This window comes from Manis pentadactyla, chromosome 2 (genome assembly GCF_030020395.1).
Source record: "Manis pentadactyla isolate mManPen7 chromosome 2, mManPen7.hap1, whole genome shotgun sequence".
Lineage (NCBI taxonomy): Eukaryota > Metazoa > Chordata > Mammalia > Pholidota > Manidae > Manis > Manis pentadactyla.
In genome coordinates this window covers 222,843,779-222,915,458 of record NC_080020.1, presented here as the reverse complement: position 1 = coordinate 222,915,458, position 71,680 = coordinate 222,843,779, and the positions used below count along the sequence as shown (strand labels likewise).

The 71,680-nt window shown below is 45.1% G+C and overlaps 1 protein-coding gene across 6 annotated transcripts; it reads left to right on the top strand.

The window, feature by feature from the left end:
- The first annotated feature begins 17,958 nt into the window (after positions 1 to 17,958).
- KCNS3 (potassium voltage-gated channel modifier subfamily S member 3) lies at positions 17,959 to 53,430 on the top strand. Of its 6 annotated transcripts, XM_036881846.2 has the most exons (5): positions 17,959 to 18,106; positions 33,767 to 33,878; positions 40,370 to 40,555; positions 48,883 to 49,483; positions 51,416 to 53,430. In XM_036881846.2, the coding sequence occupies exon 5, from the start codon at positions 51,472 to 51,474 to the stop codon at positions 52,945 to 52,947; it is 1,476 nt and encodes a 491-aa protein (XP_036737741.2). In that variant the 5' UTR covers positions 17,959 to 18,106; positions 33,767 to 33,878; positions 40,370 to 40,555; positions 48,883 to 49,483; positions 51,416 to 51,471; the 3' UTR covers positions 52,948 to 53,430. The 6 variants fall into 6 exon arrangements, with proteins under 6 accessions (XP_036737741.2, XP_036737739.2, XP_057353415.1 ...); XM_036881844.2 differs by lacking the exon at positions 48,883 to 49,483 and having other exon boundaries at positions 33,767 to 33,874; positions 40,363 to 40,555; XM_057497432.1 differs by lacking the exon at positions 48,883 to 49,483.
- The last annotated feature ends 18,250 nt before the right edge of the window (positions 53,431 to 71,680 follow it).

The window sequence follows — 71,680 nt, the reverse complement described above, 5'->3', positions numbered from 1 at the left end:
CTTGATTTACTGGAGTGAGAACTTTTCCACGGCAGGATTGTCATGGATTAAAACCCTTTTACTATTTACCAAGGGTAGTGCTGACAGGGAAAAATTTACAAGGTCAGCAATCTAGTCTAGGTGGTTCTCTTCTAGTTCTCTTCTTAGTAAAGACAAGAGAAACTCCCTTAACTTCCCACTCTGCCAGGCACTCACTCCCTAAACTCACTCCCCCTTGCTTGCTTGTTTACTGTGCACGTAGAAATGTTGCAGATATGGAAGCAGAAAGATATATATTGCTCCCCTTGCCTTTGTTCGGGGCTCAGACCTTGGGAGATTACTCCCCTCTGATCTCACCAGTGTAAAAATAAAACCTCAACACTCCAAGACCTGTGAGTGCCTCTTGGTTCTTCCGTCAGTGATCCAGTCCAGGTTCTTTGGGTTTTTCCGTAGCAATGCTAGAGGCCAGGATTGGGGGAGAGAGCATTATTCAAACAGTTCATTTCTTGCTTTTATGGTTAGTGTCTCTTTCCCCCAGTAATTTAGCCCCAAGGCTGTCAGTGTACAAACTGGGGAGCTTCTTGGCAACGTCTGATGCAGAGAGCAAGGAGAGACGACAGAAAGGCAGCCACTCCAGACTGGTAGGTGGCAGGTTAATAAGCAAGGGAGCCTACAGAGAGGCTTGTCTTGGGTGCCAGAAGACCTCTGTACCCACCAGTCTTGAAAGTTCATACAGACACCTTAAGAGAATTCAGTCCCATATATGGTCCAGATGTTCTCAACAACACATTACTTTCTCAAGACAGCGTCCTTGAAAATGGCTCCTGCTGTGGAAACGGTGGATGGAGCATACATTCCAAGGAAGGAGAGGGGCTAAGGGGTCTCCAGTTGCCGAGGTCCAGCTTGTGGGTCCGCCCAGTGGTCACATCCTCTTGGTGACCTTCTTCAACACTGGCCTGGCTAGTGGGACACACTCAGAAAACACACCGCGACTGGCCCTCCGTTAACTTACTTACCCGGCTCGAGCACCCAGTGCTCAGAGAAGACTCGAGGAGCAGTTCGTGGCCGATGGTCCCACGACAGCCCCGTGGATGATGAGGGAACAGCCTGCCCGTGAGCAATGTGTTACAGGCTCTGGCTTTTAATTTGCTGCCAGCGATGGGCAACACACTGCAAGCTTTGTCTTTTCTCTGTTTCACATTGAGAGACTCTTACGATGCACACAGAGCTGCAGAGCGGCCGCGGCCCTCAGCTGCCGAGCATTCTCCCCTCTCCTCTCTGGGCTTCCGTGTGCTTACAAGTAAAATGAGTGAGTGGGGCAGATGATTCCCCGAGGGCCATGCCAGCCGGGGCACTCTGTGACTTCTCATTAGCAGAAACTTACTTCCTCGTGCAGAGGCTGTGGTCACTGACTCTGACTTCGGGGGGTCTGGGAGAGTCTGGCTGCCAGGAGAACAGGGCCTGGCGACTGCAGGGAGCACATTCACTCAGTCTGGGACTTCCTGGCTGGTCACATCTGCCAGAACAGATGCTAACGTTTGACTGTGGGGAGAATTCCCAGGGTCTGGAACATCCCTACACTGCCCGAGGACCATTTCCCGGGGACGGGAGAAAGCAGGCCCAGGAACGCCTCCCGGAGGCCCACGGGAGCGCTCAGCCAGGGGACCGGGAGAGCCGGAGCCATTCTGGCTGGTTGTGTAAAACTGACTGCAAAGGCTGTGGAAGTTGCCCCAACACGTGCCATTTGATGACACCATTTCTAGGAGTGGGAGGAAGCCCTGGCTTGCCAGGTCTGGTATCTCAGAGGTAACAGGGCTTTGAGGTGATGAAAGGGCACTTGATTCCTGGTCTTGACACTCACCAGCTGTGTGACCTTGGGAACGTCACTAAACTCTTCTAAACTGAGGTTATTTGTCTGTAAAGTAGGGATTTCCTGTATCTCAAGGTCTCCTGTAGAAAACACTTGGCAAATCACGGAAACACCATCAGGAAAGCGTGTAAAAAACTCGCTTCCCTCCTTCCGCCCCAAACTCTTACCTGGAAGGATAAAGATTCCCTAAATGTGTGTGTGTGTGTGTGTGTGTGTGTGTGTGTGTGTGTGTGTGTGTGTGAAAGAGAGAGAGAGAGAGAGTGCAAAATAAGAGATTGTTTTTCAGTATTTCAGCAATGCCTTCATCATTTTATGCAATAAGTTTTAATTTTAAAAAATGCTCCAAGGCAGCAAAATTAAATTGGGGAAGTTGAGTGAAAAAAGGATATAGCTGGGAATACTTTTTGTGCTCATGGAAACTCTATTGGAAGTAAACACAACAGAATGGTAATGTGATGATCTCTGCGCGTGGGATGAATTACTAGAACTTTCAGACGCTGCCATCTTGAGCAGAAGCAATGGCGGGAGCTGGCCACGAGGGGGAGCCCGTGCCCCTCTAAAGGCTTCGAGGCGGCGAAGAGAGCGCTGGCCCCGCCTAGTTCCCGGAAAGCCCGCCGACCGAGTCGCGCTGCCCTCAGCCCTGCTCGTCACACCTGCTGGCCCCATGCGGGGAGGCTGGCCTTGGGAAGGTCGTCCTCGGGCCTGAAGGGCGTGGCTCACGGTGGGAGGCCGCGCCTCCCTTGACCTGTTGAGTTGGGGGGGTTCCCTTGGCCCCTGCGCATCTCCAGGAGGAGAAGGGAAGGGGGCACGACCCACGGCGGAGGCAAGCCCGCCACGTGCCCAGCAGAAGCAGGGGCCGGAGGAGCTTCGGGCAGGTTAGGGGAAGGGCGGCCCGCGCAGGGTGCACAGCGCCTTAGCGCGCCGGAGGGAGCGCGAACCCGGGCAGCCGCGGAGGGGAGCCGCCTCCGTTCCCAGCCGTGGGCCTGGCGGCCGTGGGGAGCTGTCCGCCGGCCTGCAGACCCCGCGGAGGCCGCGCCGCACAGGGGGGCCCCCCAGGCGGCCGTCCGTCAGGGAGGGGCCCCACCTGCGGAGGAGGAGGAGGGACGTGGGGCGGGAGGAGCCGCAGCCTGGGCTGGAGCCCCCCACGTTGCCGGGGTGTGCAGGCCCCTGGCCGGTGCCCCGAGGCGTGACACCCTCCTCCCCACCGACGACGGCGCCCCCGGGGCCGCCCGCCTCACGTGGGGGCTGACGGCCGCTGGTGAGAAGCAGAGGGGACCTGGGCACTGCAGGCACAGCGGGGGCCGGCTCAGGAAAACCCCCACATCACGCGCGCGCGCGCACAGCTCCCCCAATGCTTGTCTTCCCTCTTTCCCTCCTCCCTGCCCCAACATGCTGGAGGCCCTGATCCTAGAGGAAGAAACAGGGGCTTTGGGAAAGAACAAGGCACCCTCTGCACTCCAAGGCGTCTCCGACTCCAGGTCGCTTCAGCCCCAGGCCCGCCTCGTATCAGGGAGGTGAAAGCTGTGAACTGGCCGTCAGACGACTGTCTATAATTTTATGTCAAACTATCCTGGATTTTTAACAAACAAAACTACCTGACAAGTTGTGGCATCTGCCCAAAGTGTCCCTAAGGGCAACAAAGAGCCATTTGACAGGACGTTGTTGAAGGTGGTAGTTGGAAAAGAAATCCTTTTCATGTTTATTTTCAAGTTGAGGCAGCACCACAAGCCTCGAGGCCTCAGTTTCCTCTCCTTCAGCGAGTGAGCAGGGCTGGTCAGTGCTCTTCCCACGTGGCCGGCTCTGGGACAGGGGAGGGGGCGCCGAGGTAAATGAGGCGACATGTGAGGGGCAGTCTGCCCTTCTCGTCAAGGCCCTGCTTCTCGCCCCTTCCCAGGCTCTGAGCACGTTCAGCCGGAACACCTGAGCAGCATGTGTCTGGGCTTTGTGGATCCGAAAAGGCAGTTCTTCAGTTAAAGAGAAAAGGGGATTGCAAATCAGGAGAAGGTGGCCAGGTGCCTAGAGCAGGGGTTGGAAAACTTACTCGGTAAAAGCCGGATAGGAAGTATTTTAGGTTTTGGTGGGCTGCACAAGTCTTTATGGCAAATTGTCAACTTTGCCTTTGTACATTTGACAAGAGACATAGAAAATACACGCATGAAAGGGTATGTCTGGGTTCCAATTAGAGCTTTATTTATGGGCAATAACGTTTGAATTGCATGTGAAATTGCATTTCATGTGTTTATTATGAAATGTCATTCTTCTCTTGGTTCTCATCAAACCACTTGTAGCTTGTGGCTGTAGTTTACAGACTCTAGCCCTTGATGGTCCCCTTTAGGATTCTGTTGATCAATAATTATAGCCCTGGGTGTTCCCTGCACACAGTTTCTCTTAAAAAATACACAAATGGGGGAGTGGAATTCAGAGGACATTGTAGCTCCCTGCACACACTTATTCCAAACCTCCCAGCTCCCCCTAGCCTTCTGGCTCAGCTTCTTCTCCAGCCACCTCTTTGTAGGGGAGCACACTGGAGCCCCAAGAGGAAAGCTGTTAACCCAGTACTACATAGCAGTCCCAGCAGCCAGGCGAGGACCAGGAAACAGTTGCATGCACAGGTGTGCTTTTGAGGCCCATCTGTGGCTAGGCACCCTAAATAAGTGTGGTGGGAAGACAGAGAGAATGCATTCTCTGAGGGTCCTCTATTCACTGGGCATAAGCTCTGAATAGTGCTGTCTTACAACCGCTGTCCCCAGCTGGAATGCTGCCAACTCCCCTTCCCACATCCTGGCCAAGACATCAGGCTCTGGTTATTTTCTTTAATCAAAACTAGTCCAGCTCTACTTATGATGCCAACATCGTATGTGATTTGGAGTTTTTCTTGCCATATTAGGCCACTGCTGGGCTCAAAGGGCTTGAGTGGCATGGGGCATGGTCTCCTTTTCCTCCCTGCTCTTTCCTCCTTCTACTTCCCTGTCTTGTGAAGCCTTTAATCCAGTGGGGTGTTGGGGCAGGGAGGCAGAAAAGGGGCAGCGGTGTGCTGGTAAAGGTTTGGCATGTAACTCTGGAAAAGATTCCCTGATTTGTGGCGTTTGCAGATTTCCGTGAGGCAGTGACCCAGCATGGCTGATTTCAGGCTACCAATGTGGTGTCACTGGGTGTGGAATTGGGAAGCGACGTGCAGGGGCACCCTCTCCCAAGCCCATGTGGGCTGGTGTGAGTCAGTGTGAGCAGGCCTGGGCATAGCTCTGGGTGAAGGATGACGGGCTAGTCTCTACCCGAGTGGACACAGGTTGGGTCCTTTCACTGCTCACTGCCACCCACTGCTGCCCTCGCTGACATGAATTATGTTCCTCAGACCTGCCCAAGATAGGGAAGAAAAAATGGTTGGTAAATTGCTCAGTGAGAGGATTCAGGGACGCATAGCAGCCGGGGAAAGAGACGGGCCTTCCTGGTGATGAATGTGATTGGGCTCCTGGCTGCTAGTCACTGAAAACTGACTGACAAATTTAACTGAAGTGTGATTTCCTGGGAGCCCAAGAGTTCATGGGAGTCCAGAGGATCACACTTGGAAATGGGCAAGAAGCAAAAAAGCAGAAACATAGCAACTGTGTCAGACCTGCTGCTACAGCCGCCATCAGCTCTCACCACCCATGTGGTGCTTACACCAGCTGCTTACAACACAAAGCCCTGGGACAAAAGTTGGGCCAGACATATGTCTCCATTCTGTGGGGTCAAACTGCTCCTTTCTCTTGAGGAAACAGAATCACCCTGGGATTATCCAAGACCCACAAATCTTTTGCTCTGACCAATGTTTTAAATTCAATGAAAATAGAAAGCCTGGACTCACAAAGGACCAAATACTTAGGAAAAGGCTAGAATAGGAGAAAGGCCCACATTGGACAAGGAAGCTTGTCCATTTCAATTTGGATTTTGGGTGGAATAATTTCTTTCTACTCTCTCACTCAGGTTTGGTATTCATGCTCACAATGACTTATGGTCCATAGAACTACCAAGCCAAGACATTAACCTAAAAATGGTCTCCAGATAATAATGCATCTCAGAAATTTAAAACTTTTTGGTACGACATACCCTGAAGCCAGGCCTTATAGACATCTTGGATGAGTGGGCTGATGTGTTCACGAAAATGAGTGGGAAGCTCCCTTATGCCACTGGAAGGAACCAGAACTAGGAACAAGAGCATCTAAGGGGTGAGCACCTCTATCTGTGCTCTGGACCTCTGTCTGGCTCCATAAATGTTAGGCATAGAGCTGAATCTCTGGGTCACTTTACACACCAACTTTATCTAATCACAGTCAATCTATTTAGAGTTTATATTGGATTTGGTCAATGGGCCTACCTTGCCATTTGGTGAAAAATTTCAGTTGCATGTGAACTTTTTAATGACAGGGGCCATGTGCAGTACTGTGTATGAGTTAATATTTTAAAGTATTAATCAGAGTGCATCCCCCTTCCACTTTTTTTGTACACCATCTTCTATTTAATCAGAGGCTAGGTTTAGGATTATTATTATAAGAATGCAAAAAGAAAGAAATGTTAGAATTTCACTTTTGACTTGCAAAATAAGCTCTTGAAACCCATAATAATGACTTTCAGAGAAAGGAATTAATTATAGAAGCTCAAGAGCCAAGGTTCTGGCATAAACAATAGATGGGAAAGGGAATAAATGAATGAGTTTTCTCACAGAATTGATAGAGCAAGCTGTCAGGTGATGATAAGACCCTTAGAGAATTGGTGGAGGCCCTAAGAAGGGCAGGAAGATGGAAATACCACTTTCAAGTTCGGAAGAACCCCAGAGCGAAGGATACCAGTATCTATTTTTGCAAACCATCTAGAGATATCTGCTCCCTGCATGGAGTTCGAGCCAAAGAACAGTGGCAGCTGGGTGAAATGTCTGGCAATGTGGGCCTAAGTGTACCCTACAGGGTGCCTCACGCTCCTTGCAGCACCAGGAAATGGGCTAAGAGTTGCCGGGCTGTGCAAAGATACTGCAGAAGTCTGGTAAGTGGAGTAATGTTCCCAAAGCACCCCGGTCAATATCATGAGGGAATAGAGTAAATTTACAAGCAACTGAGGCTCCAGCAAAAATATAGGTGTCACTTACAAGGTGATAACAGATGAATATCAAACAGTGGGCAGCCCATCCCAGTGGAGACCCCTAGTGGAGACTTGACTCGACTATCCCAGACGCTGGGCTGATTCATTGCTGTCCACAGATCAGATACGTCTGAGGATATGGAAAGAAGGGGGGTAGGAGAGGAGCCTGAATTTACAGAATTTAAGTCCAGGAAGCACCAGATTTACCTGGAATTACCAAGTTATATTCTGTTGCCATGAAGAAGTGAGTTTTTAAGAGCTAAGTCAGTGATAGATAAAGAAAATAAAACATTTGCATCTTTGAATCTGAATCCTTAAAATTCACATTCAGTAATCCCAGTTCTTTGTGCTGAGCCTGGTATAATTTTAATATTCAGGAAACAGTTGCTGATGGTAGGGATGAATGACTGAAAATGCAGCTCTCCTGATTGTCTGGGAGAGCGTATTTAGAAGCCACACTGCCAGTCTTCTAGCCTCAGGGATCCTGCCTGCCATCACTTAGCAGGACTTGAAGCCTCTCCCTAGAATGGTTTACACAGAATGAGAGCTCAGTGCAACCAGCAACTCGCAGTCTAGCACTTTATTGTGAGAACTGGAATGCGTGCTTTGAAGTTTATGTGGGATTTTTATTGATGCTCCTCATTATCCAGCTAGGAATTTACTTTGTTTATGAAAAATTCCTCTTTATATACAGAATAAGAGCATGGGTACTAAGGGCTAGGAAGGAAAGTGGAAGATAAATTTACATTTATGATTCTTGTTTGTGGTTGGTGGGGCACCAAAGCCTCAAGATAAACTTTTAAGTTAGTAGTATTCTTACCTCCATTTTATAATAGCTGAATTGTAGCTATGGTTAGTACACTTGGCACTCAATAGACCATCAAGTGTTGGATGAAGGAATTAAAGAATGATAGGTGAGTCACATGTTCAAGGCTACATAGTGGTAGGCAGCAGAGCCTGTCAATAACTGAAACCAGCATATTTCCTTTACACTATGACATGCATTCTAGGGCTGGAATTAGTTCCTTGGTGGTCATCTATTAAAACCCTCTCTTTCCCTATAGTCTTGAGTCTCTTGGTCATTATTATTTTGATTCTCCAAAGTCTTGGATATAAGCTTCTTTCCTCAGAGCAGGAGAAAAAAGGGAATATGTGCGAAACCTCAGAGAGTCCCTTAGGGTGGACAAGATGGAAATTGAGGGACATTAGCTCCTGTGATCTCTGTCTTCTCAATAAGTAGGTGACCTGCTAGGAATGAGGCCTGAGGTTGGTTTGGGACGGCAACATTCAAGGGCTTAGGAATAGAGAAAATCTGGATGGGGTTTTATGGGGAATGTTGAAAAAACTAGAGTGGAAAAAAAGATTTGCTGGGCAACAGAAAGGTCCTAAATAATTTGTGAGGAAGGTTACCCAGCTCACAAATTTCTTCACACAGAAGTTATTATTTCCAAGTAGTGGATGAGAAAAATGAGAATTTCCCAAGATTCTACAGGTAGTAAGTGGCTTTTTATTTCTTTATTTAATTAATGCCTCAAATTATCTTTCTTTTAACTAGACATTTAATCTTAGAGCCTTTTAAAAAGAATCTAGGACTATAAAACTTAAATGGAATGTGGAAACGTGATTAAATTTTTTTCGGCATTATGATTTTTTTTCAGTTTTTAAAATTGAGGTACATACAATAAAATGCACAAATCTTGGTGTGCAGCTTGGTAAATTTTGACATGTGTGTACACTCACGTATCCAGCACCCAGATCAAGATAACAAACATTTGCAAAGGTTTTCCCCCTTCACCTACTTCAGCCATCTCCCAATCCTGCTCCCCCTATGCTAGCCACCACTGGGGCATTTTAGATCTGTGTCTACTCCTATAATAACCATACATTTTTATGAAGGTGGCTTGCAATACTTATTTCTTAGCTGATTGTCTGATATAGTGCTCAGTTCTTGAGAGCAGAGATTATGTTTCTTGATCTTTGTGTTTTCCCAAATCCTTAACACAATGTACCGGCCTGAGCAAGCTCTCTAAGGACTCGGGTTAGAGCTCTAGGAGACATCAAGATATATGAGCAGGGGCTCAGCCAATCGATAAACTTGTCTAGAGAAGGAGTCCCAGGGAGAGGAGGGCAGAGGCGCCAGAAGAAGCTCAGACTCTGGTAGAGGTGTCCTCCATGGTCAGGCCTCATGATGTCCAAACTACCCCTGGCTCATCAGCCTTCTGCACCTGCACCTGGAGATCCTTCTCTTCCTACTTCTCCCTGACCACACCTGCATGGCTAAGGACTGACTACCCAGCTTTCTTGCTCTTGCTTTTTATACTCAGCATCCCACATCCAGCCAAGTATATGAGGTTATGAAAATAATAACTCATAATAGCTTAGTGCTCCGGTGAAGGGGAAATCTGGGGCTATCACAGTCTCAGGGAAACACCAGAGCCTGCCAGTGGCTGTGGACACAGGGTGTACCTGTGTGTGGCTGTGTGTGTGATGCATACAGCTAACTTCCTGAGAGTATGTGCACACCGGTACATGTTCATTTGAGTGTGTATGCATGTAAACAAGGTACATGTGGACCCAAGTCCTGTACCACAGATACACTGTCCTAGAAACCTTTCTGCTAGTTCAGAAGAAATCAAAGATACTTTTCAGTCACAAAATGACTTGAGCCCAAACACTGATTAGGATCTCCTAAAGGTAGTTGTGCAAATACCTGCAATGCAGTGCTGCACCATCATAAAATGACAATTCAGAAGCTAAAAGTAATTCTTGAAGAGTTTTATCTTTAAAAATATCTCATATGAGATCTTTAGGGGCTAAGTAAAATGGTGACTACAATATTTACTAATATTAAATATTTGTATCAGTTTAGATTAGAATTGGTTGTATTAATATACACACCGAGGTACAAATAAATTATTTATTTTCTCTCAAGGAAATGAAGGGTGGTGATTGGCACTATACAGCATTAATATAATACCTCTGTGATGTGATGAGGGCCCCAGATTTCACTTAGTTCACACTCCACCATCCATAGGGTGTGCCTCATGTTCTCATGGTCCAAAATGGCTGCAAGAACACTGGTCATCTCATCCATAACCTAGGCAGGAGTTGGAGGAAGGTGGGAAAAAGAGAACTTTTAGACTCTTTAAAAAGAGATTCTCTGAGAGTTCCTGGGTTTATACGTGACTGTTTAAAGTTAATATAGCCACACTAGTGGCAAGAGAGGCTGTGAAATGTAATGTGATTAGTTAAGCACATGAATGCTTGTAAACACTGGAGTTCTGTTCTTAAGAGAGAAGAATGGAAATTGACAAGAGGCTGTCCCTGTCATAGTCTGTAGTGCTCTTATCTCTCAATATTATCCTGCTATGTTATCTTCCCTCCCTGTTTGGTAATAAGGCAGGTGGTATCATCCCACTGAATTGTGAGCTCTTTCAGGGAGGAACCCTGTTATCATTCCTTTTGGTCCTGTCTCTTTAGCTCCCTTTATTAGCTTGGTATCTGGCATATTGGTAAGTTCAAAATCCCTGCTTTACAGGTGGGAAAACTGGGCCAAAGGAGAAGAGATAACTTACAGTGTCATTTCAATGTCAACTCAAGAATGATGACATTTCTTGTTATATTAAGAAAAAGAGAGGTCATTTTTCTTCGCTTTTTTTCCCATTTGGCAAGAAAACACGAAGTCAAGTAAGCATGAAGTAGGTCTTTTCACTTGCTTCTAAGAAAGGTCTGGGTTCATTCCCACCCAGGTCCTGTGAGGCCAACCTCTGTCTGTGGCTAAGTTCTCTTTTGTTTGTTTTCTTTGCTGGCATGAACTTCTGCCAAGTCAGGCACAAGGCTGCGTGCTTCACATTTATCATTCACTTCAATATTACAACTCTTTGAGATACGTATCCAATTACCCCCTTGCCACCTCCTTGTTGAATGAGGGATTCTCCCCTCACACCCACCCGGGCCAAATAGCATGAGACGACTGAACACATGACACCCGACAGTGGCCAGATGAGACTGACGGCAGTGACATGTACTCACAGCTCTGTGATGGGTGGGGGTGGGGCCCCGCATGCCATGCAGGGTCACCTGGGGCTGCACTCTGGAGCAGAGAGAACCAGCAGGGGCTGTAGCCAGCAGGCTTTGTAGTGACAGGAGGGTGAGAAGCTCTTGGTTCCTGCAGGAGGATGGGATTGGCTCGTCTGAGTAGTTCTCTGGACTGGCAGGGAGGTGAAACTCATTAGGCTGAGGACCAGGTGGGGTGCATGTGGTCCAGTGAAAGGGGAACTAGCTAGCTGGGGTGGGGGTGGGGGTGTATCTGACCAGAGCAGGGCAAGTCCTGGCTAAGCTGCTGAGTCCTGTAAGGCTTAAATATGTCAAGGCAGCATGTGGAATCTCAATAATTGGGGCATATGCTATACAGTATAATTATCCTCATTGTATGTGGGGCGATCTCAGACACTGAGACACAGGGAAGGCCAAGGTGACAGCTAGTTTGAAGCTGAGCTGATCCCCAAAAGGCTTTTCCTTTCTTGTATATTACCCTGTATCACGCCAATATCTGATGTGAATGAACCCCGTTCCCACCCTGTGTGGGAGCATCTTGCCAATGAGGAGACCGAGGGTCAGAGAGAGGAGAATTGCCATGGATCCCACACTAGAGAGGGGCAGAGCTAAGCTAAAGCTCAGGGTGCTGAGTCGGGGTGCTTCACCTGCTGGCACGGCTGCCTCCACGTTGGCCCTGATGCCAGAGAGTGGTCACAGCCTGCTGGCTCCTGCCTCTGTGCAGGACCGGGGAGAACACGACCTTGGGAATGCAGAAGGGAACATTAGCAGGGATTCTGTCGCTCTGAGAGTTCCTTAAAGATCAGACAAGAGACTGGAATGACTGTTCAGGTAAGTTTGTTTGTTTTTTTGTTGTTATTGTTCTGTGGAGAAGTAAGGACTGGGACCATCAAATTAACTAGATGCATAATCAGGAGTGATATTCAAAATGTTTAACAAATGCTGGCAAGACTGTCAGCTCTAGCAGGACCAAGCTTTAGCCCTTTAGTTGCTGGTTGGTGGAAAGATCTGGGGGATCCTGGGGCAGGGGCTGGGACAACAGGAAGGGTACCCAGGGAGCTTGGGGGCAGGGCTAGGTACCAACTAGTATAGAAATATTTCAATTTTTCCATGTTAGCACTGTCCATACCCTACGAGCAGCAATCCTGAGGCCAAGTTCACATTTCTATGTGGAGCCTGGGGCTGTGTACAAAGTCTGGGCTCTACAGAATGCTGATATGGGTGGGCCTGGCTGAACCGGTCCTCCTCCATGCAGTCCTGAGGAAGGGCGTTCCAGCCAGGTGCCTGGATCCCAGAGGGGTATACTCAGTTCTTGAGAGAGCCCTATGGGGTCCTAACTGGCCACCCAGCCTGCCTCCTCTCAGGGGTCCTCTTTGGTCCCTATCATAGACCCAGGGGCCTTCTCAGTCTCCTAGGGTAACTGTCAAGGGGCTGTTCACTGCTCCGAATACCTGCCCAAAGTATCTTGGAAGTGTATATGCCCCTAACCCCCCAATTTCTCTAGGTCTGTAAGGTGACTGTAAGGTGTCCATCCCAGTGTTTGTGGTGGTAGGAATTTGGAACATTCCGGTCACCCATCACTGGGGAGTGGATGGTGGACACAGATAAAGGAACACACCATATGCATACAGAAGGCTGGAGATAAAACCCGTCATGCTGTGTAGAGTGAAACATGTGAGAAGATTGAGATAAAGGACAGATTATCATTTGCATAAATTAAAAATGTATGCATTCAAAACAACTGTACATATTTTATAAGGACACATGGAAACAGAAGGCTGGCCATAAGCACACTAGAATGGCTTCCGGTGGAGGGTGGGATGGCAATGTGAGTGTGAAATGGGGAATAAAAGAATAAATAAATAATGAAAGCAGGAGAGGCCTCGTGTGCTAATGAGGAAATGGTGACATAATGGTGGAGTCTGAGTCATTTAACCCTAAGAACCCAAGGAAAGGAAAGAAAGATGAAAAAGTCAGTGCAACTGCCCAACAGTACTAGATACTTGCAGCTCTGTTTAAGAGGAAGAGAGGGGTGCCTTGGAGAGAGACCTGCCAGTTCCTGAAAGCAGAGAGCAGGGCACTTACTTTCTACCTTGCTTCTCCAATGTATCTGGTGGGACAACTAACTATCCTGGCTTGTCTGGGCTGAGGAGGTTCCTGGGACTGGACTTTTAGTTTTAAAACTGGCACAATCCCAGGAAATTTAAGGAAAGGTTGGTCACCCTATGACCCAGGTAGCCATTGGAGATACTATTACTGAGGAAGCAAAAGAGAAGAGACTATGGGGTATGTCTGGCAGTGTCTTCCATGGAGAAACTCTTCACTATTCTAGTTGGAAATGAAGGCTGGAACCTATGTGCCATCACTCAAATGAAAGATGATTAACGTAGGAACAGGACTCTCCCAGAGGAAAACCATGAGGCTGACATATCTGGTCTTTGGGGCATCTGGATTTGCTTTCCTGCATCCTTCCTGAAGTCTGAAGGCCTTAGTCTGTTCCATCCATCCATCTATCTTATCAATCATTCACCCTTTCATTCTTAAAACAGTCACTAAGCATCTGTAGTAGGCCAGGCTTTGAAGACCCTGGGATGAATAATACTATATAGTGCCTACTCTCCAGGAGCTCAGTTTAACACAGAGGAGACTCAATCCAAGCAGGCAGCAATAGTATAGAAGTACAGCTGTAACTGGAGGTTTGTGCAAAGTGCAATGGGACCCAATAGAAGGAACAACTAAATATGGACTGTGTATTGGGGCCTGGAGGTTAAGTGGGCATTTGCCAGGTGAGGTGGGGGGTGCAGCCAGGGTCATGGCTCAGACAGCACACGATGAGCATGGTGGGAAGGTGGGTCTAATGTGTCAGGCTGGAATGGGAGAGCAGAGAATGTGTGTGTTGGGGTGGGGGAAGGCTGTGTGGGAATGAGGCAGAGGGAAAAGTGTGAAGAGCTTGAAATATGGCTAAAAAGGTACCTTTTGGCCAGAGTATGAACACTCTTGAAGTACATTCGTTGGAGTACTTTTATGACCTGACTTGTCAGACCGAGCCTTTGCTCTGCTGAAGTGTATTGTGGGCATTAGCAAGTGGAACATAGTATGCATTTGCTCAGTCTTTTGACCTTGGCACAGGTGTTCTAGGGAGCTCATCTTGGGAAATGCTGAAGGCCCTCAGAGGACACCTCCAAGTACCGGAGGGGAGTGATCCTTTATGTCTGGAGACTTAAGCCATATTCTGTCACAGGGTTTTTTTTTCTCTAATAATTTATAAACGATGTCCTTTTATCTGTAGAATTGTAAAGATTTTAGAGCTAGCAAGGACCTTGGAGATCATCTAGTCCAAACCCAAACAGAGAGCTGGAGAGGAGATGTCACTGAGCTGATCAGACACAGAGGCAGATTAGAATTCAAGTCTTTGGACTTGAAGACCATAAATATTTAAGGTACTTTCAGTATAAGAATAATATATCAGGACATTTAAAGTAAGCATACAAATAATTTTGTAAAAGAAGAGTGACCATAAGCACAATAATCTGGAATAAAGTCATTCCAGCTTACTAGATGTAGTCTTGAGTGGCCTGGCATCCATGCAAGGAGAGTGAGGGGATGGTTTATATGCTTTCTTTTTACCTGGTAGAAGGTAACAGAGAAAGATGTCTGCTCCCATTAGAAGTGGGTGGAGCTGAGCAGCCCTATGACAGAGCCTTCAGTAATTCACTTCAGAAATATTCAGACCTTATAAAAGTCCTGGAAATTCAGTCTTCAAGGAGCTCATTGTATGGTTGCAGAGAAACAATTAAAATCCAGTATGGTGGGTGCTATGAAAGAAGGTGCTCAGGGAGCCTGGAGAAGAGATACACAATCCAGGAGAGGGGAGGGGGCTTTCTGGAGGGTAGTGATAATCAGTAGCATGGTGTCCTAAAGGAAAGGGAGTTTGTTGAGCAAAGAAAGCCTTGGTGGTTGACAAGGGTATTCCAAGTGGAGGGTGCACCACCATGAACTCAGGGGGACATGAAAAAGTGTGGCAGCTTTGGAGAATTGCAAACTCCTCCTGTGAGCAGATTGGCTGGACTGATGTGCAGACTTCTGGGTAAAGACTAGTGAATAAGAGGCACCAACTGAATAAATGTTAATTGTTATTGCTAATAGCCCACACTCTGCACTCTCCACCTTCCTGCCAGAGATGAGGGCATTTATTTTCACATGTAGATCTGTCCCCACTTAAAAAGCAAATTAGTTATTTCCCTTACCTCCAGTGGTGAAACCCAGCTGGTTTTCTGGCATTTGGACGGAGAATGACAGGTTAAGTATGGGCATGTGGGGAAGTGGGTAGGACCTTAAGAGGGGGAAGTGTTGGGAGCAAGGAGCGTGTGGAGGCCGGGGAGACACACAGCCCATGTTTGCTTGAGTATCTCCACTGACTTGGAGTCCTCTTTGAAACCATGGAGTAGTACCGTCAGCGGATAGTTAACCCCTTACAGGTTAATGCACTGCTTGCCTAACTGCTTTCCTATGGGTAAGGTTGATGAAAAGGGGATGGGGTGTCATACCTTACAGCATAAAGACTGTTGATGGGGTAGGAGGTGGGTGTGTGAAAGGAGGCAGGTAGATCAGAGCATGTGCTGTGGTGATGGAGACGAGGCCCAAGGAGGGCCTCTAGACACAGGGGCCAAGAGTGTGACCGTGTGTGTGTTTGTGTGTGTGTGTGTGTGTGTGTGTGTGTGTGTGTGTGTGAGAGAGAGAGAGAGAGAGAGAGAGAGAGAGAGAGAGAGAGAGAGAGAGACATAGTCCGTTCACCACTTTGCCTGGCCCAACCTTGGCCGACTTTCAGGGGTGAGCTTTCTGGAAACAGACATGCTTTTTATGGTCCATAGGATGCTTTCCTGCTTATTAGTTCATCTGCTTCATGTGATCACCCTGTGAGGGGCAACTTAGCTGCAAGGCTAAATGACCTGCTGACAGGGCTCCCGTTACAGGGAACAGCAGGATGAGAGCCCGGATCTGTCTTACTCTCAAATCTATGCCCTTTCTACACCCCACCCCCAGTATGCCCACAGTGGGCGCCAGTCCCTTCTGTTCTCCGTGTGCACAGGTGTCCCAGTGTACAGAGATAAGCCCCACTGTGTGTGTCTGCCCTGCAGTTCACATGCGCCATCCAGACTCCAAGAGAAGAACCCACTCCTGGACTCTTCTGCACTGCAGATGCCTTCTGCAGTGGTTAGAGGTGGTGAACGTATTTCATTCTCTAGGAAACAATGTTGGACTTGGGGGATAAACTTCGTGATTAAAAATGATTAAATAGCAAACTGCTGGGAGAGATCCGGAAGGATTCTTCTCGATACTGATGAAATATAAACAGATGTTTAGAATAATCTTAGAATTTATGCTTAAGATGATGAATTGTATATGAAAATTACCTTCTTCAGTGTCTTGCACACAGCAGTGTAGACAAGTGCTTTGGATCCTCTTCCACAAGAGAGTGGGCAGGTTTGGGGAGCCAAAGAACTACGGGATTAGGGGGAGAGGGCCTTCAAACACCTCTTCTCTGGCCACCTGTGTGCCCACCTTGCTTTCCAGGAGCCAAATGAAAATGCTGGGGGCTGAGGGCAGACTGTGTCCTGCCTCTGCCATTCCAGCTAGCTGCTATCCTCTCCTCTAGCCAAACCTTGTAAGGTGCAGTCGTTGCCTCCTTTTAGAAGTCTGCTAGGTAACTGTGAGCACTGCTCCCTTTCCCCTGACCCCCACTGTCGGTTTTGATCAAACAAAAACAATGCTAAAACCAAAAGACAGGACCGGGTACTTAGATGAGGTCAGAAAAAGGGTCTAACCTTTAGCACACATCTCCTCCTCCCCTACCCGCTCCGTCCCCTGGGTATTTCTGACTCAGAGTCTGGAGCTTAACTCTGTGTGGTCATGCTAGGTGCTGGTCTGAGCCGAGCGGTCAGCGGGTGCTGGGCTGGGGGCAGCTGGCAGATTGAGTGACGTGGGGTGGGAACCCGGGGAACTCTGGGCGCCTACAGCTTGAAGCAGCTGGCTCTGAGAAATTACTGCAAGTCTGCACAACTTAAAAATCTGCAGTTGGAGGGAGGGAGGGGGAGCGCGGGGGTGGGTCCCTGAGCGTCCCATTTCTCCTGGGCGGTTCACTGAGCGGTCTCGCTTGCTGCAGAGGGGCCAGCGGTGCCTTCTGGACCACACGCCGCCCTCGCGAAGGTCCTGGGTTGTTACAAAACCTCGGCCAAGGGCATGTCCCTCTGAACCCCTCTTCCATCCTTTGGGAAGGGGACTCGACTCGTCCTCTTTCCGCTGAGTGCATGTGTCTGCCACCTCTTCTGAGGTAAGTCGAGGAATGCAGTGTGCAAAACAATCTTGTTCTGCACTGTGCGTTGAGACTTTCAGGCATCGGGGCCCATGGTAAACAGGCAGGACCAGGGATTGTTTCTTCCTTTGCACTTTCTTTTAAAACAAGTTGGGGCCTCGATACTTCCTAAGAATATCCCAGCAAATTCTGCAGAGTGTGGCTTGAGCCGTGACTTTCAAGAGGCGGTTGCCGGAGCCGCCGGGGCAGTGGAGAAGCCAGCCTGACTCCCGCGGGGTCGCGGTGGAAGAGAGCGCGCAGGTGGGAGTCTCGGGGCGCGCTTCCTCTCCCACCGGACGGGGCACGCTGCTCCACGAGTGACTCTGCACTTGGGTCTGGGCGGGTGCGTGCATCCTGCAGGCCTGCCTCTCTGCCCCTCCATCCGTCGCCGGTCGCAGGGCCCGACCCCCGCAACCAGCAATCGCCCGCTGCGGAGCGGCGTGCCCTTGGCCTGGCGAGCTCAGGCTGCGAGCTCGAAGCTAGGCGGCGGGAGGGGCTGAAGCCAAAGGGGCGGTTGCTGAGCGGCAGGCCTTGCTCCGCCCCGCCCCGCCCCGCCCGCGGCTCCCCAGCGCGGCGCTTCTGCCGGGCGGGATAAACGGACAGACCCAGGAGGGCCGCACGGCTCTCCTCGCCGCCGCTGCGGCGGGCGCGGGGCTGCGCGGCGAGGCCTGATCCCTGCAGCGCGGGCGGGCGGCGTCGCATAGCGGAGCGAGCCCGAAACGCCCCGACTCCTGCAGGTACCTGCTTGGGTCCCTAATCCCCCGTGCGCTCTGGAGACTTCTCCGTGCGACCCCGCAACTTTCCACACCTTTTGCTACTCAAGCCCCACAGTGGCCCAGCTCACAGGTGCACCGCCCAGCAAGTCTACGCCCGCAGACGACTTTGCATCCCGCTGGGCGCCTAGCTCGCGGCGCTCCCCTTCTCCGGTCCGCAGAGCACGCTGGCGCTGGAGCCCTAAGGATCCGCCTGTTGCGCGAGCTGCGGGCAGCGGGTACGGTGTGTGGGTCCCTCGGAAAGGCACAGACAGGGTATCTGGGATCAGCTTTCGAGCGTGGGGTCAGTTAGGGTGAGGTGGAGGCGGCGGGAGAATCGATGACCCGGGGAAAGGCGGCACTCGGCGCAGGGGCATCCCTGGGGCGTTTCCTTAGCCGGGAAGCCGTTCCTTCCCTTCCGCGAGAGGAGGCGCTTTCCTGGCGAATGTAAATCGTTCCCTGGCCTGCTCCGCCTTCTTCCCCGTCACTGTTCCCCTCCCCTCTGCCCTGCGGCGGTGCCAGGCGCCCCACGACAGTTGCGAGGAAGAGCGCACCCAGGCCGGTGCCCCGGAGCAGCGCTGCGCCCGGGGACTGCCTGCGTGCTCTGGGTGGGAGCAGCCTGGGGCTTGCAGGGCCCGCGGCAAGTCGCGTGCAGACTCCCGGCGTTTGGATCAGTGGTGGTGGTGGGAGCGGGTGTCCTGGGGTCGGAAACTTCCCTTTCCCCCTGCTCTCTGGGTGGCTGCCGGACCACTTGAGGTGAAAGGGCTGGTGAGGCAGACCTTCCTGCAGGGGCCGCGGCGAGCCGGGCCAGGCGCCTTTCGCATTGCAGGGCTTGTTCTGCACCCCCGCCCCCCCATCCCGCCCCCTCCCGCTCCCCCCTCTGTCGTTTCTCATCACTTTTGGCAAAGGAGCACCTTTTGCGCCTTTGATGTCTCCCCCTACCTAGGCTGGCTCAGCCGGTAGACTAACTCGGGCAAAGAACTATTTCCGTCCTCAGGAATAACGGGGTGGGGGCGGAGGTTTGGTGCTGGGGCGTGAGGGGGGGTGCCCTTGTCCTCCAAGAGCGCAGATTTGCGGTGCCCCCGACTCCTGGTTTTTGTATTTCGTCTTACAGTCTGAAGAGTGGGGCAGGTGAGGAAAACCAGCAGAAGCCTTCCCTGTCCTTTTTCATGTATTTGCTTAAGTGATTTGCGTAACTATTTCCTTACAACTGAATAGGTTACCCCTAGTTGCACCCCTTTTCAGACTACTTGCAAATACCTACCCAGGTAAACGGGAAGCAAGCATTTTCTCCAGCACCTGACCCCTTGTTAAAGGCAGGTGCCCTAGTATTTCTCCTACTGCAGGCTGAAAGAGGGTGGCATTGATTCTGTGGTTGAACCTGGGGTAATGTAGGTTTCGCTCCGTAAGGGGGTGTGAACTGCTTGAGGACATTGATTCAGTCAGTTTGCATTTACAGCCAGCACACCCCCAACCTGGCCTGGGGCTCTGCTCTGGGTAAACAGCACAAGCCTTAGATTCTGCTCCCAGTCTAGTTCTGTTCTTCCTTTTTTCCACCTGATTCCTTCCTTCTCCTGTTCTAATATTAAATGTGTCTTCTCAGAAGTAGGAATTGCCAGTATTGGGGAAGAAAGGTGAAGGTGACACTGCTGTGGGTAAGAACTCTGAATCTAAAGCATGTTGTGACTAGTCTAAGGACTCTTGGTGGGGTCTGTTTTAATTCACTGGTGTCTGAGCCATTATTACTAGAAAAATCAGCCCCAATAAACCCGTTCGTGAATGCAGCAATGCCAAGCTTTTGCAGGTCAAGTGGATGAGAGCAAGTCTTTGTTCTGTTCAGAAATACTAAAATATTAAAAACCCAATGCTCTCATGCTTGGGTTTGCCAGCAAAGCACCAGCTAAATATTTTTCCTTCTTCCTTATCGTTGCTTTTTTAAGAAAGAAAGGGAAAAGTGGGGACTCCAGACGCTCCTCCACTTCCAGTGAATTTTGTCCTTTACGGAAATCCTTCCCAGACTCTGCAACCTCTCCATTCTACCACAGCTCTCTGCTGCCCTGGCTCTGGCATTCAGGGCTGGACTGTGTGCAGCTCGAGAGAGCAGGCACCACAGGGGTTTCCTTCTTCTTTTTTTAAAAATAGGTAACACTTACTGGCTGCCTACCATATGCAGCTACTCTGCTGGGCACTTTTCCAGGCCATCATCTCCTTTAATCATCAGAACATTCCCATGAGAAAACTAAGCTTTCCTTCCTCATCGCAGTGTTTGTGGGAGCCAGCAATAGATGGATGCCTTTAGGGACCTTCTGAGTTGGATGGGAAACCAAAAGGACTGAGCTGGGCTGAGGGGTCCTCAGCAGGTCAGGGCCCTGGCTAGGGTAGTTGGAGGCAGAGGGGAAAGTGTGCGTGTGTACTGTCCTGCTTACCAAGTATCAGAAAGGAAGGTAGATCCTTCAGAGTGTCACTTGTGTGAAACACCCATAAGGAGACATCGTAGAGAATCGATTAGGCTAAGGACCTGGCTTCCAGCCCTGATTTCTATCTCTTTATGACTCCTTGACTTGACATGTCACTTTGCTTCTCTGCATCTGTTTGTTTAGCTGTAAAGATCTAGATGTCTCATACTTGTTGTTACCTTTACTAGGCACTGTGCTCAAAATTCTTGATGTATTAAGTCATTTCATCCCAAAGACAACTGTCAGAAGTGGGCTCTGTTTTACTCTATTTTAGGTGAGAAAAAAAGACAAACTGAGTAATTTGTGCAAAAGCACACAACTAGGACGATGTGAAGCCATGATTCTATCCCTGGCAGTCTGGCTGCCAAGCCACTGTGAGGTTCTTCCCTCCCTGCATATACCTACAGCCCCAATACTGTGCACTGTACTTAGTAGAACTCAGATTGGGCTTGTTGAATGGTGACAGATAGAGGTGGTTTGCCATTACCGAGAGATTTTCTGGGCCTCCTGTCTCATTCTTAAAAGGCAGAGCGGAAACTGAAAACTGAGCTAGAAAAATGTTTTTGCTTTTGCAAAATAGTTTTCTTTCCAACAGGATTCGGAAATAGGAAGATAGTTCATAAAGATCATAAGCTAGGTAAACATGGCTATTTCTAGGAAATGTGTTTATTATCAATGAGAAACCCAGAAAAATCACAGAACACTTAGCACTCAAATCTATCAAAAAAGCCCACCAGAAACCAACCCACAAGAATTTATTGTGTGGTGCCATGTGCCTGTATTGCAGGCACCAGGAACAGGCAGAATCAAAACCGTGTTCTCCAAGCTTGAACATGAACATACAATGGACCTGGAGACTCAAGATTAACAAGACAAAGCAGGACAGTACGAGGTGCTAAATATTTTGATCCTGATAAAAATCACAATGACTCTGTCTCAGCTGTATAGTCTGTTGTAGTTTGCAGAAACTTTCACAGGATTATCTCATTTCAGTTCTCATAGTAACAGTGTGATAAGTGATAGGCCAGGTGGAGACAGAAATCCTATGTTGCAGATGAAGAAAATAAGGCAAAGCGAGCCTTGGCAAGGGGTCTTTGGACTCCAAGTCCTTCGTGTTTCTGCCTCACAGGAGGACAGTAGATGTGGCGGGTCCCTGGAGGTGGCAGAGTTTGGATTTCATCCTGCAGCTGGCTTTCAATTGCTGCTCCTGGCTAGCCAGGGTGCTTAGCAGCGGCAGAGGAGGAAAAGAAAGTATTTTTTGTTTTTGTTATATTTTTGCATTAAGGGACCTTGTATGTGGAGAGAAATCTCAATTATTATGAACACAATAACAATATTTAGAATGTTTAGAATCAAATGTGGAACATGATTTAGAGGAATTTTCTTCCCTGTTTTTCTTTACCATTTATATCACGTTTTGCAACTTTGCAACACATTGCACATCTACCCCTAATAAAAGTAAACTCTTCTGGCTAAGCTGTAAGTAGTTACTAGATTAGGCTGCGGTGTTTTTCTCTGGGCCAGGGAGTCTTACTCTCTTGGGAATCCTGCAGAACCCTGTACCATTGTTTGCTTGGAGTTGATCCCCTGTAAAATTGCCTTTAATTGCACAAGTGTTGAATAATCAAGGCCCAGGATCTGCGTTTAGCCAATAATGTTACAGATAAGCAGTTCGTGTTGACAGTAGCTGGCTTCCCTGTGCTTGCTGAGTCCCCAGTGAATGAAACATTCTGCTGATCATCCTGAGTGGGTCGGCTGAGTTCAGCTGAACAGATGCTTACCAATCATGTTTAACTTATGCAGCTATTTCTTTACATATACAAATATGATGAGCATTCATTCAACAAGTATTTGGGTACTTACCCCTTGTTATGCACTATGCTCGGTGCTGAGTATGCCCTGATAGAGGAAACATGGGAAAGGCGGTGGATGAAGAAACAGACATTAAACAAATACATGTAAACATTTAAGTAGTGGCAAGTGCACTAAAGAACTTCATGGGGCAGAGTGACTCAGATGGGAGGGGAGTTTAGATGCAGAAGCTGGGAAGACCTTTCTGAGGGAGAGACTTTGCATTCTGACAATGGATAGAAGCTTATCAAGTGAAAAGTAGGAGAGAGAGAATTACAGCTGTGGAAAGAGTATGAGGATTCTAAGGCAGGGATGAGCTTGAGTAACTCCAGGAGCACAGGGTGGCCTGGTGGGAGGAGGGGAGGGGTCAGGATCTTAGAGCTCATCCCCAGGGCTGTGGGAAGGGAAGTGTCAGGAGCCAACTGGTATTTCCAGAAGACGGCCTGCGAAGGCTGTGAGATCAAGCAAGCATCTAGTTACGATGTTAAGAAGCCGGTGGGTCTGCGTGAGAAACAAATGGAGATGACCAAGGGGAGACCAGCCCCACCCAGGTTGGTAATGGGCTGGAACAGAGTCAGCAGGCGTGGGCAGTTTGTGGGCATTCCCTCTCTGTGGAAGGCCACTGGGCTGGTTAAGGGAGCTGAGTCTACCTCCTCAAGAAACCAGCACACGCGCATCTCTGTGTGTGGAGTCACGTGGTCCCAGCGCTTCTCAAAGATCAGAAATGGTGAATCTTCACTCTGACTTTGTCTCCAATTGCTGGGAAAATCTGAGCTTATCACTTGTCCTTCTCTGTCCCCAACCTCCCCACCCTCCACCCCACCCCAGCCTGGTGATTTTATTATTTAAAAAACTAAGGTAATCTTTTATGAATATTCTTCCTCAACAGTGTCATTTAACTATATTAATTTGGATCATTTTTACAAAGTGAGCTAGGAGAACTATGAGTGGGTATGTGGGAACATTTGTGGTGAGATTTGAAGCATTTGCTCCTTGTTAATCACCAGGAGGCTGTTTTCAAACTGACTTAGATGGAGAGACACCAGTGATAAGCCCAGTGGTGAGGAGATGCCAAGCCTCTCCATGGTACATCGGGGTGAGGGCTGGTGGAGAGCCCCAGGCATGGCTCTAAGTCAACTCTCTGTGTCTCTCTGGAATCCTTTCCTGCCGGGTCTGCCTCATCACATGAGACTCCTCCTCTGAATCCATGGATATCTTGCAAAAAGATGCAAGAGAGGTGCATCTGGTCTGTCATCTGGGAACCCATATTGAGGAGAATCTGGGGTTCTAATGATAATACCGAACACCACAGATAGCCTGATAGGGACTTGAAGAAGTGATAGAGTCCCAGTGATCAATGTATAGTTATAGAGAATGAGAGTGTAAATAGGACCATAGCATTGGAAGTTACTCCAAACATCAGTTGAGACCTTTTCTGCCTCTTGACTATTTCTTTCAGAAATGCTGACTTCTATCCAGGCACATGATTCATGTGTTGAGATAAAAGAATGCCAGCAGACTAAAAACTTTGTGCTTGAACATGCTCATATATTTTTTCTTGTATTCTTCTATGGACTGGTTTGGTTTTCCTAAGCTCTGATTAACGTGCCACAGTGAACTTAAAGCATTTCCTATGATTCACTTAAGGTAAAGAATTTTAATTGGCCCAAGAGATGGGAGAACTTCGTCGTCAAAGATTGTGGTTTGTAGACGTGGACTGAGAGGAGATGCCTGGCAAGGTTCTTTCAGCATACTTGTCTTTGAGGTCAATGAATCAAACCTTCTGGGCAGTCTTTTTCTTGTGGGTTTTTAAGCTCCCCATTTTCTAAGTGCGGTGCCCTCATGAGGCACTGACAAAAACCTCCTCTCTTTGGTGATTAGGCATTGCCTGGCCAACAGTTAGCAGCAAGGCTGTTTGAGAGGTGAGCCTTCTTGGTGAAGCTTGTCCTCTGGGCTAAAAGTGTAAATGAAAAGTGTCATTACGTGGCGGAGCCCTTGTGTCTGTCTGCCTGTCTGTATATCTACCTATCTAGCTATCTTTCTTTGCTGAAGTGTAAAAAGGTACTGATATTCTCATACCTTCTATCATCTCCTTAAATCACAAATCCTACATGTAGGTTTTCTCGTTTTGCAAAAATAGGAATCTCATGAAAGTTCATATGAGGCCTGAAAATGTTACCTTTTAAGCAGTTTCCCCAGACTTCTTGGTCTAATTACGGGTCAGATGTTGGCTGGGTGCATCTTCTTGGTAATGCACACTGAGTTTTCTTCTCCCAGTTTCTCCAGTCATAAAACATGGACGCTGCAACACACTTTGCCTCCTCATCTAGGGTCCTTTCTATGGGGCTTTGAAGTAAAGGGTGCAGGATGCAGTTACGTAACATGATCCTAACCTCCAAGGGGTTTCTTTTAGTTGCTCTTTGCCAGTCAGTTCAATCACTCACATCAACAGTTTGGAGCACACCAGCAAGCCCTGTTTTATAACCCTTCATTTCTATGTTAGTGTCAGCAACTTGGAAATAATTCCCATTTATGCATTATTAGACATTGGGATTGAGCTTCAAAATTTCCCACAATGCAGTCCTAAGGAATAGCAAGTTCGATGTTTTTGAGTAGTGGAACGTACAGAATTGTGTGGTGCAGGAGAGAGGAGATGGATTTTCTCTCCTGCTCCACACACTCATATGCACAGACACATGCCCTAGAGGAAAACAGCGTGCTCACTCGTGTGTGCAGTTTAGTTGATTGGACAGAAGTAGACAAACCACAAAACAGTACCGATTGAGTATAGGGTTTCAGTTTTATAAGATAAAAGGAGCTCTGGAGATAAATGGTGCTGTTGGTTGCACGATATTATGAATGCATTTACTACCACTGAACTGTATACTTAAAAATGTTTAATTTTTATTAATATAATATATATGTAATATATATAATATATAATATAATATAATAACATAAAAATGTTTATGTTGCATGTATTTGACCACAATAAAAAATTGGAAAAAAAAGAAATTGTGATTCCAATGTGCATTCCCAAATGTTTTGGTCTCAGGACTTCCACATGCTTAACAATTATTGAGAACCACACCCCGAAAACCTTTGTTAGTGTGGGTTATGTCTGTCAATATTTATATTAGTATTTAAAATGCAAAATTTTTAAAGTAATTATTACTTTATTTAAAGTAACAATAATCTCATTCATGTTAACAAATGACATATTTTTATGAAAAATAGCCGTATTTTTCAAAACAAAAAAAATTATGAGTAGCATGTTTTACATTTCCACAAATTTATTTGTTGTCAGGTTAAATGGAACATAGTGAGATTTTCAGATTTGCTTCTTCATTTGGTCTGTGTTCTCACACATATTATATACTCTGGAAAACTCTTTAAAGGGTCTTAGGAACCCCAGGAGTCCCCTGAACACACTTTGAGAGCTACTGCTGTGGAATAAATCTACAGCCAAATTAGCTTTTTATTATATGTTTTAGCCTCTTTTCATCTTATATTAGCTGAACTAGAACTTCAGCAATTCAATGTATTGGCTTGCCTATGATTTCAAATAAAAGAAGTAAATGGCTCCTTGAAAAAAAGTACATATTTTTCCCCCAAGATTATATAACTAACAAATAACAAAGACCCTGTTTATGACCTCCTATTGCAAACTTCTTCAGAAGCTACCAAATTGGGCTAGTTTGTAACTATTTTAAATTTCCTGTGCTAAATTAACTTGGGCAGGGAACTCATAGACACGGAAAATTTTGGTTGTGAAAATCAGGTAGGGAAAGCCATGTTTTACTCCAGGGTAGTGGGGTTTTTTTTGTTTTTTTTGTTTTGTTTTTTGTTTTCCAAGCATATATTCCTTTTAACTGGGCAGTGAGGACTTTTCTTTCAGCATCTGCAAGACTGCACCTGATCAGAGATGGTGTCGCAAGCTACTTACTGGGACTCGGCCCTGAGCTGTCCGATGTCACTGCTGCCTTTGCCAGAGGATAAGGGTGCTCCTCAGAGGACCTCCTTTTTTTCCTTCTAGCTCTGTGCCACCTCATTCTACCTTGTATGGAGAACTGGGAACTCAGAGAGAGGGAGGTGCACTTAGGAAATGGATTGGATAAAGGAGAGGCATGAGATTTAATTTTAACAATCCAAATTGAAAACTTTTTGACTTGCATTACCTGGGAATCTCATTATTTTCTATTTTTTTTTTCATATTGATGAAATATGGGATTAGTCATAACAGATAGTTCTGGGCAAAGCATTCAAAAAACCCTCCCAGGATGGCTTCTAGGGGCTAGATGTGGATATTTGTGGAACATAAAAACATATTTTTCTACCTTCCAAACAATGGGTTAAATGCTATATAAACTATCATATTTATTTGATTGTATCTTTTAAAATGTTAAGGGAGACTTTCTTTTCACTCCATGAAATACATAGTCACTGTGTCAACTTAGATGCTTGGTTCTCTGAGAATTTGTTGTGAATGTGCTATGGATTTATGATTTGGCAAACGAACTCTTACTTCTGGCAGCAGTCAATGCTTTTCAATGATCCTTTGGAACATGTCCGGTGCTCAGACTGTACTGAGAAATAATAGCTTGGTCAGGCATTGTCATCCTGGTGTCCTGGAGCTGCCAGCAAGGCTATACAGTGTGAATCACCTCCCAGGAAGCCTTCTCCACTCTAGTCTGAGCAGAAAATCCTTGTCTTTTATCTTTAAGCAGAACGTTTGTGTAGGCATGCTTCCACCAGGCATCTCCCACTTGTCTGCTGTGTCTCAGATGCTGTATCACCACGTATCAGTGATGCTGCTAAGAAGTGAGTTCTGCAAGCACAAAGGGGAGGTGCCTACTTAGCATTAGATATGTGTGTGTGTGTGCATGCACGCAGGTGTGCACATGTGCAGTACACCAAAGGCAGGTGTCCTGAAAGAGGTGACATTTGAGCTGATTTCTTGAAGACGAACTGGATCTAACTAGAAAAGAAACAGAGGGAGCAGCTTCCATGAGGTTTGGAAATGAGAGTTATCCGTAAATTGGGCTGGGGAATGATTTGGTGGGGCATTGAATTGGATGGGTGGGGGCTGAGGCCAGAGGGCAGGCAGGGCTGTTCTTTCCTGACATTCGTGGAGCTTGGACTCTAATACGGAGACACTGCGCAGCTACTGAAGGTTTATGCGCTGTTGACATACCCTGTGCTGCCTGTGCAGAGGGAAGGGGTATTAGTGAGAAGCAGGGGCAAGATGGTGTCCCTGACTTGTCTACAAGTGTGATTTGGGGGGCCCGGAGGGGAGCTCGGTCACCCGGGCAGACGACTGGCCTGTTCCTTGATTCCTAAAATTCCTACATTCTTTCTGTATTTTAGGGTCAAGAATGGGGAGCTCTCTGAGACTGTTGAATGGAATTTTTGGCCACACATCTGCTTCCACTTCCAGAAGCTCCCTAATTTCCTTAGGATAATTCTCCTGCCCTGTTTGAATGTTGTCTTGATGGGACAGTAAGTGCTAAGGATGCCCCTGGAGCTTCTTTCTGTCAGCTCCTTCCAGTCGCTGCACCCAGCCACTGGGTGGACAGACGGTGTGGGCTCAGCCCTTCCACTCTGCCAGTTGAGTGACAGGAGAATGGAAGAGGCCACAGATGTGTCCTTCCTGTAGTGGCTCCCTGACCAGACCTCTTCTTCCATGAGTAGTTTCTGCTTCCAGGTCTTTCTGGTTCCTGGTTCCTGCCTACTTCCAGGTGTCTCTGACCCTGAGGGCATCAGAGAGCCTTCTGACAGAAACTGCATTTGTTTAGTGAGCCAACACCGGTTGCTCTTGCTTGTATCCAACAAACCCTGACAGGTGGGAAGATGTCAGAAGGCCTTGTTTCGCACCAGTGCAAAGACTATTCTCAACCTTTCCTGCTGGTTCTGAAAAGGGAACAGGGCGCGAACCCAAGGATGGCGTTTGCTGAAAGGGACTGAGGTTTGTCCCGAAAGGGCCCTTCCCGTGAACTTTACTGGCTTCCCGGTGTCCTGCAGGTGGTCCTGCTGCAGGCAAGTCAAACAGGTGGGTGACTTCTGTGCACCGAGAGTTCCAGCTCTTCCTCTTGTGACAGTCAGGACTCTGGCAACACTTAATGATAAAAAGATATTAATGTAGCACTTATATTATGTGCTGGGCACTATTCTCCATGTGATTTCCACATTAGCTCAGTTCTCATAGCAATAGTTTGAGGTAGATATTACCATCTTATGTTGAATTGTTACGTTATTTGTTCTGTCTATCTATCAACAGATGAGGAAACATCAGTGAGAGGTTTTAACAATTTACCCAAGTCTTATATAGTTAGACAGGGACAGAACTGGGATTCAAACCCAGGCAGGCTAGGTACACAGTCTGCTCTTAATTATGAACTTGCATCTGAGCTCTACCACTTTCGTGGGGAAGTTATTTAACCTCTCTTCTTCAGTTTCGTCAGTTTCTCTATCTGCAGTTTCAGTTTCTTCATCTGCAGAATGGAGATAATAATAACATATACCTTAAGGTAGATAAAATAAGGCATTTAAAGCAGTGCCTGACGCAAAGGACAGGGAGTATTGCATGAGGGTTTGCTAGAGAAGTTATTTTATAAGAGACCACACAGAAGATTGTGTATACTTCATAGAGGTGAGCCCAGAAAAAACGGTGGCTGCTGTTCATCACGTGCTCTAGACAATGACCTTGTGGTACTCTGTAGCTCTTCATAGAGCACAGGATGATAAAAAGTCATATGTAGTCTTCCCATACTCGTTTAGGGAGATAGAACCAAAGTAAAGTTTGTTTTAAGGACATGAGCCTAGTGTAAAAGGACAGACAGCAAACTGCCACCAGCAGGAGCAGTGTGAGGAGCTTCCCCAACCTGGGCCTCCCTGCAGAGCCAGGCTCGAGCTCTGAGCTTGCCGCCTCCCTGTCTACTTAATCACTCGGAACCTCGATTTCCTCCTCCATGAATGGGGGACCGTAATAATGCCTGCCTGTCTGGGTTGATCTAGGATTAAAGATTGCTCATCCATTACTTCTTTTTGGGCATTAAGGATGCAAAGATTAAGAAAAAAATAGGCCCTGTCTTTGAAGGGCTCAAAGTGCTGTGGTGGTAGCATTGAGAAAATTGTTCTACCTGCAGGTCAGCAAGTTAAATACTTGGTTGGAACCAGGTGCTGGTAGGTGGGGCCTGGGGGCCAAGGTTTGGGGATAGGAAGAGCTCTGGGGTCAGGGCTTAGCTCTGGAGAATATGGTAGAGAATTTGAATCTAAAAGGACGTCTTGAGCAAACAAGTAAGAATCGGTGGCACTTTTGGAGAATTTCAAGTAACTCGACAGTTCTAGAGTTTGAGTTGTGCTGTGGCAGGTGAGGGTAATGGATGAGGAATAAGAAGAGTGGCAGCTAACATTTAATTCAGCATTTACTATGTCCCAAGCACAGAGGGCTTCATTTTTATTTTCTCATATGAAGTCTCATAACTGCTCTGTGTGTTGTGTGATAGTTAGTGTCCCTGTTTTACAAATGCAGAAATCAAGCCTCTGAGTTCTTACATGACTTGCCCCAACCTAGTGAGTGGTGAAACTGGGATTCAGACTCAAGCAGACCCGATCCAGAGTTTATTCTGAAGGCCAAGGGAGCCATCAGAGGACTTTCAGTCAGTGCATTTTAAAAGGTAACTTGAGCTGGGCATGAAGAATGTGGGTAGAGACCCGGGAGAGGCCTAAGGCAGGGAGGACAGTTAGAAGTCCACTGTAGTGAACCATGGAAAATACCGATATCAGAATTAAAGTAGAGGCAGGAGGGGGAGGGAGAGGAGAGGATTTGAGAGACATTCAGGAATGGAGGATGAGAAAGTGTACATGTGTTTGTTTCAAGGTCCCAATGTGACATTCAGATGGGCGTGTCCAGTGGGTAGTTGAGTCTGGAATGGAGGAGAGAGATCTGGGCTGGAGTCACATGAACTTCCAGGCAGTGGAGGAACCCTTGGGGTGGGGTGGGGTGGGGAGATGACACTGATTTGAGGCCTGCAGACTACATCCAAGCTCCAGATTCGTTTGATTTGGTTTACAGTATTAAAACATTGAAAACAATAGGTGCCAACGTTTTGAAAACTGGGAAAGGTCACATAATAATAACATTTGTGGGTGTTTTTGATGGATTCAGCCCTTGGACCCCCTGGGGCCCACAGCTAAGGGATAACTGTCCCCGTGGGCAGGGCCAGTGCTCCCCAGCTTGTCACAGGACAGCTCCGTGTCCTCCTTTTTCATTTTGGACACCTACCTGGACCACACAGGTGTCTTACCTTGTGACCCCAGATTTAAGGCTTGGGAAGAGGAGGTAGAGTTTAACAGGAAACCAAAAATGAGTACTCAGGCGAGTGGTGTCCATGAACCTCAGGGGCTGGGAAGTCGGCAGTGACAGGTACCTCGGCCAGGGTCGGCCACGTGCAGATGTCCACCCTTTGGGTTTGGCTACCTGAGGGGCCCTTGGTAAAAGTGTGTGGGGGAGTGTGAAGGCAGGAATTATAGGAGATGAAGGAAGGATGAAGGAAGGATGAGTGTAAAGGGTGACTGCAAGAAGCTGTGTTTCAAGAGGAAAAGTGTAAAAGATGATTCAAGGGGAATTTGGGACTGAGAGATTTTGTGTCATTTTTTAATATGTGAGTGACTTGAGCATATCTCTATGAAGATGTATGTGATATGACATAGTCCTTTCTCTATTTGTTACTGTTGTACATTTTGTAACTACAGGGAGTACAGTCTTAGCTTTGATGGTTTTTATTAAAACAGAGCCCTCCTGGGGCAGAGCATAGCGTGAGGTTCTTTATATGTCTGTGAAGACAGCCACTAACTTCAGATCTTACCAGCGTTAAATGTATTTTGCTATTTTAATATGTAAGCAGCAGTGCCTTAAAATGGGTAATTCTGCACTTTAATAACAGCAGGGTAAGATGAGCAGTGCCCATGTGTGGATTTATTACCTGCATCTACTCGTCTTTATATACTGGCCATGTCCTCTTAACATTTGCCAGGTGGGATCTGTGATGACCTTATCAACCAGCGTCACTTCTCCTGCCATCTGGGTTAGTGTGCTTTGATTGGTTGTATGTCATATGCCAAATTTTCCAGTTACTGTTTTGAATTTGATATAACTTGATCCAATGACTTAATGTGTGTGTGTGTGTATGTGTGTGTGTGTGTGTTAGAACTTACCTATCTTGTCTTTGAAGAAAACTCTTTTTATTAAGGAAAAATGTAACTCTTTTCTGCAGTGACTGGTTGTAAGCTACTTTTCTTCTCTGGTGACCACAATTTCAAAAGGACATTTACTATGATTTTTCTTTTCTCACAGTAATGTAGTGGGCAAGAGAGGCTCTAAAATTCAACATGGAATAGAAGCAGCTAGTAGCCAAGCTATGTGACACGTGTAAGCCAGCTGCTTAAGTCATCAGTTAGTTCAATACATAATTTTTAAGAACTTACTCTGTGTCACATAAGGTTCTAGGCACTTGGGATACAATGGTGTGTAAGATGGACAAAAATTCCTGCTTTCTTGGAGTTCGTATCTGAGTGGAGAAATACACAACAAATATGATAAGGAAATAAAAAATATGTATCTTTAAGTATGTATTAGGGCATGATAAATGCTAAGGAGAAAAAAATAAAGCAAGCAAAGGGGCTAAGAGTTTCCTTGGGTAGTTTAGATAGAGTTCTAACTGAGGAAGGCCTCATTTGGAAGATATTTGAGTACAGACCTGAAGGAAGTGGGGAAGCAAGCTATGCAGTCCCCTGGGGATAGAGCATTACAAGCTGAGAGATCAGCCAGTGCAAAAGCCCTGAGGCAGCCAAGTGCCTCACTGGCCATGGTTAAGGAGTGGCTCTGAGGCCAGTATGCCAGATGGGAATGAAAGAGAGTAAGAGGTGATGAAATCATGTAAGTAAAGTAGGCTAAGCAGAGATTTTGCTCTAAGATGAAAGTCCCTTAGAGTTGAACATAGGAGTGACGTGATGTGACTCACTTGTTAACAATAGTTCTAGCTAAGGGACCTTTACCCTTTTTGTGCCCTGAACCCCTTTGGCAGTGTGCAGAAACCTACAGACCACTTTTCAGAACAGTGTTTTTTAAGAGCAAAAAATAAAAGCTACAGGAAATAAATGAATCCAATTGTGCAGAAATGCAGTTATAAAAATATTTAAACCAATTTATGATTTAGTATTAGATGTACTTCTTTATGAACTCGTTAAAGGTGTTGTAGCAGTGGGTCTGTAACTATTGTGATTTCAAAGAAATAGTGAACATATTTTGAGAGAGCTGGACAATGCTAATATGATATGACAGTACCTGGGGTTTCTCTTGGGGTCTGCTAATAGTGCCCTGGGCCACTGTCTGCATTTTTAGTGGGAGGATTTGCCAAGTTTCAGATAGAGATGAACGAGAAATCAAGATTTTTTTCCGCATCTAAGTTCAAGGACCTCCTGAATTCTCTCTGTAGGCCCCTGTGCTGACTTTTAGGTGAAGACTAGATTAAATGGGTCTACAACATTAGGGCAGACTAATGGAATGTCCCTAATGTTTCTGGTCTTGTCACTGTCTGCATTTTATAGGCACTGCTGGAATTCCCTGCTTGCCAGTTCAGGTCACTGCAGCACCTGCTGGATTGCTGTTCCCAGCCGCAGCCTCTAATTTTTTAGATGCTTTAGGAACAGTGATAACTCCATGAGGGTTTTTATATCTCTCTGACTGGTTCCTTATGACTAAATAGTTCAGAAGACCATGGTTATGGCCTCTTTGCTTCAGTAAATTCTCTGTATGGCCACATGCACTCCACTTTCCTTTCCTAGAGATACATCTCACTTCGGTTATTTCTAGCTCACAAAAGTGCAGCTAGAGCAGACAGAGTTCGTTCTATTCTAAGAAAAAATAATCTATAGAATTATTTTTAGGTCATAGGGCTACATCCTAGTCAAACTCCACTATGTTCTGTTCTCCGCACATAGCACATTCTTTCTGGCCCCACATCTTGGCCCATGTTCTTCCCTTTCCTTGGAGAAAGTCTCACCTGTCTCCTTTACCTGTTCCTATCTGTCCTGACTCACGGCTCAGCTCAAAGGCCACCTGTTCAAGTAGTTGAAACTACTCCCCGATCCCCATCCTGCTGGGACCCTTTACCTCCTCTGAACTTCTGCGACCCCTTCTCAGGACCTGTCCTCATCGTGCCTGACATAGTCTGCCTCGTATTGCAGTCATTTATTTATCTGTTTACCTCCCTGTAACCTCTTCTGGGCAATGGTGCGTCCTGAGGGCAGGAACCATGCTGTGTTTTGCTCTCTGTAGTTCCCAGGAGAATGCCTGCCATGAACAGCTGTGAGCTACGTAACAGCAGAAGCTTATGATTCCTGCAGGTGCCACAGGGGCGTGTCGGCGGAGGTCCCATCCAAATCTGTAAGTTCACTTAATGTCTACCCCATCTCCTCTCCCCACTCCCCCAATACTAACCAAGGGTGCTTTTGACCTTTTGTTTTTCTAAGTCGAAATAACTATTTTCATAAGTGTTTTATCGTCCTTGTAAAGAAATTCACATAATGTTGAGAGGTACAGAGTAGAAAGCAAGAATCACCCCAAATCCCATCATCCAGAGAAAGTTCATTTACCATTTTGGTGTGTGTTCTTATAGATTTCTTTTTTTACTTTATAAACTTAGATTATTTTTTCACTTTATAAACTTAGATATATTTTATAAAGATCAGATCACACCGTATATTATATTATTTATAACTATTTTCTTTTTACACTCGGCTTATTGTGGTTATCTTTTCATCTCCAGGCAGTAAAGCAGAGTAGTTAAGAGAATGGTTTTAGAGCATTATTGTTTGAATTCAAACACAGAGCAATGACTTAATGGCTGTTGACCCTGGAGAATTAGTTAAACTTCTCTATCAGTTTCTCCATCTGTAAAATGAATCCAATAAAAAATGCTACTTGTTCAAATGCTGTGATCATTACATGGGTTCAGACATGCGAACACTTAGAGCAGGACCTGGCTCAGTATCCAGGAGCTTACTATCATTATTTCAGTAGTTTTAATGGCTACAGAGTATTGCATTGCATGGCTACCTCCCAATCTATTTAACCATCCCTATGGATGGACATTTAGGTTGCCTTTGACTTTCTACCCTTATGAATAGTTAATGATGCAGTGAAGGTCTTTGTACACACATCCTTGCACACTTGTCAGATTTATTTCCTCAGGATACATTCTAACGTGTGAAATGGCATGATTTTGTGGTACGCACGGCTGCCGTGTCCTCTAGAAGCTCTCCTTTAACCCGTTTACACCACTATTATTGCATGGTGTGTTTTTTCCCCCCACCCTCCGCAACTGTCTGCTTTCGGTTGCTCTTTTTATCACTGTGCTACTGCAGACATTTGGTGCATCGGCCACTGAAAACGTGGGGGCAGATAAGGGGCGGCAGACTCGAGAGCCCTCAGGTGGGCTGATGGGCGGTTTCCTGGCTGCAGCCTGAGCCTCCGCTTTCAGCCGGTCACGCTGCAAGGTGGATGGAACCAGGGCGCTCCCTTCCTGGGGCAGTGGGATGGCGGCAGCCCCCGGGGCCTCTCCGGGTGGTCCCGGAGCCCTGTCAGCACGTGGGGATGACCACGCTGGGGTCAGTGGCTGTGAGGTTTTGCTTCCTCGCATGAGCTGCACGCCCTTCCACAGAGCTTTTCCCTGCTTTCCTTTCTGTAGGCTGCCTTTGGAGGTGACTCAGTGACTCAGCAGCAGCCTGAGGGCGGGGTTGCTCCCCAGGGGGCGGTTGTCTAGGAACACAGAACCCAAGGAGAGGAAAGTGGTGTTTAGTTACCAGAGCTTCAAGCCTTAGGGATTTGTGGAGATGGCGTTGCACTCACTCATTCTGGATGGCCAAGAAAAATATAATTTATATTAACCTTTTCAATGTAATTTAGAGGCTTTGCTTTGGAAAGCTCTTACTGATTTTCTCTTCTGAAGACCAGAACTTCCATAAACTGATCTTTAATCTCTGAATATATTAGATCCTGAGAAGTTTTCATTTTCTTCCTAGGACAGAGCAAACTTTTTAAAAATAATTTTTAATTCAAGGAGTTCTCATATTAACTTACGGTACTTCTTGAAGTTTTTATAATTTGGAAAACCTAAGTAGTTTGGGGATATTCTTAGTAATCTATTATATGAATCAACTGGAAAGTGTGGTATTATTCTGATTGCTTTGGATGATAGGATCAGACTATAAATAGAATTTTTCTGGCACACTGAATCCAATTTTGGCAGTCTGGTTGTGCTATTTTAATTTTATTTAAGCAAACGCTAGACCACAATTGTCATTAGTTAAGCAAGATAGACGTAGGGTTGAATTTCACCTTTTGCTATTATTCCTACTATTTGATTACTCTCAGATTTTACTGAAAATTAGTCAGTGATTGATGAATAGTGGCAAGACTACAAAACTGACATGTATTAGCATTTTCCTGGGACACCAAGGAGTTTCCATGAGGTTGGAGCTTGGCCAGGAATGGGTGTCGTTGGCAGGAGGACCGCTACCTGCAGGAGGCTGTTGTAGGGCCACATCTTCGAAACTGTCGAGTAAATGTGCAGGGCATGTTATTCTGGCACCAAAAATGCTCACAAATTTAAGTCTGTGAAACAGACTCTCAGAGAAAATCACTAACCTTTGCTCTAGACTCAAATTGCCTAAAGCATGCTTCCAGTTTCAACAAGAGGTTACCCTTGCTTTTATCTTTCCTCATTTGCCAAGTTTTGCTTGTCCGACACCAGAAATGCCTGACTGAATTCTAAAAGAAGCAGCTTTTGGGGGACTATCCTCTGCTGCTCTCAGCAGATGAAATATTAGTACAATACTTCTGAGCTCTCTGAACTTCCAGCTTCCAGCCCTGGTGACTGACGCTTTTTATTCTCCTTTAGAGCAGTGGGGATGATTTTGCTCTCTAGGGTATATTTGGCAATATATGGGGACATTTTTAGTTGGCACAACCCTTGGGCGCGGGGAGGAGATGTGCTACTGCAGTGAGTAGAGGCTGGGGATGCTGCGGAACCCCTGACAGGGCCCAGGACAGCCCCACAAAAGGATTTCCTGGCCTCCATATGGCACTAGTGCCAAGGCTGAGAAAGTCCTGCTGTAGAAGTTTGCCGGGTCAGGATGACTCCAAGAAAGCTGGCTGGCTGCCAGGATGTGCTCAGAGGTGCCACTTACCTGGTAACCTTATCAGAGACCAGGGTCAGGCTGTTGCCCAGCCTGGCAACTTCAGAAATTCACTTTCAGGAGTCCCAGAGCTGGCCAAACTCTAGGACTTCCATAGAAAACTCACAGGAAGCTGAGTAAATAAACTCTTCCTGCCTTATTCAATTCCACTAATAAACAGAACTAGTGGACGGTAGGTGCTGTGTTGGCTGCTTGGCCCATCTGCTCCTTGTTGGCAAGGAGCCTGGGAACTCAAATCGCCAGTTGGTTTCTTAGGGAGCCGGTTATCAGAGCAAGGGGAGGGTTTGGGGTGTCAAATGATACCTGAAATTGTGAGGTCTGTACCCTTAAAAACCCACTCAAGATGTGCCCTCAGGGATGAAGATGCCGTATCTTCACGATAAGACTCTTTTCCTTTAGAATGTGCTGGGTTGGGTCTCAGCACCCAACTTTGATCCTTTTATACTTTCCTCCTCTGCGGTCATTGCTGACCAACTAACTGTCTTTCGTTATCTGTATTGATTCTTTTAATTAATTTAATCTTTAGTCTTCTCGGCTTGGGAGAAAGAATTGGTTCAATAAAAATGTGTCAAGTACAATTGTATAACAGGGATAATTAATACAAAGATTGGCATTAGGACACTGTCCCTGTCCCTAACTGGAGACTTCTCAGTCTAGTTGGTGGTGCCGAAGTGACAGCGTTTCAGGAGAATGTGAGCAGGGCAGTGACAGGTACACTCAGAGTTCTGTGCAAGCCCAGAGGACACAGAATTATGCTGCCATGTCACCTGGAATTTCTTTGATCTGTCAGGCATGGATTTTACAGTTTCACTTTTGGAGTGCAACCTTATTTCTGTGATGCTGAGTCCTGGGAGAAGGGTGTAGGGAGTCATTATCACTCCTGTGTACAGTCTGCTTATCCACTTGATGTCCCTCATTCTGTTCCAAGATGGGACGTTAGGTCTCTGGATGGTGCAAGAGTCCAATATGCCACTTAATCTTCACCTTTCACCTCAATCATGGAGGCCTTCATTTTGTGCATTTTTTAAAATGCTGCAGTCACCCACCCAGGGAACAGAGCCAGGTCGCAGGGAGGTACGAGCGATTCTGCAGGAGCTAGCAATACTTGAGTGACCTTGATGTATTTTGCTAGGCTGAGTCACTTAGCAAAGTGAGAAACCTGCTCAAGTGCTGCATCACAAGCAGTACTGTTCTTCTGAAAAGTTACACACTGATAGGAACATAAAGAAATAGAAACATCTGGTGGGATTGTTAAAGAAAGGGTGAATATGCAGATATACACCTTTTTCTTCCCTAAAGCCTACTGTTTAGGGCCATGTTCTGTCCATCTCTCCTACTCCTTCCTTAACTTTCCCCTACAAGTAAAAGTGGATCTTGATTTTTCTACACTCACTGAAATCAGGCAGACCTACCAGAGTTTGAATCATGGCTCTGGCACTCACTAGGTGTGGGACTTTAGGCAAACAGCCTCCCTGAGCTTTGATGTCCCATCTGTAAAATGGGAATAGCAACCACTGACCACCTAACAGTGGTTGAGGATAGAGGTGATGTGTGTGACATTCCCGGAAAAGTTCCTGGCATGCTGCAGGGACTCAAAATGCTAGTTATCATTTCACATGAGAGGTCACACTTAGAATGAGTACACTAGCAGGGGTGTGAATTGATCTAAATTCACACTGAGAGCTAACTGGCATTATATCTTTTCCCCAAACCCACTTCTATGCACAGAAGTCATGGTGATGGAAAATGAGGCAAGACATAAGAGTCAATGAGTTTTGGAGAGAGGGAGAGAGAAAGGGGCAGCTTTGGATGTTATGCATTCATCAGACATTGAGTGGGAGGCCCTGTAGGCAGCAGTTTCTGTAAACAAGATACCCGTGGCTCACCTCACAGTCTGTCCCTGGCCAGCCCTGTCCTTCTTTGACGAGCCAGTGCCCACAAGTGCTTGGGATTTCTTGGAAGTGCTGGATGGCCTAAGTACTTTGTTAACATTTTTTCTCAGTAATTAATAGAGTGAACTAATTTTTTAATTCACACCCCTGCTAGTGTACTCCTATTCTAAGTGTGACCTCTCATGTGAAATGATAACTAGCATTTTGAGTCCCTGCAACGTGCCAGGAACCTTTCCAGGAATGTCACACGCATCACCTCTATCCTCAACCACTGTTAAGCGGTCAGTGTTGTTATTCCCATTTTACAGTGAATTTACAGTGAATTAATTATCTCCCGGCCAGATTAATCTTACCTTCCCTTAAAATGTGCTACATTCGGAAAGGTGTCTGGTAGGGAAAGGAGGACTACCCACACGTGCTCACAAAAGGCACAGTGGCATGTCTGCATTCCAGGGGGATGCAGGGATCTGAGGCCGCCCGAGGCTGTGTTGCTGGAGGCCATGGAGGAGGAGGAGGTGGAGGACAGGGATGGTTTTAGCTCCTGACTTAATCTTATTTATCTCTGTGGGCTTTCTCTACCTTTTCTGCCAAGAGCCCAATCTCAGAAGTTCAGTTAAGATGTTTTCTGGCTCTTTCCTCCTTATCCTAGCTTTTGGGGGTGGAAATTCCCCGGAGGATGGCTCTGGCCGTTGTTGGGACCAGCTCGGAAACTGTGACCCCACTATGCTCCCTCTCGGTTGATGTTGGTAGGACACCATTACTTGTTCTGCTTGGGGCCTGAGCTCCTGGGGGGTGAGAGGGGGCGGACAGTGCATCTTGTTTGTAATCCCAAAGCTTAGAATAATGCGGCGCAGATTTTAACTATAATGAATGTTTGTTTAATGACTGACATAGCTGGAGGCCCTTTTACTTCCTTTCTGAAGCTCAAAATCAATACTTTTTTTCTTCTCCACCTCTCTCCCCTCTTTTGGACCTACCATTGATTTAGAAAACATGAGAATCAATGGATGGATGCTTAGGTACTAGTATAAATCTATGAGAATACATCAACATAGAGCGAGGATTACCTTTTTGGGAATTGGAAACTTTTTTGCTTTCTTTACTTTATTCAGAGAGAGAAATTGAAATGTGTCCCTTTTTTGGGTACAGACTTAATTCTCCCCCTTGCCCCTCCCTCCTCTCCCCGCTGTTAACCAGAGGACTGACCTAGCATGCACAGTCATTTCTGATCTGGGAAATACAACAATGGGCGAATAAAGCAGAATTGAATTTAGTCAACCTTTGAAATGTATTGATTTCAAATTAGAGCAGGAGTGTTAATTCGATTAGGCAGTCACTCAGGACTGGGTCTCTGGAATGGATTAAAATGTATTCATGTAGATTTACAAGTATATCCCTGATGAATTAGCTAGGAGATAATGCTCCCAGAATGGACAGGGTGGGAAGTGAGTGGCTGCAGTCCTATGCTAGTGCCTCGGTCTATCTTTGCATGTTTTGTTGGCTTTGGGGTCAGTGTCCCAAGTGTCCACTGCAGTCACGATCTGAGAGTCCTTAAGCCTGAGAGCAGCTGTGATCAGATCCAGGACTTTGATGGCTCCCTATCCATGTGTCTAGTGGTAATGATGGTTCTATGGGAGCAAAAAACTACCCCCTCCCTGAGAGTTAGATGGGGCTCTAAGATACGGGTCTAATCAGTAAAGGGCCCCAAACACTGAGTCTGACATAGAATGTCTTGGGTGTTTCTTTCTTGGAGTTACAACTTGACTGATGGTTTCTCCTGCAGGTGACAGTGATTTTTCCAGCGATTGCTTTGGCCGGTACAACCACAGGACAGGATCCTTCCCCTCTTTTTGGCCACTAGATGCCTACGTGTACCACATGCTGCAGTGAGGGGAGAAGGGTGGAGCTTCTCGGATGACCATGGATGTTCCACTGGGCAGGATGCGGGCAGGGTGTGTGACAACAACACCACGAGGGTAAGTGCTGCTTCTCTGACACTGCCTGGCACCGTTACTGCCAAAGGAAGGGGCCAATGAGCCCCAAGGTGTAGGGACAGAAGCGAAGGGCAGACACTAGGGAGACTCTGATTCTTTTGGTTGTTAAGACCCAGGGGCAGTCAGGGTAGATGAGGAAAAGAGGAAGGCACAGCGTTGGCCTAGGAGGATCAGGTTGGACTCATACTGGGGGATGAGGAAGGTCAGCTGGCGAAGATCCTGTGGTGCCCATTACCCACCTCCCCTTCAGGCACTTATAGCTCAGGCTTGGGGGTATAACACTGCTGTCATTGTGAGAAGATTCCATTTGCATCCATTTGAGTTGGTCTGACTTAAAATGGGTGCTGTGGAGCTGAGGTGGTAAGAGTCTGGCTCAGGTCACATATTGGGGGTTTATTGGAAGTGGTCCAAACATACACTTTTGGTTGAGACACATAATGTCGAAAACAGGTTGGATCAAATCTTATTAAACTTGAGATATGACACATAAAAATCAGGATTCTCAGGTCCTCCTGGAACACCATAGGATAATCTGCATTAGCCTTCTGTTCCCATAAAGCAATCTGGGGCCTCTACCTCTGGAGAGTTCACCACAGATGCCAACCAGCCCATTTCATTTGTTTAACTTACTTGTTTGGCCACTGGAGCCATTTCATCTTGCCTTGCTGGTCTAGATCATTCTGCCAGCAATTTGACAAAAACAGCCTTTATTAATTCCTTCAGATAAAAGTGAATATCTTTCACTGAACTATGGGCAGCAATTAGCATAAGGGGCTGGGGCTGTGAAGATGACGACACATGATCCTTTCTGTGCAAGAGCTTACAGTCTAGTGATAGCCACGGTCAGACTTAATAATGTAAGTGTAAAACATTATCGTATCTTGTGGTGGGTGCTACAATAAAGTGCACCTGAAGAGCTGTGAGAGAAGGTGAGTCAGGGGGGTGGGGGGTGGGGGGTCTCATACTAATTTGGCCTAGGTGCATTCGAATTTTACAAAACTCCCTCCCCTGGCCACCAGAGCTTCTTTGCTACAGCCGTTTGTATATGGGTTCTTCCATACAACAAGACGTCTTAGAGACGTGATGGGTACCTACACAGTTAAGACTCCCCTCTTGTGGTAAATTCCACGGTTTTCCTGTTTCAGGTTGAGCATCTTTCGCCTGTGATTCTTTGCTTTCTACAAAAGGACAGATTTCTGGCTCCTTGACTCAGTAAATCACTGAACCTCTGAGCAACCCTCTGCTTAGAGATGAGCTTGTGAATTACAGGGATCCCTGGAGTTTCCAGAGAGGAGCAGCCACGCTAAATAGAGGTCCAGAGGGAATGACTGCAATTGTAGTATGACTATACCAGGTGGAGGGAGCTGCTTGTCTTCCAGAAAGCTCTTTGAATTCATGTGTTCCGTACTCTAGCTCGGGGCATGACCTTCTAGATGTATCAAAAGCAGCTGTTTCTCAGGATTGCACTATTTTAGCTGCTGCAGTGACACTGATTCATGAGGAATTAAGCCAAGGACCACAAGCTTTCCATTTCCAAAATCCACATAGGGTGGACCATGCAATGCAACTGAGATTTCATCATCCTCTCTGCCCCTCTTTGGCCTGTCCTTGGTGTCTGATTTTCCTTTCTTTACATCTTATCAAAGCCAGTGCACGGGAGCTCGCTCTAAGGGAAGGTGCTTGGTGTGGATGGAGTTGAGGGTTTCAATTCTGTTTATGTTTGCTTGGTTTTACTTGGAATATTCTCACGTGGCATGGCCAGAAATAGAATTTAGCATGACCTACCTTTTTGAAAAGTAAAAGTGATTTTTCTTTTCAATTGAACGAATGAAACACAGCTTTTAGAAGAATGTTCCAGAAGGGTGACAGTATTAATGCTAAAATGCTACTTTTTAAATTTGATGAAGGAACTAATGTAGATTTTTAGATAAGTGGGAAGGAAAAGGGAGTCTAGGTTTTTGTTTACTTTTATGGAATTGATTTTAAAAAGTGGTTCTGCCCAATAAAAATACTGACTCTATTCATTATGCTTTTGTTACATTTCTGAGCAAAACAAGTACCTTCCTTATCAAAGCCACTCAGGCACGTGTGTGTGTATATTTGTCAGCCTTGAAAAGACACAGTTTTGAGAGTATTTTTAAGTGAGTTTGAGAGCGTGGAGCAAAGAAGAGGTGAGTGAGAGGTCAATGGCTTTGAAAAGGCTTTACAGGGTGCCACTTGGAGAGAAGCGGATCAATGGAGTTTTTCATTTAAGCTGCCAGTGAATCTCTTGGATCCTGACATCTTTCTTTTTCTTTTCCATCTTGCAAACACCAAGAGGCACAAGGTGACCAAATACAGTGTGTAGGGTTCTCACCTTGAGAACCTTGGGTTGACTCCAGGCAGCAGGATTGATACGGTGAGCCTGTGCTTCTCTGCGGAAGAGAATGAAAATAATAGCTGATTTTTCTTCCTTGGGGCCCCCTGTACCATTGGCATGCTTATACCAAAAAGTATAGCATTCTTAGTGAGGATGATGACAAAATATGTAAATTCAAAGCTCAGCCAGCCTTCCTCTATCTTACTTTAAAAAAATGTTTATATGCCCATTTTTAAGTAGTAGGCATAGAAGAAAGAGTCTGCCCCATAAAAGCTGGGAAATGTAGGCCAAATTCTGAGCTTCAGGTTTCTATTTGCACCATGTGGGTGTAAGATCTTCTGTTGTAGGATTACTGGAGAATTAAAGGAAATGATTCATTCATCCCACAATACTAATTGCTATTAGGGTCCAGGTATGGTGTGAGTTACTGGGGATTAAAGGGCAAATGATAGTGTATATGAAAGCACTTACTACAGTTGTATGGCCCAAAAAGTTAAATAGTAATTCTTTACCTTAGTAATTTTCCTAAAATATTTTTGATGGAGAACTTTAACATGTACAAAAAACAGAGACAATAATATATTAAACTCCTCTGAACCCACTCCTTAGCTGCAACCATTATCAATTTGTGGCCATGTCTTGCATGATCAATATCTCCCTCACCCCATCACTCTCCATGGGTTATTTTGGAATGAATCCCAAATGTGGTAAAATCTCACCCATAAAAGTTTAGTATATATTCTCAAAGATAAGGAGTCTCTTGAAAGCATAATTATAATACCATTAGCATTGAAAATTTAACAATAATTCTTTTGTATTATCAAGTGTCTGGTTGATATTTTAATGTCCATGGATTTTCATATATGTCTTTTAAGCATTTGGCTAGTTAGAATCCATGCAAAGCTCACACACTGGATCCATTTGGTGTGTCACTTATTTGATTATGTCCTTTATCCTGAACACTTTCCCACAGTCTGGATTTTGCTGATTACATTCCTACAGTGCCGTTATACATGTTCCTCTAAAATCTCTATTTGATTTCAACTGTTTTTTTTTTTTTTTCGGTTGATATACTGCAGCATTTTGTATATACTTCCATCAGGAGGCACATCATATCTTGTCTCTTTTCATTATATCAGGCTTGATCAGTGGATTCAGATATTGTTGCTCTGATTTAACTGTTATGAAGTTTACCATCAGCTTTTTATTGGGGTTTTAGGAGTCATCTATGATCATTGCCTAGATCCATTATTTCATGATAAGTTGTAAAATAGTGAGATTTTAATTCTAGCATTTCTTCTTTATTAGCTGGAATCTCTTTTTAAATAACAGTTTTAATGAGATATACTTTGCTTACAGTAGGATTTACCTTTTTAAAATGCATAATTCAGTGGTTCTTGGTATATTCATGAAGTTATACAGCCATCTAATTACAGAACATTTTTATTATCCCCCCAAAATCGCATACCTCATTTTCTCCTTCCCCCAGTCCTTAGCAACCACTAGCCTACTTTTGTCCCAGTGAGTTTGCCTATCCTGGATATTTCATATAAATGGTGTCATACAATATGTGGACTTTTTTTTGTCTAGCTTCTTTCATTAGCATGATGTATTCAAAGTTCATTCATGTTGTAGCATGTATCAATACTTTGTTCCTTTTTATGTCCAAATTATAGTCCATTTAATGGATATTCCATATTATTTACACATTTATCAATTAATGAACATTTGAGTTGTTTCCCCTTCTTGGCTTTATGAATAATGATATATAAACATTAATGTATATATTCTGTTTGAACATATATGTTTTCAGTTCTCCTGGGAATATACCTAAGAGTGGATTGCTGGATCTTATGTTAACTCTGTGTTTAACCTTTTTAGAAATTGTCCTAAACTGTTTCCCAAAATGGTTGTACCATTTTACATTACCACTAGTAATGCATGAAGGTTCTAATTTCTCCACATCTTCACTAATGCTTGTATTACAATTCAATACTTGTTTTATTATTACTCCTTAATTTTAGCCATCCTAGTGGTGTGAAGTGGTACCTCGTGATGTTGCTTGGCATTTCCCTAATGACTAAAGATTATTGAGCAGCTTTTCCTATATTTTTGGGCCATTTGTGTATCTTCAGAGAAGCGTCTATTGAAGTTCCTTGCCTACTTTTAAGTAGGTTATTTGTCTTTTTATTGTTGAGTTGTAAGAGTTCTTATCTATTCTGAATACTAGACTCCTATTAGATAAATAGTTTGCAAATATTTTCTTCCATTTTGTGGGTTGTGTTTTCATTTCTTTGGTATTTGTCTTTTGACTTGATAGTGTCCTTTGAAGCACAAAATATTCCAATATGGGAACGTGGGATGTCTTTCCATTTAATTACGTCTTTTTAAATTTTTTTCAGCAGTATATTTTGTAGTTTATATTCTATAAATTTGCACCATGTTTGTTAAATTTATCCCTAAATAATATATTTTGATGCTATTGTAAATGGGATTGTTTTCTTAATTTCATATTTCTGTTCTCTCATTGCTAGTTTATAAAAATGCAGTTGGGTTTTTATATTAATTTTGTATTCTGCAACTTTGCTGAGTTTTTTTATTAGTTCTAATGATATGTATGTGTGTGGGTGTGAGTGTATATTCCATAGGATTTTTCTATATACATGATCATGTCACCTGAAAACAGAGATAATATTTTGGCTTCTATTACATGGTACATCTATATTTACAATTCTTATGCTTTCTTGATGGATTGACTCTTTTATTATAAAATGCTGTCTTTGTCTCTAGTAACAATTTTTGTCTTTGTTTTGTGTGGTATCAGTATGGCCACTCCTTCTCTCTTTTGGTTGCTATTTCCATCCTTTTGCTTTCAATCTGTTTATGTTCTTTGATCTAGATAAATGTTTCCTAGTGTACTATTTTAACTGTTTCTGTTACTATTGATTTTGAATTATTGGAATATTCTTATAAAGAAAATATTCCCTCATTAACTATTATATGGTTTTTTTTAAGGTATGATTCATGCAGGATAAATATTTGATTTTTCTTTTTATTTCTCATATTCTAGAAAAATTAGTACTCTAGTAACCTCCAGTGTATTGTCTTCTTTCTTTAAAAATATATTATTATGAACTCAGGGATTTTGACATATTTGATGTGTTTCAGTCCACTGGAGATTTTTTTTTCTTTTTGGCACACGAGTTTCCCTCTTTGACCAGTGGGAGTCTCCTTGAGTTGACACTTAACCTGTCTTTGCTGATGGCTTCCCTGCCCTCCATTGTAACGGTATCCAGGCTTAGTTTGTATGTTTCCTGCCTCAGAGCTGGGATTTGCTGTTTCTCCAAAGAGCCCTTATTGTTTTCCTGCTAAGTTGTATTTTGATGCTCCTGTCTGTACAGACTTGGGCTGTTCATTGTTCCTGCTTGGTGTCTTCAGTTGAGTTTCCTGGGAAATAATCTGAGACAGAGATTTTTGAGCAGGAAGTTTGTTGGGAGGTGCCCTTTGGGTCAACACCTGTGGGAAGTGAAGGCAGTAGGATTGGGCAAAGGGAAGCATTGAACTGTGAGGAAGTTGCACCAGAAACCTGGGCAGATCCTAGGGCAAGCTCTGGAGTTGGGCTGCCTGTCCTGAGAACAGGTGCTGGGTTTAGAGCGCCCTCACAGAGAAGTCACTGAATGTGAGCTGGCCTGGGGAGGTGTGTGACCTTGGGCAAGGCAGCTTTCTTTGGCTGAGGGTGATTCCCAAAGAGGGACTTAAGTGAGAGCCCTTAGCTATTAGCACTTTCGGTGTGAATGAGAATGAGGGCTCCTGTTCTAAAGGGGAGATATAAGTGAGCTCCAAGCATCCACCATAGTGGGTCATTTTATTCTAGGCCTTTTCAATGGAAATATGATTTTCTTTTAACAAAAAATAAATTATGAGTTCATACTGATGTTTCCAATTCGAATTTAGGATCATAGGGTTTTTACTTAATTTCTTTGATTTTTATATATATATTTTTAAAATTCTGTACCCCAAATCTTGGTGGTTTTTAATGACATAAACATATTCATTTACTTGCTTTACCCCATGTGTATGTGTATAAGTCTCAGAATAATTTTACCCATATCAATACTAAAAATATTTAAAGATTTCTATAGTTTGTTTGCCCTAGGGTATAAACCACTAGGGATGTATAGTCAAGTCATTACGTTTTAATTCACCTCTCTGAGGTTAATGGTCAACCTGGTACACACAGTGAGGTTATATTTTAGGGATTGTCTTTTTCATTTTTATTTAATTTTGTTTCATAATTATGTGAAACAGTTATTTGGTTCCCAAGTCCAACACTTCAGCACTCTCCCTACTACACTATTCCCACATAGGGAAGTATTTTATTCATGATTGGTTTAACCTTGCACTATTTTTGTTTTTCTCTACACAAGCATATATGTGAATGTGTGTGTTGATGTGTGTATGTACATATTTATATGTGTGTGTGTGTGTGTGTATACACATATTTTTCTCCCCACTTAATTACTATGTCCTGGAAATCACCCTATTGCATATAGAGAGAGAGATAGACTGTAGTTGATTCAGCCAATCCTCTATTCGTGGACATTTGGGTTGTTTTCAGTTGTGCAAGTGTTTCTATTTTTGCCTGTCTCTGTTGGGAGAGAATTCTAGAAGAGGGATTGCTGGGTCAAAAGGTAAACACCTTTGCCCTCTTTCTAGATCTTGCCAAATTCCCTTCCAAAAGGGTTCTCCTTCATTTTGCATCCTACTTCTTCCCCACAGACTTATTAATAAAGTATGTTATCCAATTTAAAATTTTCTTCCAATTAGATAAATGAGATGTGACACTTCAGCATAGTTTTAATGTGCATTTATCCTGTATGAGCAAGGTAGAGCATTTTGTTCCTGTTCCAAGACCCATTGCATTTTTTTATGTGAAAATATCTCTTGTGCATTCTTCCATATTGTTGTTGTTCTTTTTCTTCTCTATCTAAAGCTTTTTGTGTATTAGATATGTTACCCTCTTGTCTGTGATATAAGTGGCAAATATTTTCTCCCATATTAGAATTTAATTTTGCTTATGACATGTTCTTCCATACACAAAATTTTTACTTTTGTGTAATAAAATTTATTTCTTTTGTTTTTTTATCTCTATATTTTGAGTCATAATTTGGAAAGTTTTTTCTATAGAGGAATTGCCTCATATTTCTATTCAGTATGTGGATGGTTCACTTTATATAAACACATAAGTATATACATTTGTGTATGTATATATACCTTCATATTTAATGTATATTTGTAATTCACATAAAAATATGTTTATATTAATATAAATTATAAATATATACACACAAATATATGAATTATAAATATACATAAATATATAGAGATATGCCTCTGACCTAGTCAGTGTTTTCTGAATAGGAATAATGAATGGCTGTTAAATAAATGCTGGCCTGTAAATAGGAATCTTGGAAATAATGATGCTCAGCGTCAGCTTTCCTCTGCGTCCCTTTGAATGAGTGAGCCAGCGTGCTGTAGACTAGGGAGGGCTGCGCTCGGCGTGACGGCCTCTAGCTGGGCTTCTGCTTTAGCCCTTAAGGGCTGCCTGATGCCGCCTCATCTCTTCTGATCCTGCCTCCTCATCAGCAGAATCCCAGGAGTGTGAGGAGCAGTGGCATAAAGAATGCTTGTTATTGGGGAGGGACTGTCGAGTGCGAGGGAGCCTTACCATGGATTGTAAAGGTGGGCCCTCCGCGGCCCTGCCGGCCGCTGTGGGACAGACACAGCCAAGGAAGCCAGCACTGTGCTCTGGCCGCATGCGCAGGGAATCCCAGCCTGCCCTCTCGCGGAAGCATCTGATCTGATCAAAAGATATTTTTCCTTTTCTCTCTTCTGAAAGACCCACAATAGGAAGCCCCGGTTTTATGATGTGCTTTGCTTTTATGCTTAGACTTGACAGAATGCATGGACCTCATAACGGGCTCTCTGTCACTGACATGGAGTGAATAAAAAGCCAGGAGGCCAGAGCAGGAGGAGTACCGTTATAGACGGGAAGAGTATTCTTGAGATAAGTGACTGCAGAACCACTGGGCTATTGTTGCACACCCTCTGATTGGAGACCGACTTGTGCAGGGTGTATCAGGTGTATCATGAAGGCAGACCCTGGCTTTCTATCATTGTGGCTTTTTAGAATAGCCCAGGAGATGAAAAGAAGCCACCAGAAGATAACGTCCATTAGAGTCTTCATGCCAGCTTAGCTGAAACTGGCTCCTTGGAGCATTTTACTGCTGTACTTGCTGTGAGTGAAGCCTGCTTCCAGAGATCTGAAGTTCCATGAATATTTGGACCAAGCATGAGCTCTGATTTAGGCTCTTCAAAAAAGGCGTCTAACAAAGATAGAAAGCAGAGGTGGAAAAAATCAAGTCTTTTGAAGAGGTCAGCAAATCTATGAAATGGCACGTCAAGCCCTTTGGTTTCATGGGAATACACTCGGTGTTCTCTCTTGAGAGCAAATGACATGCATTCGTTATGACTGCAGGCTCCTGCCTCGGGTGAGTGGCAGAGGGCTGTGCTTTAAGGCTGTGTCCTCTTCAGAGGAGGAATCTCTTGTCTCACTGATAGCCTTGGCTTTCCATAAACATAAGGAGTGAGAAATTCCTTCCTGAACTTTCTGCCTCTTCTTACGGTGTCACTTTCTACCCACATAATGCGGAGTAGAAAACATCCCCCTTTAGCCTGGGTACTTCCTTGTCCTCTCCTTTCTTTCCACTCAGTCACCAAGTACTGCCAATTCTACATGATAAACTTCCCTTGAATTTGTCACTTCCTCTTATATGCATCCCCACTGTATGTGTTGGGGGGTCCTCACCTCTTCTCACCTGTTCTTTTGCAGGCCTTTCTCCCCAGGAGCCTTCCACTCTGCTGTGAGAGGACTCTTCCTAAGTTACAGTCACAAATAAAACCATGCCCACCGATTGATTAAGATTGTTTAGTGGTCTTACCTACAGGTAACATTCAGACTCTGTGAACTGATACATAATGTTCTGAGCAATCTGGCCTCTGCCCACCTTTGGTGTCCCCTGTGGGGAATGCCCTTTCTCCTTATTTGACCAACTCTGTTTGAACCTTTAACACTTGAGCTGAATGTAACTCCTACTAGGAGGCTTCTTCAGGGAGGGGTCATTGCTCTTTTCTCAATAATCCCAAAGATACTTGACTCAGTTCTATTATAACACTTCCCACATTGGGTTATTGGGTTATAATAGGGGAGAAAATGGGGGAGAGGGTGTATCTAGTGGTAGTAGCATGGGTTTTAGGGTAAATGCAACCTGGATTTAAATCCTGGCTCTACCATGTACCTATTCTATAACTTGGACTCAGCCTCTCTAAGTATTCATTTTCCTAAACACTCACCTTATGGGGTTACAAGGACTAAATGGCATAATATGTAAAAGTATTTAATAGTCCTCTGCATGGTGTATGACAATCTCCTACCTTTCTTTTATCTGTTCCATCTGCTGTGAGGAAGCATCAGTGTACTGGGTGATGGTCAAAATCTACTATTTTCTCACTGAGAAATTGGTCTGGTACATCTTGGTTAGTGTGAACCAAAAACAGGCCACCATATTGGGCCAGTGGAGACTTGAGTATCTGTGGAGAGATTGTGCTAGACTGTCTGTGAGGCGAGGGAGAAGGTGGGAGAGGAGTGTGTTTGCGTCAGGAAACTGTTAGTGCAATTAACTTAAAAACAGTTCACCCAAGTCAGTTTCTCCCCTTGTGGGTGTACCTGAAACACCATCCCATGGAGTGTAACTATATCTTTAAGACACAGGGTACTTAAGGACAGGGAGATAATTATATCTCTTGATTGTCCACATCCAAGCAGAGGGAATAGGGCTTCCTTTTAAATGGGTGAAACCCTGGAGCATAAGAGGAACCTACATCTTTCCTGAGAGCTGAGCTGAGTCCCCAGTGATGTGCAGTGGGGGGTGAGGTGCACAGCAGAGGGAGAGCTGTTCCTGACGGTGCATGCACAGGCCCTGGGGGACAGGGAGAGATGAGCAGCAAGCCAGGCAACAGCTAGCCTATCACATCTGAACTGAGCATTCCCAGATGGAGGAGCCCCGTGGCTGAGACAGGAGATGCTTGTATTGTGTAACTCACCCAAAATGGATTGTTTTGGTGGGGGATGGGAGGTAAATGCAGGTGCTTAAAAAATAGAGAAATAGGAACTCGGGTTCATCGAAATTACATGGCAGTCTTCTTTTTCCTAAAAAATGGATCTGTCAAACCCAGTTTTTGAAAAAAGGTCTGTTTTGTGTTGATTTTCCTCTAGTCCAAATGTGTAATGCTGTGTTCCTTTCTCGTCGCTTCCCTGCTTGGCTCGTATCATACAGAGCCCATCATCCTGGAAAGGGCAGATTAAAAATAAGCTTGGCAAGGCACGACGGGACAGCGCTAATGCCGTCTTGTGCTTCTTCCAGGTACCGTGTGAAACTTGTCTCCCTTCCCAGCCAGCTCTCGGCCCCCTCTATCCACCATGGTGTTTGGTGAGTTTTTCCACCGCCCTGGACAAGACGAGGAACTTGTCAACTTGAACGTGGGGGGTTTTAAGCAGTCCGTCGACCAAAGCACCCTCCTGCGGTTTCCCCACACCAGGCTCGGAAAGCTGCTCGCCTGCCACTCGGAGGAGGCCATCCTGGAGCTGTGCGATGACTACAGCGTGGCCGACAGAGAGTACTATTTCGATCGGAACCCCTCCTTGTTCAGATATGTTCTGAACTTTTATTACACGGGAAAGCTGCACGTCATGGAGGAGCTGTGCGTGTTCTCCTTCTGCCAGGAGATCGAGTACTGGGGCATCAACGAGCTCTTCCTCGATTCCTGCTGCAGCAATCGCTACCAGGAGCGCAAGGAGGAAAGCCACGAGAAGGACTGGGACCAGAAAAGCAACGATGTGAGTACGGACTCCTCCTTCGAGGAGTCGTCTCTGTTTGAGAAGGAGCTGGAGAAGTTTGACAAGCTGCCATTCGGTCAGCTCCGGAAGAAGATCTGGATTCGAATGGAAAACCCAGCCTGCTGCCTGTCTGCCAAGCTCATTGCCATCTCCTCCTTGAGCGTGGTGCTGGCCTCCATTGTGGCCATGTGTGTCCACAGTATGTCGGAGTTCCAGAACGAGGACGGGGAGGTGGATGACCCTGTGCTAGAGGGTGTGGAGATCGCCTGCATCGCTTGGTTCACCGGGGAGCTGGCCATCCGGCTGGTGGCCGCTCCCTGTCAAAAGAAATTCTGGAAAAACCCTCTGAACATAATCGACTTTGTCTCCATTATTCCCTTCTACGCCACGTTGGCTGTAGACACCAAGGAGGAAGAGAGTGAAGACATTGAGAACATGGGCAAGGTGGTCCAGATCCTCAGGCTTATGAGGATTTTCCGGATTCTCAAGCTTGCCCGGCACTCGGTCGGACTCCGGTCTCTAGGTGCCACACTGCGACACAGCTACCATGAAGTTGGGCTGCTGCTTCTCTTCCTGTCCGTGGGCATTTCCATCTTTTCTGTGCTTATCTACTCTGTGGAGAAAGATGACAGCACGTCCAGCCTCACCAGCATCCCCATCTGCTGGTGGTGGGCCACCATCAGCATGACGACTGTGGGCTATGGAGACACCCACCCAGTCACCCTGGCCGGGAAGCTTATCGCCAGCACGTGCATCATCTGTGGTATCTTGGTGGTGGCCCTTCCCATCACCATTATCTTCAACAAGTTTTCCAAGTACTACCAGAAGCAGAAGGACATCGATGTGGACCAGTGCAGTGAGGACCCACCGGAGAAGTGCCACGAGCCCCCTTACTTCAACATTAGAGATATGTATGCACAGCGGATGCACGCCTTCATTGCCAGTCTATCTTCTGTGGGGATTGTGGTGAGCGATCCTGATACCACAGACGCTTCGAGCATTGAAGACAACGAGGATGTTTATAACACGGCATCCTTGGAGAACTGCACAGCAAAATGAGCAGGGACATGCGTGCCTGTATGTCATGTCCCTTCCTGATGTTAGGTTAACACAGCTTTACTAAACCTCAAAGGGTTCGTTAAAATCATTTAATTCTCAGGGTGGACCTTCAGCCATAGTTGGACATTCATTGCTCCAAAATGATAGAATTGTCTTTATTTTTCTCAGTGAATTAAATGCCTTGTTCTGAAATTTATTTTTTACAAGAGAGAGTTGTGATATGATTTTGGAAAAAAAAAGAAAAAAGACGTAAATGGTACTGGGTGGGATTTGTTGCCACGGCTTATGTATCATTCTGTGTTTGTCATTTTACTCACATTGAGCTAACTGTAAATTTTACCGACCAGTAGAATCAGAGGTGCCGCTGACTGAAGACTACATGCATGTAAGATCCACAAAATGAGACAATGCATGTAAATCCACGTTCTTGTTCTAGACATGGAAATTAGGAGCCTAATAAACTGCCTAATTCAGTTTGGAGAATGTCTTGGTTTGTTTTTTTTTTTATCAAGTAAGTGTATTTCAATATGTTCAAAATGCTTTTTGGAGCATCTGGAGTCCTTTCTGTGTGTTTTTGAGTTTCAGATATACATCAACAATGGGCTAGTTCTTTCATTCAGTGGACTTAATGGTGGTTGGCAGGTAGAAGGATCATGTCCACGATTAAGCCATATTGTCCAGTGTTAAGGACATATTCAAATTGGCATATATTAAGGAGCCCTGTGCCCTTACGTATATGTTTCCAGTATATATTTTGTATCTCTCAGTTTCTCTGCTGTGAGAAAATCTCATCCCCTGAAAATTATGCAGAGCGGAGTAAACCTTCACACTCACAGGCAGTTATTAAATTCAGTGAATGGTAAAAAGCAGAAATGCACACACACACAGATGCGATTCATTATGGCCAAAGGCGTGAAACTTAAATCACTGGGAAAAGCTGTGCCAGCAGCTATAAAATGAGCCAACATTTAAAAATAGCCTTAGACCCAGTAATGGCTTCATCCTGTGCGGATATCCCTTACAACAAAGGAAGACATACGTACTCATTTCCAGAGCAGTGACGGAGCAGTTCTAGCCCGAGCAGGGAGAATTTAGCTAAAATATTCATTTTGGAGATGTACAGTGACTCTAACTCACGCTGTCAGACTGTGTTCTTCCCCTGGGATCTTTGGAAGCCAAGAGCCACATGGATTTGCTATCCAACTTCTTATGTTTGTAGATGCATTTCATTGAGAGAAGGGTGTTTTCTGTAGGTTATCTGGTGAAGGTAACTCTGGTTCCTCAATCTTCTTCATGTTTCTGAGACTTTTGAGTTGGATAGGTGTTTGTAGTCACTTTTAAACCTGAAGGTTTATTACATCCCCTGTCCATCTGAAAAAAAAAATCTTTCTTTTTTCCAAAATGCCTTTTTGATGTTGGCATGAATATAGTTTTGAAGCATAGCAATGGAGTGTGGGATCTGGTTTTATTAAAGATTTCCCAATTAATAGTGAAGTAACTGCAAACTGCTTTTATGGTAATAATAATGGTAGCAGTAATGGTAACAATAGCAATAGCAATAGTGTTGAGCTACACTGTGAGTGTATTGCCTATAGAATCTCACTGCTTCCTTACGTCTCTGTCCCTGTTTGAACATGAGGAAACAGCTTCACAGGAAAAGCAGCTTAAGTGGGCACAGTGAACAGGAGAGGCGGGCTGAGAACCCCAGGGGCCTGAGCCCAGAGTCTGTGCTTTGAACACTGCCTCCCGTTCTGCTGTGTTCAGGAGTGGACTGAAGGTGCACATCAGGGCAGAGGTTATCTGAAGAGATAAAGAGCAACAAATTCTATCAGACTTTGATTTTTCCAGTGTGTGAGTCAAAAGGGGAAAAAGCTGGCTTGCGTACCTTTCCTTTCCTGACCACAAAGCTGACACATTTGTTTGCAGTGCAGTTTTCTAGAATTCCCTGGAAGCTGGAGTCACTCTGAGGGGCCTTCCTTGGCTTGGAGTGGCAGGCGCGTGGGAAACCCGTGGTTCTAAGAATTCCGGCATGTTTCAGCTGGTGGGAGCCGGAGGGGAGCTTCCACACCTACATCCTTTTCCTCCGAGCTTGTGTGGTTGGAGCCGTGCAGGAGCTGAGTTTCTGCCTGGATTGCCTGTTAATTCCCAGAGGGCTTGCCAAGTGCTCAGCAGCCAGGGAGGGAGCGGCGGCTTCCCTCTGGGCTTGGCCAGCTGGAAGTCACTCTCTCAGACCGCCTCACCTCAGTCCCTGCTCTGCTCTTCACCATCTGCGGGCCTCTAGTGACCCAAAGCCGCAGGACCTTCTTGTGTTTACACCTTTTAGCTTTCCCACAGCCCACGCGGAGCACCTGTGTTTGTCCTGCTTGGTGAGGCAGCGGGTTCCTTCGGAGGGAAAGGGTTGTCAGTGGCTAAGCGCCCACTGTACGGGGTTGCTGGCGGAGGAGGGGATGGAGGGGCAGAGGAGGAACCAGGTGACCTGTCCCATTTCTGGCGCCCTGTTTCTGTGCTGAGCAGTCCTGGGTATTGAGGTTCACTTGAGTGGGCCCAGGCCACTCTGGGTGAGTTTTGCTTTATTCTTTCAAATTCCTTGTCCCTACTCTGTGACTTCTTCTCCTCGCTCAGACTTGTGTTGTCATCTTCAGCAGCAGCTATTCATGGTGATTTGGAAGAACATCGAAGCACCCACAGGCCTACCCCAGCAGCCTTGATTTCCTCCTCAGCCCTTTGCTGGAGACAGTCCGCTTGCCCGTGTTTCCGCTCAGTGTTTCTTGGGTGCTTGCTGGCTGTGTGCTCAGGGTGGGCACCAGGGTAAAAGAATGACACATGGTCTCTGCCCCCAGGAAGGCTTTAGGCAAATGGCAGATAAGTGAGTCATCTGACTTCTGTGGGTGAAGGAAGGCTTCCTGGAGGAGGTGGCACACCTGAGCTGAATGGGAATATTCACCTTTGAGATCCTAGTGCATTCAGTTCAGTTTTAGGGATAAAACCTTCACTGACACTGGACAGGCCCCAGCCACAGACACTGCTCCTCTTTGCCTTGGGTGCTTCTCTGTTCTCCCCTCTGTGGACCACTCTTTTTTCGTTAAAGGATCATCCACATTTAGATGTACTGATCCTAGTTTCTTCCTGTGGAAGTCGCTGTGCCCACACAGGTAGACTTTTTGTTTGTTTGCTCTTCCTATTTTTCTTTTTTTCACTGAAGTATTAGCTCCAGTTGCTTTAGTACCTGCCTGAGCTCACCCCCGTGTGCTGATTTTATATTTGACTTAGAGTCTGAGGACGCTTGGTATGGTCCCCCTCTAGAGGGTCACAGTGGGCCATTGTCTTGGGGCTTCTGTGCTCTGAGACCCCCATCCTATCTTATAGAGGTTGATTAATGTTACTGGAGAAGCTTCTCCTAACATTTAGAAAAGGGTGATTCGTACCTTATGAAATTGTAATTACCCTCTCATTTTGAAACACAGCAGTCTCAATATGGATCTATTTAGTATTAAGCATTTGCCCCATGTTTGCAAAAAAGGTGTTTCTCAAGTTCTTAGAAACATCCAGTCTCCAGATGTATTGCATAACCATTACTTTCCAGTTACTTGGCATTTCTGAACACCTAATTCAGGTAAGAATTTGTATAGATCACGTGTTTAAGAGTCACAGGAAAGCAGGGAGCCTCAAGAAGTAATTGAAATGATTTATGTTGAGACCTTTGAATTATTTGAGATGGGTAAGTATTTCCTCAATTTTTAAAGCTCTCCAGAGGCGGAGAGAACACCTCTGACATCCTACATTTAACCTAAATGCTGCCAGGAGCATTTTAAAGTTCATTTGTCCTTCTTTACCCTCCGAAGGTGGAATCAACTACTGAGGGCCTCTGAATAGGAATGTCTGTGCTCTTCAAGCCATTCTGTTTCCATTTGGAGCTATCTTCTCCTGCTAAAAAGAATCCCAGTTTTGAGGCATGTATTTACTTTTTTCCCCCAGGAAAGTAAGAGAAGGATACAAAATATTTATTAGCTGTTTATTAGCTGTTTCCCAATTTGAATAACATCCAAATGAGTTAGGTGTGTTATGAAGAATGTACACAATTTCCCCAAGTGTCAGTTCCCTAAGGCTTCAAGTTATCACAAACTTGATGGCTTAAAACAACAGAAATTCATTTTCTCACAGTTCTGGAGGCTAGAAGTTTTAACTGAGTCTCGGGAGCTAAAGTAAGGTGTTTCCAGGGCTGGTTTCTTCCGGAGGCTCGGAGGGTAGGATCTGTTCTGTTCCTCTTCCAGCTTCTGAGGGCTGCCGACGTTTCCTTAGCCATGGACACATCACGCCGGTATGCCTCCGTGGTCGCAGTGCCTTTTCCTCTTTTGTCACATCTCTTTGCCTCCCTCTTGTAAGGACACTGGTGATTACATTAGGAACCAAATCTCCCCATGTGAAGGTCCCTACTGTGGAGAGGGACCCTATGGAGAGGATTTCCCTAATTTAATCACAGTTGCAAAGTCCCTTTGGCCTCACAGGTAATATTTACAGGTTCCAGGGGTTAGGATCTAGACATCTTCGGGGACAGGTATTCAACCTTCTGCACCAAGGTTATGCAGCTACTAAGAAGCCTGAATTTTGTTGTCCTGCTAATACAAGTATATCACATTGGCTGGGAAAAAGGAAGGACAGATATGAACATGGGTTTTGGCATCAAACTTGAGAGCTAATCCTATTTTTGTCTGTGATCATAGACAAGCTCTGCAACCTCTCTGAGCCCCAGTCTTCTCATCTGTCTATGGGATTGACACTGACCTTCTCATATGTGTAGTGTGAGCATTAGGTTGCCTCTCTCTATAAAGCATCTGGTGCAGTGCCTGGTATAAATGGTCTTCCTTATATTATTACCATGCAAGACTCCTTTTGGCTTTTCTCAGGTGGACCCCATACAGGAACAGGCACTTGCAGACTGATTGCAGTCTGTGAATGAAATCAAACACAATTTGACTGTTGAGACTTTTACACATGTCAGTAGAAATGCAATTGATGAAGTATTGTTGTGTGAAAAGATATTGAACTTAATTTACAATTAAGAAATATTAACCTCAAATAGAAGAAACATTTAATGCTGGAGCATCTTTCAAGTGCACTGTATAGGTTTTTGGAAAACAGAAAATGGCATTGAGATGCAGTGGGTTTGCAGATGGGAAAGGCACTGGACCTGGCATCCCAATACCTTCTATTTGTGTTCCAGATCTGTTCATTTCTCCCTGAAAGGGCTTGAGGAAGCCTCTTCACCTTTATGAGCCTCAGTCTCTTAATATATGAAATGGGAACAACAAGATCATGGTTGTGTGGGTGTACAAATGCTTCACTTATGTTCTATAAACACTTTAAGTAAAAAGCTATCACGAGGCTCTCTTTCCCTGATATGAAAAACAAAGAGAAAAAGCCACTACCCTTGTGTCTATGATGGACTTTATTGCATCATTTAAAAAGAATCAATGAACAGAATATTTAGTTCCTGAAGCTTTGTGTAGCTTTATTTGAGTGCAGCTTTCTTCTGCAACTACCAATTACCAATCTGAGTATACATTTTATCCGAAAGTTCCATGGTGCTATAAGGCCAAATGTATGAAGCACACACAGAGCTCTTTTTCCAGTAGCAATTATCTGATGAAATTTCGCCTTGTCTGCAGCAGGCAAACCGGATATATTGCCACTGGAGTAGGGAGCACGTGCTATGGTATTTATAAACTGTAAAAGATGTTTGTCAGCATGAACACCACATGCATTCATCCCTGAGCTCTGGCAAGAAATAGCCTCATTGTTTCTGAAGAGCTAATAATGGATTCATAAATTGTCAGCACATCTATTGCTTCAAGGGATCCTCTCCTTAGACAATGATGACTCCATCATGTGCCATTCTGATGTTGCACTGAATAGAGCTTAAGGCTCTGGGTCAGTCACTCGACCCATCCTTCCCTGGGCCAACCCTGACAGATTCCAGACCACAAGAAGAGTCAATGGTGTCATAGAGAAGATGAACTGTGGGAGGCTGGCACACTCACAATTCCCAATTCCCATCTTCATTTCTCTTAATAATTACCAAGAAAAAGTCTTTAGAGCTGCCTCAGACACATCTCACCTCAACTTGGCGGGGAGGGGGTTCTGCAGAGGCCAGGACTTAAGCATGCTTTTCAGGCTCTTGGGGGGGGGTTTGGTTTGCTTTGTTGGAGATGGGAGCAAGAACGGTTCATGTTTGCTGTACCCCTTAGCTCTGGGCTAGACTGACTTCCTAGCCAGTCCTTGGAAGTGGGTGGCAAGCCCTCCATGGTGTTCATAACCTTGGGCTCAGGCCTTCTTCACTGTCCCTTCTAATATGCAGTGGATCTGGGTATGATATGGCTCTTGATTCTTAGCTTTGACTTCATCATCTGCCCTTGGGTCTTGGAGAATGACTTTCCTGCTCTTCACCCCAGTTTGCCCTCCTTTAGACTACGTGTCTTCTCATTTCAGAACATTTTCAATGGAAGTATACCCCAGCCATCCTCTTAGGGCATCCCCACATCCCAGCCAGCCAGTTCAGCCCAACTTAATACAAGCCCTGCAGGGAGAGACCTGGACATTTCAGGCCATTGGAGTCCATGACCTCAGGTGACCAATGCAGGCCTGATCAGATTTCCTCCAGGTTTCATAGCAAGAGTTATCAACTAGCTTTAGGAGCCTGGAGTCAAGCCTATGATGTTGTACGGTATATAATCGGATTTTAAATGGACCACCCTTCCCTTACATATTCCTGGTACCTTCAGTGGATCAGTCCTTTCTCATCAGCTGGCTGCAGTGGCTCTTGATGATTATCTATAAGGACTTTGGACTTTGCAGACTCGTGTGGTTATTTGTGGCAGCTTCCTGGGATAATGGGAAAGGGCCTTTGAGCTTAAATTCTGGGTCATTGCCTTTCTAGGGCCCAGATTATTTGTCAAGATCTTGCCCGATGTTCAGTTTCATTTCAATAAAAAAATTATCAAAGGCTCCACTTTGCTCTGTAAGTAGAGTCACATATTCTGATGTGCAGGTATAGAGGACCCTGCTTCTGCTTACAAGAAGCTCATGGTGTAGCGGACTGGGCATCTGGGCTGCGGGTCTGCTGCAGAGCAGGGAATGAGCACAGGCCTTGGTGTGCGGGGCTTGGTTCAGGGCCTGGCTTCACTGCTTGCTTTCTGTGATCATGGACAGGTTGCTTACCTTCTCTGAAGTCTCTGTTTTCTCCATGATTCACAGGAGGCTAATACACTTCAAAAGGTTGTGATAATGCACATTGAGGACATATGGTAGGTACTCGATAGACATTACTTTTCTCCTCTTTTTGTTACCTGATGTTGCACCTTTGACTAAGGTTTCATCACCTGAGATTACCCAAAAGCTTGACATCTATTTAGTGAATCTGAATAGTGTAGACAGTAAACCAGATGCTTCAGACTTCTAATCTCCTTGCTCTCCACCTCATCCTTTGCCTGATAAAATTGTGTTTGTTCAGTGTGATAGGAAATGCCAGTCCTCCTCTGAAGGCAGGAGCAGCCTCTTCCCCCACAACTGATGGCTGGTACAGACATGTCCATCTTCCCCTGATGATCACGTGCAGCATGAGCCAGACACCGCTGAACCTTGGGAGCTTCCTTCAGCATCTACAGACTTGCTGACATTTGTGAATCCTAAATTGTCAAACGATGAGGGACTTTAAGACTAATGTGGGCCCCAAATAACTGCCTCATGAACATGGTATATGAGTGCTGACAATCATCACTATGGTCAGTAAAGGTTTGGGCAAGGATTTCCATCCCCCCCTGTGCACTAGACTTCTACAATAGAGCTGTACAGTTTGTCCTAGGACAAGCATCCTTCATTTCCGATGGTGAAGTATTTCAGTCCAACTCAGGAAATCATCTGCGATCAGCAGATCTAATAAAGCTGGAGTTTTTAAAGTAATTTTGATGCCATTGAAATGTGTTGCTATATTTGGAATGGCAGCTGTACAATAATAATATTACATGTGTGCTTGGCACTGGTGTAAGTGCTTTATATAAATTCACTCATTTAACCTTACAACAGCCCCAGGAGGTGAGGTGCTGCTAATGTCCTCATTTTACCATTGAGAAAACTAAGGAACAGAGAAAACTTGCCTGGAGTCACACAGCTGGCAATTAGGAAGCTGGGATTTGAATCCAGGTACCTGGGAAGATCTTAGAATTTATGCTCTTGACTACTGTAATATACCAGCTGGAATACTAATTTAAATCATATGACTAATGGTTATTTAGAAGTTTAATTGAAAAGATTTTTTTACTATCTTCTAGGAGGCTGAGTTTTTAATATTTACTAATAGCATGACTTCCAACTTTGAATGCTAAGAATTGGTTGCTCCTTATTTCATGACATTGGTGTTATTGTGGTCCTGCTATGTGACAATGACTTGAGTATCAGGAAGACTGAAGGACTGGGAGACATGATTCTGTCAAGAACTGTGAAGGATCTGAAGTTTTACCCTGTTTACCTGGTAACAAGTTAGTTTGCCATAGATTCAAGGATGCTGGCAGAGGACACTTGATTCTTGGGCCTGGCCAGAGATAAAGGGTAATTCGTTAGCTACAGCAGTGGCAGTGAATGGAATAGCAGCATTTCCGCCTGCTCGCTGAGTGTGCTTGCGTAGGGTGATGCAAGATGGCCTGAGGAGGACCAGTGAGCTGCCAGAATGCAAACCTTTTATAATGGGAAGTAGACATATCTGTCTTTTGTCCTACAAGGTGACATTACCTGTAACACACTGGACAGTAAGCCAACCTGGTCTTTGTTCTGGAGACACTCTCTCTGTCTTTTGAGACTGTTTGCTCTACAAACATCCTTGAAAAAGTAGATCAGAAGGAAAGCAGTTCATAGGTCTTTTGTGTTTCCTCTTACCTTGTGAGCATGAATTGTCTCCCAATAGTTCCCTGTACTCCCGAGACTCTAGAATTTCAACGTGAGGATAGAAATAATAGGCGTAAAAGGTGTCAGACTCATATATGATGACTGCAAAATTTAGACTATAAATATAAAGAGCCTCTTGGAGGGGAAAGTCATCATGAGCTATGGCAGGTATAGAAGCCTTCTCAGATGAGATTTCTCTAAGTCAGAAGAAATTAGGGAATGACAGAAAGGTGAACATTTTCTCCTGTGTCACAGCTGAGACTAAGTGCTCAGTCTTACAGGACATTGGACGTGGGCTCTGAGCTGGGTTCCAGTCATGGTTCAATTGTTCATTAAGTATGTGCCATAGGCAACCTCTCAACTTCCTAGTTGTCGCCTATTCTTTCTTTCTTTCCTTTCCTAAGGAGTATGAATACTTATTACCTGCATCTGTAGAGATCAGAATTTTGGTCAATATCATAGTGAAAAATGGCAAGACCTTTGCTTCTCTAGCGCCTTAATGGAAAGTTGAGAAAATGAGCTGGATTGTCTTTGTACTGAGGAGCCTTGGTGATATGGGCATAACTTACCCAGACTCTGAGTAATTGTTGATTCCTCCTATCTTTACCATCAAGACATGGACACGTGCTCGCCCTTCTCCAGGAAGATTTCTTTAATTAGCCCAGCCCACCCTGACCTTTCTCTGATCATATTGTTGCTCTCAATCCAGCGATCATACCCATTGTTCAAGGGTGTAGTTCTGACCATAATCTTGCTCTGTGAACTAGCCCAGGTCTGCCACTTTTGTTTTGTTTTCCACTGAAAGCGGTTGTTTATATACACGCACACACACACACACACACACACACACTTGACTTTTCATGCCTTTGCGTATATTGCTCCCTGCCTCTGGAAAGCTTGGTCTCCTACCCTCTCACTAGCTTACTCCACTTCAACCTTTATGAATCAACTCAAGAATTACCTCCTCCTCCCTTAAAAATAAAACAGCTAAACTTAATGCTCCTAAATTAATTTCTTCTCTCCACATCCACCCATCCATCCATCCATCCATCCATCCATCCATCCATCCATCCATCATCCATCCATCCACTCATCCATCCATCCATCCAGTCATCTATCAATATCTTGGCTGTATTTATTCCCATTGTATTACAAAATGTGTGTAAGCGTTTTTCCTCTATTAGACTGTGGCTTTCTAGAGGGCATAATAGGTCCTCCCTGGATATTTGTCCAATGAGTGCATGAAAATGACTGAGTGATTTTATGAACAAATGAACAATGTTTTGGACCTCTGAGTCAAGACCCTCGTGGAGTGTGCACAATGACGCCTGGTCCCCTAGCCTCTACCGTAAGTGGGCTTGAATAGGAGGGGAGGGCGCAGCCTGTCTTCCTCCCCAGCAAGTCCTTACCCTCTCTCTGCACCTTTCCTGTCCCTATCACTTACCCCTTTCCCATAGAAGATGTGTCAAAGCTAAAAATCAGGATTAGGAGGAGCTGGCAGAACTAATTGATGTTTGATATAACCTTTCCTCCTCCCAAGGGCATTTTGGTTTCCAGAGAAGCCTCCTAAGCCTCCAACAGCCTTTACACCTGTTCTGCTGAAAGGATCCTGAGCGGTGGGACTCCAGGCCCTGGGCCAGAGAGGAACATAGTGTCTCCACATTGCAGCTCCAGCCCCCTCTGGTCTGTTCACAGGAACGAAGGCTCTGTTCTCTGTCCAGCCTTCAGGGCCACAGTGAAGGACTATAACCCACAAATGTAAGCCTAGAGCTGGTTTTGAGAAAATAAGCATTTCCAGAGAAGGCTATAAGTGAGTTTCCTTTCCTGTGATGGCTCAGTGGCAGCCTGGGGCCCACGAATTGGCAGCCAGGGAGGACGTGAAATGTGACTGTCAACCCTTCCTGAGGGTCCATGTACACATTTTGTAGGTTGAGGAAAGAGCCAGAACTGGGGGGCTGCCGAGTGACCTGGCAGCTACTTTCCTCCTCAGCTCCCCTGCCAGTAAAGGGCGGCTGATGAAAACCACCCCATTTAGTTAATGGGAAGGTTACAAGATGTGAAAAATGAAGAGCATTTGGCACAGTACTTAGTAAATAGCAGATGCTTGGTAAACAATATCTAATGTTAGTATAGAAACAGGGCACATTTATTAATTTGTTTGTTTATTTACTTACTAATACTCCACCTCATTCAAAAAATAAAAACAGTAGCTTAGCAAGAACATCTTCCAATTCCAGCTACCAACTTTAATCCAAACTCTGGAATAGACAAGAGAAACAAGAAGATAAGAATGAATTACATGAGGAAAAGGTAGCAAATGTAAACTAGATGGGAGAGTATGCATAGCTACAAACTTTAAACATGTATATTACTGAACTATTTGTACTCTGTTCTGTTGGCCAGGGAGTCAAAGTAGTTTACAAAGATACATCATGACAGAATCAAAGAATTGACTACAATATATGCATTCATGCCCTGATCACTTCCCCAAATGACTTTAACTCATACATTTAAAACAAACTAATGCCAGGAAGTTAACAATGATGAAGAAAAACAAAAATGAGTCTGCAGGAGGGAAACTGACTAGAGTCAAGATGCTCAGTGTGTGGTTTCTGTGCCCGGTGAGGGGCCCCTGGAATCTGCCCACCCTGACTCCTTATCTCACAGGCACCAACACAAATGGGGCCAACTTGAGACCTGGAGGACCCGGAGCCTCATTTTCTGCAATCACCTTGTTCCCCCGCTTTGCCTCCAATCAGCTTCTCTTCCACTCTGTGCTGACTCTTGGCTTTGATTGCTCTTTGCCCCTCTGCTCTGCCCTCCGGTTTACGCACCAAGCCCTGTTCTCCCCTGTCCCAGGACCTCGTCTCAGGACCACTCTGGCATTCCTTTCCTGGCTGCCCCATCTTGGGTTCATGAGATCAAAATCCCCATATGGACAGGGGTTGTCTGGGAAAATGGAACACATTGCATCAACTGCTGTCCCCCTTCCATGTGGCTGGCCACCTTGCCTGCTCCTTTCATTTGCAAAAGCATCTGTTCCACCCCCTTGGCTGCCTTGGGTGTGGGGCCTGGTTCTGGGGCCTTTCCCTTCTCCTGACCACATGTCAGGCTCTGGACTACTTCACGCGCAGTTGGTGCTTTCTGTAAGTCACTACCTGGCTTATCAGTTTGCTGATAGGACACAGCAAGCATGCTCAGGGCAATTATCTTATAAAGGTTTCTCAGGTTTTTGATAAATAAAATATTTAGGTGTAAGCAGGCTTGCTTCCTGGCTGAAAAGCAACAGTGTCATCAACACCACCAGCAACAGTAACAATCATGTCATCCTTAAGTTTTAGCGTTTCTCTGCCAGGCATTGTGCTAGACTCATTCTTACAAAATTTCATGAGTAAGGGATAATTTTTAGCACCACGCTACAAAGAACAACCTCAGGTACTGAGAGGTTAGATGATTTTCTGAAAATCAAGTAAGAATAGAGTTTTAAACAGAATTAAAAACTCTGTCATCCTGACTCCAAAGACCAGCTTTTCCCATGCCATATACCTTGCGGTGCCCTCAGCAGCACCCATGGCAGCCAGGGGACACCGCCTGGACAGCAGTTGTTTCACTGGGGCCCTGGTGTGACAAGAGCCTCAATTTCTCGACACTATTTCAAACAGCTTCTGAGATGAGTGTTCATTCAAAATGAAAGCATTTGCTGAAGACTAGTCATAATCCATAGCAGTTTATTTATATCCTCACCCGTTTGCCTTCTTTACAGTTTAGGAAAGCCAGTCTTTCTCAAAGCCAACCTCTTCGCCTTCTGTCCATTTGTCTATTTGCTCACCATTCACTCAGTGTTTATTGGTGTTTATTGTGCCAGGCATTGGGGAGTAACAGTGTCTCATCCTTTGATGGCTGCCCTTCAGGACTTCCATCTGTCAGGCCATGTCCTGTCATTAATGCCCCCTCTTTCTCTGGCTTTTCCAGATCTTTTCCATCCTCTTCTACTCCCTTCTTTTTATCACCTTATATCTCCTCTTCTGAGCCAAGCTTCTAAATATTTGCAGTGATTCCAGCCTTCCCTTCCTTTCTGCACATCTATGTCCAGTCCCCGTGTTCTCCTCCCCACCCCACCCATCACTCTCCTGGAACTGCCCTTACCCAAGTCACTGCAATGCACACTTCTGAGCCCACAAGTACTGTGCCTCAGCCCCACTGGACAGCTTTGGTCTCTCTCTCCTTGGCGACTTTGACCCTACTCTCTGGATTTTTTAAATCTTCTGAACATTCTTTCTCTGTCTTCCTTAAGGATTGTTCATTCTCCACCTAATACTTAAAAGTAGGTTCTGGGCAAACTTTCCTTTGGCCCCCCGATCTTCTTTCGTGGCATGTTCTTCCTTGTGAGATCCCATCCAGTCAGTAGGTTAAAACAGACTTTTATGTTTCAGGACTTATTTCCCTGAGCTTCAGACAAAGAAATTTCCTGTAGAACACCACCTTTGGGATATCCCATGGCAAATCCCAAAGTGAACTCACCATCTTCCCAAGAAGATGGTCCTTCTGTCCTATTTCAGGGAGTGGCAGCATTGTCCCCTCACTGGGTGACCATTAGTCACCCCAGCCAGAGACCTGGAAGTCACCTCTTGGAGCTGCCCAAGACAGCTCCTCCCTTTCAACGTTCCTTCCTTCCTTCCTTAATTTCCATATTTCCCATGTCTTGTGCTACTTAGTGGGAAAATTAAAACAAACAAACATATAAAAAACAAAGTCCCAGCCTCTACTCTTTGCTTTAATGGGGAAGATTGACTTTAATCAAAGAATTGTGAAAAGAAATGGAATATTGCATTTATGATAGACATTGGTATGAAAACGTAAAGAATCTTTCCATTATAAATGAGATTTAAATTGACATTGAAGGAAAAATGCAAGTTAACTAGTTAAAAAGTAGAGGACAGGAGTGTTCCCAGCACAGAACAGCACGTGCAAAGGCCCTGGTGAGGAAGCCAGTGCAATAAAGGAAGGGAGACAAGTCTGGAGTGGCTGCTACTTGGAGCCATGGGGCATGAGTAAGCCTGGGACAGGGCAGACCATGCAGGCTCTGGTCTTTATCCTACAAGCACAAGGGAATTTGTTTAGAGTTTTATTCAGAGGAGTGACCTGATCATTCTTAAGTTTTGTCTTAAAGTGTGGAGAAGGGGGAAGAGAGGAGAAACCATGGATGTGAAGATGCTAGTTAAGGTGGGCAAGGTGATCGCAGTTTGTTAGTATAGCTGATAACTGTCAAGAACAGAGAACTATAAGTCTCACTTTACAGAGAAAGTATATCAATATGGCTTGAAAAAATTCAGTTCCCCTCTCTGAGGGGAGCAACCCGACTGTTCTGTTATGTGAGCCCTGTTTCTTCCTGAGAACAAGGGGCTTCATGACATGATTTCATCTGAATTCTCCCAAGGAAGTTGTTCTGCCCCCACACGAGGCTGTCTCCCAGCGATTCCTCCGTGGTCCCAGAGCCCCGTCAGTCAGACTGCACCAGCCAGGTGGCCGAAGTCACCCGGGGAGCGGGGCTTCAGATCTCCGGCCAGGGCAACCCCTCGTGGCCATTATGGTCCCCAAACAGCGCCAGCACGGCAGGGAGTGGTGGAGGCCTCCGCCCTGGGCCTCGAGGACTCTGGGAGGCAGCTGTCCCATTTACCCCGAGGCTTTGGTACCAATGCCCCAGCTGGGGGTCACGTGCAGCCTCAGTTAAATGAGGCCACTTTAAACTGCCAAATGGACTAGGGTTTTTTAATTAATTTTTTTAAATCATTAAACCTTAGAACTGAACTGTGGAATGGAACTGGAATCTGAGCAGGAAAGACTCCTCTCATTTTCCTGGTGGCACCCCCTCCTAGCAGGTGTTTGGCTACAGGAGGAGCTCAGGGAATATTTGTTGAATGAACTGCAATGTATTCGCCAAATTTCTAGGAAGCCTCATTGTGCAAGGACATCAGATCAGCAGATGACAAAGGACACAGGGCATGCTGGGGAAAACCCTAAACATACAGAAGGATTTGGAGGGACCACTGGGGTGCATGGCTGGGGTGTCACTCAGAAGGGGAGAGATGGGGGCATTTGGTAGTGGGGTCCCTGCATGAGAAGTGAGAGGTACAATAGATGCTCTATGTTGTCAAATTCGAAGGAAGATGGATATGTTCAAAAAAGATTTTAAAGAAATCTTGCTGTGCGACATACTGAAATAATTCCTCTAAGTTCCTTCAAAAGCCTTCACTAAAGTTCAGTGCTGGTCTTCAATGTCTTGGCAGTTAGATTTGTGTCTTATTACATGGGTCAACAGGCAGACATGCTTCAAGGAAACCCAAATATTTTGGTTTACAAATAAACAAGCCAAAGTATCTGAACCACTTTGCTGCACTGGATTTCTGGCTGGGTCTTGGGGTCAGCATTGCGCTTTGCCAGTACCTCAGGCTATGGGTCAACCATCAGTACAAGACTTTAAACAGATAAGTACTTTGGCTCATGCTGGGCTCCCCAAAATGCACAGGCTGTCAGAATTGGAAGGCATTTTGCAGATCATTTAGCATTCTACAGATGGGGAAATGGAGGCTCATAGAGAGGAACTACATAATGTCACATAACTTCTCCAAGAAAAGCAAGGACTCAAACTTGCCATTCTTGGGGCAAGAGCTCATTTCTGCATTGTTTCTCCTTCCCAGTTCTGCTGACTTCCTTAGATTCAGTTGCCTTAGTGGACTTGAATTAAAAACACCCTGTGTTTGTTAAGACTCTTGGTTACAAACAGCAGAAAACAGTTCCTGGCTAACATAACCAAGAAAGGGGAGTCATTAGAAAACAGCGAGGAGACTCAACAGAAGGAAGAGAGGAGCATGAAGCTGCAGAGGACAGGACCCCGCAGCTGTGGGGATGTGTCCCTAGGACACTTGCTGACAAACCCCAGCTGCTGGCGTTTGGGACTCAGATTAATCATGTAAGTTCTTTCAAAGTGGTTTTTCTTTTTTCTTTTTCTTTTTCTTCTTACATTATTTTACAACTGCAACTGAAAGAATTTCAAAGAATCAAAATTACTACAGTGATTCTCGTCTGTTTAAAAGGATCAAAACTTTTTTTGATGACAAAGATAATTTTGATAACTTTCACCACTTTGTGGATTAAATTTGTGGGGCACTATTACAGACTGAATGTGTGTATTTTCCCCAAGTTCATACATTGAAATGTTAACTCCCAAGAATATACTGGTATTTGGAGGTGGGACCTTTGGGAGATAATTAGGGTTAAGTGAGGTCATGAAGGTGGGGCCCCTGTGGTGGGATTTGTGCCCTTTAAGGAGAGACCAGAGAGCTTGCTCTCACTGTCACAAGAGGACACAGAGAGAAGGCAGCCACCTGCAGGCCAGGAAGAGAGTTCTCACCAGGAGCTGAACACTGGCACTTTGATCTTGGACTTCAAGCTTTCAGAACCATGAGAAAAAAAATAGGACCTTTAGAAAAACACAAATAAGAGGAAGGCAATTTTGTTCTTATAAAGGAATTCAAGCTTCAAAAGGGAAAAAGTTTCTTTAAATAATGCTTTCCTGAGATAACTGGTAATGTGAGGTTCATGTGATTGATTTCACCCATTTTTCCTTTATTACATTTCATAAGCACATCAATAATTTTTCCAATCATAAAGCAGTATTTCTTTTTTTAAGGAGAGCCAGGGAGAGGCTTTTATTAAGAGAGAAAGTGAGAGGACAGAGCTCGTGGCTCATTGTCTAGGGGATTTATAGGCAGTTGAGGATTTTTTGGGAACTGATAAAGGGCTTTAGGGTGTGGACTTGATAAAAGTGGTCTTAGGATGTTTGTCCTTGATGAGACATTAAGTCTCCTTTAGCATGATAAAGAGAATCTTACACATGATTACAAATGATTAGCATAACAAAGACATGTGCCACTCTTCTTTATCTGGGGAATATTAACTGATCTCCCTGAAGAATGACTTTAGAGCTTAATATTTAGCACAGAGTTTTGGTAGGGGGTTACTTTGCACTTAGTTAATTTCTCTGACTGTAAATATCCTGCTTTGCTTTTTCTGGAGGCCCTCACCCTACTCTGACTACACCCACGGTCCCTGTCTCATTCCCCCCTCTACAGATAGAGACCCTAGCTGCTGCTAGAGAAAGGAGGTGATGACTGCTCAGCTGCTTCATGCTGAGAGGGGTGCAGAAACGGGTGCAGTTAGGTCTCCATCACTGGTCAGTCGAGAAGGCCTCAGAAGATGGGCACTTCTATTCCCAGTTCCATTTCTATTACTATTTGCAGTTTAATGGCTTCTCTGAATCTATCCTGGACGAGCCCCCAAAAATGATGCTGGGTTCTTGTTTGCAGAGTCAAAGAATGAACTTAGCAAACACCCAAAGTAGGAGAGCCAGGGAGAGGCTTTTATTTAGAGAGAAAGTGAGAGGACAGAACTTCTGGCTCATGCCAGGAGGGGAAAAGAGAACCCAAAACAGTATTTCTTATTTTATATTTTTATCAGCAATTAGTTTTGGGAGCATTTCCTTGCTCTTGGACTGGAATTTGAGATCACATACATCACGTGCTGTTAAAGAAAACCTGTTCTCATTGGTGGAGATGCCATGTGAGACTGGAAGGATTTAGGATGCAGACCGGGCTGCACTGGAGAGTTACCGCATTTTGCTGAGCACTTGCCTGATGCCCCTTTCACCACGTTTCCTCCCTTTGGGCAAGGCTCCCATCGAAAAAGCTACAGGCATTTTTCCTTCTCTTTTGAAAGTGGTATCTATGGACAAAACCTTAGGATTCACTTATCCTGATTCTACTTTGAATTCCACTTCATATTTTCTTTGAGATGTAAGACATTCTCTCCACTAGCTTCCTGGCTCCCATTTCTAGCCCATCATTTTAAGCTATTTGTTTAATTTCAGGGCTGACTGGTCACTGAAAATGTTGTTTCCACTAAAGCAAGTAGTTTCAAGCTTGCAACATTTAATAATTATCGAATTCTTCCATTCATAAAAATGTCCCTAGGACATGACTATCAGATAGGAAAGGGCAGCTTTAGACAAGCTGACATTTATAAAGCTTTGTGTTTGTGGGAGTGAGGCTGGGTGTCTTGCGGAGGCGTTTAGACAGTGAGGTGAATGTTTTCCCCCTTGATGTTTTAAATCTGGCTTCAGTCTTCTCCTCTATGACAGCAATGTATTTTCAGTACCGGTTAATGTCCTTGGTGGCACCTTGAGATCACCTTATTTTCTATTAGTGCCTAATAATTGACGGCAATTTTTTTCCCATGTGGATTTCATCCTTACATCAGGTAGGCTGACAAAGGATGGTAAGGTTTACTTTCTTTTTTTCCTAATTCTCCTGGCCTCCTCCTAGTAATAGCGGCCTTGTTTAGACAACGGAAGGCCATTTGTCAGTCACCCATCATGTCGCTGCTGGATTCCTCCCTTCTGCTAGTCTTGCATCAGCAGCAACAAGAATTGCTTTTGGTATTAGAGGTTTGTGAGCGATTGAGTCACTGTAGTTTTTGCTCTTGTAGGCATATTTTCCTTTCCTCAATTCCTCTGGTGGCAAGGAAACCTTTCTTCTGGGAAACTCATTCATGTGCTCTCTGATGGGGCTGACGCGTGTCAGTCACAGGAGTGGGCAGTGCCTGAGGTTTTCAAGAGTACCCTCCTCCCCCGCCAAGCCTTTTGCAGAAGCAAATGGGGGAGAGAAGTAAAGCTCCTCCCCTGGCTGGGATCATTAGTCGTAAGGATGACATGAGCTGAAACTGCTGGCTGCCATCATTGCCG

What these genes read in the sequence shown, in the direction of transcription:
- KCNS3 (XM_036881844.2), top strand. Translation starts at nt 51,472, where the DNA reads ATGGTGTTTGGTGAGTTTTTCCACCGCCCTGGACAAGACGAGGAACTT.